Source organism: Poromitra crassiceps, assembly GCF_964638095.1.
Source record: "Poromitra crassiceps genome assembly, chromosome: 1".
NCBI classification, from domain to species: Eukaryota; Metazoa; Chordata; class Actinopteri; order Beryciformes; family Melamphaidae; genus Poromitra; species Poromitra crassiceps.
Window position 1 is genome coordinate 8,787,188 of NC_139623.1, and position 72,089 is coordinate 8,859,276.

The 72,089-nt window shown below is 44.6% G+C and overlaps 2 protein-coding genes across 2 annotated transcripts in view; one reads left to right on the forward strand and one right to left on the reverse strand.

Moving 5' to 3' along the window:
• The first annotated feature begins 34,602 nt into the window (after window positions 1–34,602).
• cpvl (carboxypeptidase vitellogenic like) lies at window positions 34,603–56,209 on the forward strand. The gene is made up of 13 exons (XM_083635595.1): window positions 34,603–34,713; window positions 34,883–35,064; window positions 40,641–40,759; window positions 43,764–43,878; window positions 44,031–44,089; window positions 44,235–44,314; window positions 44,421–44,487; window positions 46,783–46,905; window positions 51,468–51,599; window positions 51,881–51,979; window positions 54,226–54,399; window positions 55,523–55,705; window positions 55,810–56,209. The coding sequence occupies exons 1-13, from the start codon at window positions 34,709–34,711 to the stop codon at window positions 55,906–55,908; spliced, it is 1,437 nt and encodes a 478-aa protein (XP_083491721.1). The 5' UTR covers window positions 34,603–34,708; the 3' UTR covers window positions 55,909–56,209.
• Window positions 56,210–63,870: 7,661 nt separating this feature from the next.
• The window catches only part of creb5b (cAMP responsive element binding protein 5b), a gene marked incomplete at its 3' end in the record, with an annotated part of 70,347 nt that continues 62,128 nt past the window's right edge, over window positions 63,871–72,089 (reverse strand). The window contains exons 6-9 of the mRNA XM_083648920.1: window positions 69,546–69,866; window positions 67,270–67,497; window positions 65,077–65,185; window positions 63,871–64,025 (exon numbers count right to left, since the gene is read on the reverse strand). Coding sequence (XP_083505046.1) covers window positions 63,871–64,025; window positions 65,077–65,185; window positions 67,270–67,497; window positions 69,546–69,866 — 813 coding nt within the window. The remainder of the gene's footprint in view (window positions 64,026–65,076; window positions 65,186–67,269; window positions 67,498–69,545; window positions 69,867–72,089) is intronic.

Below are 72,089 nucleotides of genomic sequence, written 5' to 3' on the forward strand. Positions count from 1 at the left end.
TTGTTATTTGATCCCATATAGACACTCAACAATTGAGCCAAGATAGCCTGATATTGCTGTTTGGCATGACTACACCAAATAGAAAAATGTCTGTCTGAAGGCATTTATTTGTTTCTGACTGGGAAAGTGGGGGGAAATTGTAAAATTCCACAAAACGACTGAATCTCTGAACTATCTATTTAACCAAATCACACACATTGGCGATGAGATCTCTAATGCAATATTTTTTCACTTTCATTCATTGAGCCTCCCCTTAAACTGCTGCCCCCCCCCCCCCCCCCCCCTTTCCCCACCTGGGAGGCCCGCCTCCCATTTTTAAAACCTCTGATGTAGCCTATAGGCTACCCTTATTGTAAAGTGTTACCAGAATTTCACCATCTTCACCGTTAGGATAGCCTACATAGTTAATCCAGTCATAGGCCTATAGCCTGCCTAATAGCCTGCCAAACAACCCCAAAGATGAGGGCCCTGCCCTTAAGTTGATCAGTTTAGGCCTGGGGCATGGTTTGGGGTCCTCAAGTTTGGGGCGAGACCATTGCTCATTAGACTTGAATTCACTGTCTGTTGTAGGCTAGGTCTCCATGGTTTTAGCCTGGTCCAGGCCCTCGAATCCATCCACTTACACAGAGTTGAGTTTGGCCAGAAACCTTTAATAATACTAGGGACTGGCCCTGCAGCTCGCATCCGCAGCTCGGCCGCTGTGCGGCCTTGCCCACAGCTCGGCTGCTGTGTGGCCAATGAGCATCACTGATGATGTCACAGTGGGATTTCATCAGTGGGATTTATGACATCTGATGATGTCACAGTGGGATTTATGACATCACTGATGATGTCACAGTGGGATTTCATCAGTGGGATTTATGACATCTGATGATGTCACAGTGGGATTTATGACATCACTGATGATGGCACCGTGGGATTTATGACATCACCTGATGATGTCACAGTGGATTTATGACATCACTGATGATGTCACAGTGGGATTTATGACATCATGTCACAGTGGGATTTATGACATCACAGTGGGACAGACAGAGAGACAGAGAAACAGACAGACAGAGCCCTAGCTCCCATTTATATACTGATGATGATGGTGATGATGATGATGATGATAGATAGAGACACCCGAACTTGCAGTCACTTCCTGTATCTGTGCCATGGAGGTTTCGCCACTGCCACGCCCCCTTAGGAGACTGGTCAGTCAATGAAGTTTCATACCATTGACAGACAGCCAATCACAAGCCGAGAACCACGCCAAAAACATTCTAAATTGAACCCCAGCTCACATCCTGTTGCAGTGTTTGCTATTGACAGGAAAAAGGAAAAAAGAGAAGCAGAGCACAGAGCAGGACTGACAATTCCGTGAAAACAGTCTATATTAAGGTCTCTGGTTTGGCTGCTCTTGCCTTGAAGATGGAAATGAGTGTGAGTTGACAATTCAGTCTGAATATCAGGCTAACATGCTTTGGCTTTCATACAGAATTCAGTAACAGTCTAGATCTATCAAATTAGAATCTTAAAAATATGATAAGAAGAAGAATATCAAGTGAACTAGTCCAAATGCTGACATGCTGTAGGCACAATGCACCACCTGTAAATAGCCTAATACAGGCTCACTCATTTTTAATAAAACGGAAAAACACTGAGGTAGGTTAATGATCCTCACGTGTCCATGTATATATATAGCTTATGGAGCATCAGACACCATGCAGCATGCTGATGTTGCTGATCTTTTGTGGTTAAAAAATATCCCCTGGCCTGCCCTGACTACCGAAAACGCACATGAGGATTGCTGGGTACAGCAACGCGCACCACGAACAGTGGCGCGCCTCAACAGCCCTCAACGCTAAAACACACACACACACACACACACACACACACACACACACACACACACACACACACACACACACACACACACACACACACACACACACACACACACACACACACACACACACACACACACACACACACACACACACACACACACACACACACACACACACAAAACAAGAAACTCAACGCTGTCTTATGGTGCCTTTAAGTGCTGCTCGTAAACTCCTACATCCGAGATCGAAAGTCGTAATACTGTAGCTGTCACAATCACACATGCAAATGCTTTTGGCTGGGAATAACAACAAATTGTCAACCATATAACCCCAAACCCACAATAAAGCAGTTTTTGCTGGCTGATATGTTTTACCTCTCTAAGCCATGGATGTATTCTAACGCCTCGTACACATGAAACGCTCGGCGGCATGCCTCCTGTGAAAGCAGTTCGACGCTGCATCTTGATAGGCTGTCTTGCTCTATTTCCGGCATGCCGCCGAGCGTTTCATGATGTGCACGTGAGTGATGGAAGTTAATTAAATCCAGAAGATGGTGGTAGAGCAAATATGCAAGCTGCCGTAAACCTCAAATTTGAAATGTGCAAACCAACAAGAAGCTGTCAGCGATACATGCGTTATCTGAAAGGTACTTGTTAGAATCAGGAACTGATACTAGCTAGTATAGTTAGCTAACTACGCTGTGTAATGTAACGTTAGCCTGCTTCCATACAATGCTATACTGTAAAATGATTACAGAAAATACACGTGATTGTGTGATGGTGGCTACATCGTTGTCACTTTTAAGTTAGCGTTAGTTACCAGACGAGGGCGGTAATGAACACTAAGTTAAACTGTAACAATAATGTTAAGTTTGTTTTACTTTATTGCTAGCCTCGTGTAGCCTACATTAACTTGATAAAAGTAGGATGAAATATGATGAATCTGTCTTTCAGTAAAGGGAGACAGGAAAGACAGGGCAGAGAGAGGGGATGACATGCAGAAAAGCTCTACTGGTCGAACCCCCCACCCCCTGTGCCAAGACAGCACGTCCTCCACAACTGTAGATGCGGGCGAGATGGACCAGCACCACCCTGGGACCATACCAGCACCCACGGTGAAGCACCACCCTGGGACCATACCAGCACCCACGGTGAAGCGACGTCCTGTCTTGCAACATGACTCACCGCGGACCTCCGTCTCAAAGAAATGTGAGACTGCCTTCATTCAGCAAGCGTTTGCTGCTGATTTGTTGTTTGTTTGTGAAACAATTTCTCTCCTCACCCACCCACACCTCCACCCATTCTTTATTTATTTATTTATTTAACCAAAATCAACAATTTTAAAGTTCTAAAAATGTTATGAGAAGGAAAGTTTCTGAGATTAATCACAATTGCAATATTCTGTCAAGTACCGGTAATCATTACAATTAGATTTTGTGTCAATATTGTCCAGCCCTGTACCTCACTGGTGTATGTGGTCTTGCCTTTTGCACAGGGTGTTGTGTCTCCCTGGCTAAACTTCCTCCGATGTCTCCTGCCAAAATGTTTGCTGCCATGAAGAAGCTTGAGAGGAAGAGACAGCGGCAACAGGTTCACAAAGTCAGCAATAGCACAAGGACACTCAGGAGTGGGGGTGAGTGTGAGAGGGAACATTGTGTCATAATACAAATACTGGCGGTGGTTTTACGATTACAATCCAGCAAAGCAATGTGCAGCATAAGTTTTGGTTTTCCCATGTGCTGCAGACCCTCTTGCCTTGTTTCTGAAGTCACATCACCCTTGTTTTGTTTTTGTTTTTTAGTTTTGTTTTTGAAGATGCTATTTCTTTGAGCAGTTCTTCTTTATTGGACCATTTCAGTAAAGAGAGACAGGAAAGACAGGGCAGAGAGAGGGGATGACATGCAGAAAAGCTCTACTGGTCGAACCCCCCACCCCCCCGTAGGTCATAATCTGTGCCAAGACAGCACGTCCTCCACAACTGTAGATGCGGGCGAGATGGACCAGCACCACCCTGGGACCATACCAGCACCCACGGTGAAGCACCACCCTGGGACCATACCAGCACCCACGGTGAAGCGACGTCCTGTCTTGCAACATGACTCACCGCGGACCTCCGTCTCAAAGAAATGTGAGACTGCCTTCATTCAGCAAGCGTTTGCTGCTGATTTGTTGTTTGTTTGTGAAACAATTTCTCTCCTCACCCACCCACACCTCCACCCATTCTTTATTTATTTATTTATTTAACCAAAATCAACAATTTTAAAGTTCTAAAAATGTTATGACAAGGAAAGTTTCTGAGATTGCAATATTCTGTCAAGTACCGGTAATCACAATTCGATTTTGTGTCAAAAAAGACCACATAGTCTACCTGCTCTGCCATCACTAACACAGCACAGTTGAGAAGAAGTGTTCACACATTCAAGCCTCTCTCTTTTTCATTGTCTGTGAGCTTCTGCTAGTTCTCATCATACAAATTCTTATTGTTGTAACAATAATTCACTTTGATCCATGTCTCAAATTATGCCGTGTTGGGTCCTTGAATTTGGGGAAAAGGTCATTGAAAATCCTTGAAAGGTCATTGAATTTGATGTTGAGGAAGGTGTGGGAACCCTGACTTCTGCAATTTCGAAATCAGAGGAAATGGATTTCAATCTTTGTTTCATGAATCAAATAGTATTGGTGCAAAAACCTTTAGTCAGTAAATCATGCACACTGACATCTATCCTTTATTTATATATGTATGTATTTATTTATTTAACCAAAATCAACAATTTTAAAGTTCTAAAAATGTTATGAGAAGGAAAGTTTCTGAGATTACGGTAATCACAATTGCAATATTCTGTCAAGTACCGGTAATCACACCTCACTGGTGTATGTGGTCTTGCCTTTTGCACAGGGTGTTGTGTCTCCCTGGCTAAACTTCCTCCGATGTCTCCTGCCAAAATGTTTGCTGCCATGAAAAAGCTTGAGAGGAAGAGACAGCAGCAACAGGTTCACAAAGTCAGCAATAGCACAAGGACACTGAGGAGTGGGGGTGAGTGTGAGAGGGAACATTGTGTCATAATACAAATACTGGCGGTGGTTTTACGATTACAATCCAGCAAAGCAATGTGCAGCATAAGTTTTGGTTTTCCCATGTGCTGCAGACCCTCTTGCCTTGTTTCTGAAGTCACATCACCCTTGTTTTGTTTTTGTTTTTTAGTTTTGTTTTTGAAGATGCTATTTCTTTGAGCAGTTCTTCTTTATTGGACCATTTCAGTAAAGAGAGACAGGAAAGACAGGGCAGAGAGAGGGGATGACATGCAGAAAAGCTCTACTGGTCGAACCCCCCACCCCCCCGTAGGTCATACCTATCTGTGCCCAGACGGCAGGTCCTCCACAACTGTAGATGCAGGCGAGATGGACGACGCTGCTGTGAAATCAGTACCGTGCTTCTCTGCTATGGTGAGTAGAGCCTCAGTTGAGAATGAATATGATTAAGGATTTGTGCTTTTGTTCAGTCTTCCTTAGTGAGTTGTGTTTATTTTTCTGTTTGGCAGGTGAAGGACATTCATCTCAAAAGGTGGTTCCTGAGCTCTGCTTCTAACGGGCTCTATGTTGAAGGATTCCGCAGGTAAGCACATTTGGAAACTGTACCATAACTTAGGAGTTACCCTTTTGTGAAGGTCTGAGAAGTTTCCACAGGGAATACAAGGAATTAGAAGAATTAGATGTTTATTTTTCATAGGAAAGCTAGAGCTAGTTTTCAAACTGCTTATAGACGGTTTTAACTTGACAACAATAACAACCATCACAACCCACCTGGATATCCGGTTTACTTCCTGTATACATAGCTGAGCGCAGGCTGATATTCGGCTCATTAAATTTTAACGTTACGCCGTGTCTCTGACAGACACATTAACAAGTTAGCCTATTTCGGTCTTTATGTATTGTAGTAGTTAGTAGTACGGTAGTTGTTGTTGTTGTTTTTGATGATAGTTGCCATAACAACCACCCCTGTCGGAAAGACGTGCACACGCTGGGTAGTAGGAAGCGTTGTTGTCCGGTCTGGAGCTAGCCTGAGAGGCTAATAAAAACAACATGTTACAGAGTAAGCTGACTATCAGTACGTTATTGCACGCCTATCTTTACATAAAAAAATATATAAATAGAAGTAGGCTATGTCAGTGTTTCCCCCTGAATAGCTGAGAAAGTGGAGAAACTGTAAATAGTTAGCACTGTGAAGCTGATACAATTCAGGTTGCGGTAATGCAACATTCAAGCATGCCAACCGCCATACAGTAAAACACAGAAGAAGAAGCTGAGAAAAAGGAAATGCCGTGGGGTTGCAGCTGGTGAAAACCATCTATAACTACATACTGTAGCTGCTGTTCTCTGATATGCTCAAAAGTCTAATGCAATAATTTTTGTTTAATGCTCTTTATGTTTGTTTTGATTCATTTGAACACTGCTGTTTTTTTACTTGTCTTTTCCACCTAGGGATGATAGTACATTATGGCACAGTAACACCATTGTGGAGAGGGTTTCCAATTATCAGCTGAAGACAGTCACTGGTAGCGTTTACAGATTGGGTGGCAAGATGGACATGAAAAATGCCTCTGGTAAACCGAAGAATATATATTCCACAAATTCAAGACTGCAAGACAACAAGATAACTCATGCTAAATATGATATGGACTAATGTCTTCCTTGCTGCCTTTTGTCTTTGTTCTTTTGCAGATGAGCTGCCAATGTGGCTTTTGGATAAGTTTGTTTATGGTTTCCCTCAAAACTGGAAGATGTATTACAAGAAGTTTCTGTCGAAGTCAAGAGAGTAAGATTTTTTATTTCAGTCCATTCATGGCTATCTAAAGTGATGGGGTTGCAGCCATGATTATGTTATTTCAATAGTGTTTTTCCTAAACATGTTAAATATTTTATCTGCCAAGTTTATGTCTGAGATGGAATAGCTATTGAGTGGTAAATTGAAAACCATATCTACAAATACTTTGTGTTGCTTGTCACCAATAAGCAAATGACGTTTTCTGAAGCACTCAATCATTGCTTTTTTGATGTTGTAGCTCCAGCCTGGAAGCTGGGAAGAACAGTGAAGGGAGAAGCACAAAGGCCCGGTCAGTGTGTGAGAAACCTGCCAACACCCTCTCTGTGAAACGCCATCAGCAAAAGCCTTTAAAGATGTGTAAGTACAGGCAGGACAAACTCAGCTGGAATCACTTACAGGAATAACCCAGTACAATAAATACAGTACAGGAATTTGTAGTGCAGAGGCATATTGGAAAAATAAGTGTTTCAGCCATAGATACTACGTGTTTGAGTTCATCCTGACACATAGTGCAAAGACAACAGGACCTCAAACCCTGCAAAGGGACAGTGCAAGACATGCGGTGGATGGTAGACTGTATATATGGGCCCTATTCTCCCACAAGCCTTCGGCGCTAAAACGGGCCTTAAACGCAAAAAAACGTGCCTTGCGCCTGTTTTGGGACGATATCAATATGGCTTTAGGCTGCCAAATGCGCTTTAGGCCGAATGGGTGTGGCGCAGTCCCAGAATGGGCCAAAGTGGGCGTGTCGGCGCTAACTACCGGCGTAGTGCTATCTTCGCACCTGGCCTACATTTAGCGCTTTGCGCCTTTGAAAACCAGGCCTATTCAGTGCGCCAGTGCACTTGTGCCTCTCCCCTGTCACCCTTCTCTGTCTCTCTCTGAAACCAGGCCTATTCAGTGCGCCAGTGCTCTTCTGCCTCTGAGTCACCCTTCTCTCTCTCTCTCTGACTCCCTCGCTCAAACAGACACAACACATAGCAGCACCCAGCTTCCCATAGGAAATAGCAGTTGTAAGTTTACTGCCTGTGAATGTCCACTCCCAGCATGCAATTGGGTCCTCCATTTCGCTACTAAATAGCAACCAAATGAGCCGAAATAGATATAAAAGGTAGATCTAAAATAATGTGTAATGGTAAGACAACCTGCAATTGTCGAACATTTCAATATTGGACCAAATAAAACATCGAAATGAAACACCACCCTATGTGAAACATATATGTCCTCTTGAGCCTATATATACCCCTTGTGGGTTTAACGTGATTTAGATAAGTGACAGCGGAACGCGCTTCTGTGATGTGCTATACTGTGATGTCCGCTCCAATAACTTGGCCCTACTTGACATTTAGTTTTACAATAAAAACACATTTATGCAATGACTTTACATAATGTAGGGTATATTTATGTGCATCGATCATTCTACCTGCAGCAGGGGAGAGAAAACGATATCTTTCTGGACAAACTTTCACCAATCTAATAGGCTATATTTTTCTAGCTGATGCGTTTAGTACATTATTTTCACTTTGATCTTGCTATAGTGTAGCGTATTTACATGCTTGCAGTATTGAAACTGCAGTTAGATTGGTTTGAGAAGCATAATAATATGGAATAATAGCCTATAATGCAGTCAGACAGACAGACTGGATGAAGGGAGGGGGGGGGGCAGAGCGTTTGGCTTTCGTCTGGTTTTGCGGGATCACTGGAATTGGAGCTAAAAAGGCAAGCGTGCGATTCGTTTATTGCAGTTATCCAATGAGCATGACGGTGCATAATTTTACGCTTAAAAGGCGTGGTTGTAATGGTTGAGGCTGCGTCTAGCGCCAGCACGACGATATCAAGTGCGCTGGTCCACGCCCACTGATTTGAGCTGCGCCAGGCGTTCGGCCTAGAAACAGCGCCGATGCAACGATAGGGACCACCTGTATGTGTCTTCTTCCTCCTACCTCTTTCATTGAGTTTATGGATCAATATTGCCCACTACTGGGGCACTATGGGTTTTATTGAAGACAGCATAATATTTGCTTGGATCCAGACCCTCGAATCAGCCCACTCCACTAAGTTGAATGGAGTGTAACGAGTTCACAATTCAGTCTGATATCACGCTAGGACAGGGCTATTCAACGAAATTGTTCAGGGGGCCACATTGTCAGAAAACTGTCCCCCGAGCTATTAATCCCATTATATGTACACTTGACACAACACGCCACCACATTTTCAAAACTTTTATTTCACTACATTGCAAATTTTCGTTTAAAGTGCTTAATTTCTGTGCAACAAAAGCTGTGTTAAAGCCCCAAAAGTAAACACATATTTGAAACAAATCTAAGTATTCTACAACACATGTCAGCCATTTGAAATATAATTTGGTCAATTCTGACATCTCTTACCTAGCTACACCACAGCATTGTAAACATTTATAGTGCACCAGGAAAGGAAAACAACTGTAAACATTCTTTCTGATTTAGAACCTAGCACAGTATTAAATACTGAGTATCTCATGAAAAACTATTAATATTGTATCTTTTGTGTTTAGCTACGTCTCACAGCATTGTAACGTACTGCAGCAAGAAAGGAAAACTACTGTAAACATTTTAACCATATTTCTTGTTTAGAACCTAGCTAGCTACATCACACTTCTCCTGAAAAACATTTATAATGCATCTTTCTTGATTAGCTACATCACAGCGCCATCTCCTCAAAAAAACATTAATATTGCACCTTTCTTGTGGCTACATCACAGCATCTCCTGAAAAAAACATTTATAGTGCATCTGACTTGTTTAGCTCACTTTAGCTACATCACATCTGAAAAACAACCATTTGGGTGTAATAAGTAAATTAAGTTGAATTGTTCATCAAAAAGGTTCCAAGGCACTCTTCTTCATTAAAAAGCTTTAATATAAGGCTAGTTCTTCATAGAACAGAATAAAACAGCCAACATGTTTCGGCCATAAGGCCTTCTTCAGGGCTAGTTGCAAACAGGAAACAAGTCAGTAAAGGAAGCCTTAATAAGTTCAGCAAGCCACACCCATGGGTGTGGCCTTAATGGCAATACTTAACAGCTGTTAGCTGGAAAAAAGTACATAATATTAACCACAAGAGGTCAACATGTCACATAAATACACTTATCGGTACTGACCTTTGTTCTATATACAAAGAGACTCCTAGGCTAGAAAAGTACATGCACCACAAAACAACAAACATCTATAATCATAATACGTTGTGAGACCAATAGAATAAGAAAATACATATATAATAATCATGATGCATAACCCTTGTAAACAAAAAGGGGGGGGGGGGGGGGCTAGGGGGAAATAAAGCAGAGGAGAGGGCTACCAAATTCCTGAGGGGAGGATGTCTATAGGAAAGAAACCATATCTATAGCATCGTTCAGCCCTGGGGAACGTAAAGCCTGTAGTCTATGGATCCAGCGGCTTTCTAGCTGATTAAGGGCTTTCTCTCGATTTCCTCTTCTAGATGTGGACGGGACGTGATCTATAGCGATGGCTGTGAAGGAAACAGAATAGTCAGCATGGCTATCTTTGAAATGTTTAACCAAAGCATAGTCCATGTTGTTAATCTTAGCAGCATATCTGTGTTCTGCTAGACGGTCCTGAAGCCGTCGCTTAGTGCGTCCTACATAGAACGCCACACATCGAAGACAAGACAGAATATAAATCACATGGGTGGTTTTGCAATTCACAAAATGTCTTAAAGAGTAGGTCTGTAATGTGTGTGGATGAGTAAAGCCTTTGGATTTTACTACTAGGTCGCATTGGTTGCAATGGCCACATTTAAAGGTGCCATTTGGGACTCTAGGTAGCCAAGTGGCTGTCTCCTTGGCAGGTTGGTGACTGCGCATTAGTTTATCCCCTAAAGTTGGTGCTCTTCTGAAAGAGAATATAGGGGGATCTGGGAAGACACTTTGTAACGCCTCATCGCTCCTGATGAGATCCCAGTTACGTTTAATGATATTCCTCACTGCGTACGACTGTGTGCTAAATCGGGTGGAGAAATAGACTTGGTCTGGTTTGTTGGTTTTCGGTTTACGTGTAAGAAGAGACTGCCGCTCTAGTGCGCTGGCTTTGAAGAGGGCTGCGTCTAGTGTCTCTGGGGGGTAATTGCGTTCTCTGAAACGGCTGTACATCTCCTTGCTTTGAATCTGGAAATCCAAGTCTGTATCACATAGTCTACGTAATCTTTGGAACTGTCCAAAGGGGATATTATTGATCAATGTATTTGGGTGGAAGCTATTGGAGTGGAGTATGGTATTCTTATGTGTCTCCTTTCTGTAGATAGAAGTGTGTAGATTGCCTGTAGCATCTTTGCTGATACATAGGTCTAGAAAGTTAATCTTATTTTGATCATATTCTAAAGAGAGTTGGATGTTACTATTGGTACAGTTTAAATAGCTATGGAAAGATAACAGCTCATCTTCTGTCCCCCCCCACCACAGTATGACATCATCGATGTATCTTCCCCACCAGATTAGGTGATCTCTAAAGACATTACGTGGATGATATACATAGTCTTCCTCCCATTTACCCATATAGAGTCCTGCGTAGGAAGGGCTGAAGCATGCTCCCATAGCACAAGTTTAATTGTTTTTTTGTTTTTGTTTTTAGAACTCATCCGCAGGCCGGTCTGACTTGATTGGCGTGCCGGATTTGGCCCGCGGGCCGCCAGTTGAATAGCCCTGCGCTAGGATAATATATATCATATAAATAGTTTGCTACAATAAGCAAACCATCATTCAGCCATGGCTGCATCACTCTTATTTGAAGACTTGGTTCAAATAACCAAGGGATTTACTACCACAGAACATGTGTGTTGACATGGGGTCCGCTCGCTATGCCGACCACCCGCAGTGCCGACAGCCCACAATGCCGACAGCCCAACACATTTCTCACTCCCAACTCGTCAAGCGTCCAACGTTAGGTTTAGGGTTAGGTTCTGGGGGAGGTTAGGTTTAGGCGTGGGTGGTGGTAGAGGTTAGGGTTAGGGACAGGTCTGGGGGAGGTTAGGTTTAGGCATGGGGGGTTGGAGAGGTTAGGTTTAGGTGTGGGGGGTGGGAGAGGTTAGGGTCTGGGGGAGGTTAGGTTTAGGCGTGGGGGGTGGGAGAGGTTAGGTTTAGGCGTGGGGGTTGGGAGAGGTTAGCTCCAGCCGGTCCACCGACACGCTGCACGCCGCCTCGCTCAGCTGGTTCTGCTTGTGGGCTATCGGCATTGCGGGCTTTCGGCACATAGACGCCGTTGACACTTCCATTTGCTGGTTGTGCAGTAGGGCTGCACAATTAATCAAATCGAAATTGCAATATGGCCAAGTGCAATATCCAAATCGCAGAAGTCTGCAATTATGATAAAGGTATAATGTAAGCATCCAGAGACTTACCCACATCCACTGGTTGGTGCTGAGCTCAACTGTACTAAACAGGAAAATAAACGAAGAAAAGGGCTCGCAACACAATTTTTTGATAGCTCCCGTGGCGGACATTTATTGAGATGACAAACAGTTTCGGCCCAATCCGGGCCTTCGTCAGTGTCAAGTGAAAAATACATTTACAAGGAAGTGCTTAAATAGCATTTTCATGGGTCTTTGTCTCCGCCTAGTGGTGTGGAGGCAGACCCAGGTACAATCTTCAAAGCAGTTTGCTAACCCTAACCCAAAGGTATAATGTGTAACAGCATTTCAATCATGAGAGAACCCTCGTAGGAAATAAACTTTATTGAACCAATAAACAGTTTAAGCGTGGCATATGACTCCATGATATGATGATGCTCCTCTTGATATATGAGAGGGGGGGCGTCAGTGCCTTATGGGATAGATAAGGGAACGTGGTTGTTTGGTATAGACCCAATAGATCCATGGTATAGACTCCTGCAGTAAAAATCAAATAACTGTGTGTGAGAAAATGAAATAAAGAAATTACCATTCCCACTATCGCATATCACAGTCGGAATATCTGTCAGTATAATTGCAATATGATCTTTTTGGCATATCAATCAATCAAAGTTTTATTTTTAGTGCAAAATCACACTAATGTGTCTCGGTACACTTTCCAATAAAAGTGTATAAAAGTAGCTTTACTTGGTGGCGACGTCTGGGTAGTGTAGCGGTAGACTCCCTGCCTACCAACATGAGGGTCGCAGGTTTGTGCCGCCGTGTTAGCTTGGTCGGGCCTCCATACAGGCACGATTGGCTGTGTCTGTGGGTGGGAAGCTGGATTGAGGGTATGTGTCCTGGTCACTGCACTAGCGCCTCCTCTGGTCGGTCGGGGCACCTGTTTGGAGCGGAAGGGAACTGGTGGGAATAGCGTGATCCTCCCACGTGCTACGTCCTGCCGGTGAAGCTCCCTGCTGTAAGGTGAAAAGAATCGTCTGGCAACTGTGCATGTATCGGAGGAAGCATGGTGCTAGTCTACGGCTCTCCCCAGATTGCCAGAGGATGGAGCAGCAACTGGGGCAGCAGGGGGAAATTGGCCAAGTACAATTGGGAGAAAATGGGGGGAAATCATAAAATAATAATAATTAAAAAGAAAAACTAAGTATTGTAGTTGTGGAAGTATCAATACGGCGGATGCTGTAAGTATCAACCGGAGTTGAATGCACAGAGGGTAGAACAATTTGAAATTTAATGAGATAATGATCAGGTGGATACGGCAGAACTAATACATCTGAAACGTTAATACCACGGGCGAGGACAAGATCAAGTGTATTACCACTAGAATTTGTCTGTTCATGAACCAACTGAGCGAAGCCAAAAGTGTCGTTCCCATTATGTCAATATTATGTTCTTTAATTAAATCATTAACCAGCAGAGCTTTGTTAGCGAGTGATCTGATATTAATGAATCAGAATTGTATGCACTTTGTGTTGTAATAGATTTGGGACCCCAACATTGCAAATACGTTTAATCTCAATAATGTTACCACCTGTTGTTCTGGGGGGGATGGCTGAGGAGGATGGGAGGAGAGATGTGGGAAGGATACGGTGCTGATTTGTGAATATGTAGTACAGTTTGTTATCATGCAGCCCTATTGCAGTGGCTAAATTATGTATTGGAAGCCAATGCTGTTGGAATAATTAGTTATTATAGAAGTAAATAAGTATTTTCTTCCCTTTCAATGATATACTTCTTTCCTCATCTCCAGCTGCTTCCTGTCTTCCTTCCCGCTCCTGTGACGTGCTTGGCACAAGAGTGTCCCGAAGTGGTCGGGTGATTAAGCCACCGCAGTATTGGAGAGGAGGGACGGTCACCCTGGATCCAGATATGAATGTCACCACTTACGAGTCTTACAATGCCACCATCAGCGAGCTGAGTGAGCCTGTAAGCATCTAATGACATTACACAATAATCCTGAATGTACTATTTTGAACACTATGACGATGGGTTATTTCTTATTCTTTTTTAAGCTCTTTAGTATTTTTTTTTTACAAATACAAAAATAAACAGTTTGGTCCATAGTGCAAATTTTGTACATTTTCCCCCAACAATGGGTTATTTCTACATCTCCAAGAAGGACACCATACCAGCCTCCACAAGACCATCTCAACAACCTGCCAGGGTGTTCCTGCCCCACCGCAAAGGTATGAATTAATTTATTTATTTGTGACGGATGTTAAAAAATACACAATGAACAGATAAACCGCATACACCACAACACCAGTATTAAAATTGTTGAGGAATTAATACACAGTGAAATCCAGGACATTGTGGTCTTCGTTTGTAAAAAAAACATTCAATGGTCAGCACAACACGAGCCATGAGGAATCTCGTGAGCTACACGCACTCAATTCCTAGGGTGGAGGCTCTGGAGATGATGCGCCATGGCTGCAGTTATGCTAATCGCCGCTTAGAATAGACTAATTTGACCTAGGTCCCAAAGAGAATAGACTAATTTGACCTTGGTCCCAAAGAGAATAGACTGTCTTACCACTTACCTGTGTGTAAGTGGAGAGAGAGCACACAATTATTTGGCGCTACATATTCAATTGCTCTCAAAAAGATGATTTGAAAAGATTGCCATGCCTGTTCAATATCCTCAGTTAACAGCACTGGAGACCAATCCATTTTCTGTCAATATCTCACAAAATGCTCTTTCCGATCATTCTTAGTAGACCTGATTTGTATTGTATTATGCTGATTAAAGACTTTCCTTGAACAGAAAATCATAGAGTGGTCACTCAAACCAAAATTGACACCCCACTTTGCGATATTTTAGAACGGCCAGACACTAGTATGAGATCAATAGTACCTTTACAACTACTGCATACGGGTGGGCCCATTGATTAACTGATGCAAGTCAAACCTGTGACAGAAATGAATCAACATTTTAAACAAAGCATGATCATTATTGGATACATGAGTGTTGAAATCTCCAGTAAAGCTGCGTTCACACCGACCTATTAAAGTTTGTCACTGGCGTCGAGTTTACATACAAAGTCAATGCAAACGAGCGATTGAGCGTATATTCGCCTGGGAGAATAATCGCTGGGCGTCCGAGCGGCAGAGACAGAGCGACAGGGAGAAAATACGCTCGTCGCTCAAGATGAAATATTCCAACTCGAGCGAAAATACGCTGGCATCAGTCGCTCGCTGTTCAATGCTGATTGGCTGCCGTGTGAGAGCGAGTCAAGGATCACACTGGCTTGGAACAAACCGCTGGTTTATTGTGTGGCAACAAACCACATTGACAGGCTGACAGCTGACATGAAGTGAAGTCTGTACTACCGGTATGCAGCTCGCATTAGGAGCACGCTGATAGGCTTAGCTTGTAAACAATGACGGTGGCTCGTAGTGGACAAACAGCATGACATTGCGTAACGTTATATCCCCCACATGTCCGTCATTTCGTGTGCCTGTTGATGAGCGATTTAAACAGAGCGACAGAGCGATTCCAAAGGGTTGACTTGAGCGACAGAGCGAAAAATAAATATCTCGGTGTGAACGCCCCTTAAGACAAACTTCATCGTTGACAAAACTGTTACATTTAGCCCAGGTGTCAGTCTTCCAGTCGGTTATATTATAGGTGAAGATGCACAGAAATACTGTCGTTCTTGTACTCTGTGATAAGTTGTGTGCATACTGACAAAGTGCCCTTTGTATTCCCAGGCCACAGGCAGGATGAGTTGCACAAGTTCCCCGTTGAGAGAAAGAATGAGGGAAAAGGGGCAGACAGGATAAGGGGCTGGAAGGTTCTTGACGAATCACCAACATCAAGTTCCCCAGAAGACAGTGGGAGGGTGTTGAGGAAGAGAACCGCTGTATCAGCAAAGAGTGGTGCTCTACAGAAATCTAAAGTGCACAAACAGAACGAATGCAGCGAAACAGTGCCACCTCCAAAGCCTGTGCCTGAGTTGATCCAGGCCAGCAGCAAAAGAAGCAAGGGTCACAAAAGTGTGAACAGTAACAAAGTGATTCAACAAGAGAAAGATGAAGACAGGTGGACTGAGGCAGAGCTTATGAAGCTGCAACAGTAGGTTTCATATTATTCCCACATGAGTTTTTTTTTTTCACAATTAGGGGCCCTTTACACGAGGACAGTTTCTGAAAGAAACGACACAATAGCGTTTCCTTCACACCTTCTCCTTCACACCTTCTCCCTGTTTACATGAGCGCTGTTGAATTTTTAAAACGCCGTAATGTACATGCCAGGTCGCTAGGTGGCAGTGTGATCACCTTATTCTTTGCCCATACAAGGACGCTTACTGCATGACGTAATTCCGCTTTAAACGCGGAAGTAGAGTACACTTTCTGCAGTCATTTAGACTTGCCAAAAAGCTTTTTTCAAGCTAAAAAAAACCCCCCAAACTGTTAAAGTTTTAATATTTGTCGGGTGAGAATGTAACATATAAGTGACCAGTTTATCAGAATAACGCCTATTGGAAATCTTTAACGAGCAACGAGGACCGGGAGCGCTGACTGTGATCTGTCAAACCCTACTGCTATACTGGCAGTGAGAAAACACTGTCGACGTGCTTTTGTAACTAACGTTAAATGCCGACCGGGTACAGCCATCGGCTCCTCGCAGCAGTAACGTTATGAACATGTAACTGAAGTTGGCCGCAGTGTAGCTTAATCCTGAATGTTGCCAAACTTCATTCATACTGACGTTTTATTTGGTTGCCAACTCGCGCACGGCTATGGCATAATCGCGTGTGTCGCCTGTGCAGGCACCTCAGAGTTTCTGAAATGTGCCGTTCCAAAGCGATTACATGGAGCCCTCAGCCCCGCTCAGCGGGAAGCGTCTTTAACAATTTCACTCTGGAGGGTGGTTTTAAAATGTGTCGTTTCCTAAGCGCGAATTCGCCATCGCCGTCTAAAAGGGAGGCACTAACGATAAAATAATTCCCCGTTTCCATAGGAAACCGTCCTCGTGTAAAGTGCCCCTTAGAGTAACTAGTGCAGTGCCCATTCCCCCATGCACCACCCCGTGGGTGCTTCCCCCCGCACACACACTGCCCTCTGTCAGGTCCCCCTAAGCGCAAGTTTGAAGTCGATCTGACAAATGGTTCTCGAGATACGCGAAGGACAGACATACAGACAGTCCTGGAATAAGTCAAAATTGCATCAAATGGGGCGCCACACTCCATCGGGGTCCGAGCAGCGCACTCCCCAAGTTTGAAGTCACAATCGGACAAATGTTTCTCGAGATAAACTGCTTTTTGTGTTGCCAGCAGGTGCCACTATGTCAAATTGCAAGAAATTCAGCGCCACACTACTTTCCCAGATTTCCGAGGAGCACACTCCCCAAGTTTGAAGTCAATCGATGAATAGCTATCGAGATAAACCGATTTGTGTGTTGCCAGTAGGTGGCGCTATGCCAAATTACACGGACTTCAGCTCCCTGCACTCCCTTGAGTCCCCCTAAGCGCACTCCCCAAAGTGGAAGTCGATCGGACGAACGGTTCTTGAGATAAACAGCATTTTTTATGTTGCCAGTAGGTGGCGCTATGACGAATTGCACAAAAACAGGGCACTGCACTGCACGTTAGGGCACACTCCCAGAGTTTGAAGTCGATCCGACCAACGGTTCTCGATGGCATGCAGCAGATGATGCTCATCCATAAGCAGTTGTGGAAATAGCCAGGTTTTACTCTGGGAACCCTACTTACACAGGATGGGGGTTCCCGGAAGTTGCGTGGCCCTAGAGCCCGGATACTCAATTTGCTTTGCCTGGGGGCCACTTTTGCAAAATGACAGGAGGCAAGGGGCCAGTCAATAAACATTAATATAAATTTTTCTGTAGCAGATTGTAGGATTTTGGGCTGTCAGCCGGAGTTTAGTCTCACATTTTTTTGCATAGTTAATACATACTGTAAGTGCCTGGGTGGCGAGCAGACATATTTGACAATTTAGCTGGAGCTCAGTCAAATTTTATTTAACCTGTTTTCATTGTGAATTAGGAAATTGTCTGGGGCCCACTCTGCACCCTATCGTGGGCCGCATCTGGCCCCCGGGACGCAAGTTGACTATCACTGCCTATTATTTCCGAATGCGTTACTCATTATAGCCTACCATTATAGCCACATAAAAATCTCTTAGAAATCTCACTTAACTAAGATCACTGGACAGTAGGGGTGTCACAATATATCGTCCCACGAAATTTCGCGATAGTAAAACGTCACGATATGTATCGTTGAGATGAAATCTCATATCGCAATTTTTTTTTTTTTTTTTTTTTTTTTTTTTTTTTTAAATAGACTAAGAAACGTCTTTGTTTGTTGAAGTTCAATGTGTGGAAAGTAGTTCAGTTGAACAAGTCTCTGAAGAGACACATGAGAAGTTATACAGGAGAGAAACCATTCAATTGAGTTTCTGGCAAAACTGTTTACTTGACAGGAAAAACTGAAGATGCATAAAAAATAGATTAAGAAAAGTCTTGTTGTTTGAGTTTGAAGAAAAACTGAAGATGCATAATGAGAATTTATACTGCTGAGAAACCTTTTAGTTCAAAGTAAATCTAAGTGACGGTGTAACTCATTCTATTTCAAGATAAGCCTTATCTCCAATCTCATGTTTTTTCTAGTTGTTATTGTAATAACAATTTCCCACAACAGCATGTTTTGTATTTGTGCATTTCAAATAAAATACTACTTTTCCAGTCATATATTGTCATTATTCAAGTCTAAAAAAATATTGTTAAAATCGTATCGTATCGTATCGTTATCGTGAACCCAGTATCGTGATACGTATCGTATCGTGAACTGAGTGTATCGTGACACCCCTACTGGACAGCGTTACTTGACAATTTAGCTGGAGCTCAGTCACACTTTATTTCACGTTGGGGGTCCACTCTGCACCATATCGCGGGCCGCATCTGGCCCCCGGGCCGCAAGTTGAGTATCACTACCCTAGAGGATATTATTTCTGAATGCCTGAATCATTATAGCCTTCCATTATAGCCACATAGAAATCTCTTCGAAATATCACTTAACTAAGATCACTGAGCTCTACTGATTATTTCCCCTTGATTTTATTAATGACAGACTTGAATATTAATGCTTCTTATTCAGCGTACAAATACATGTTCTCCTTCTCTGCTCCTTTTATTCATGACAGACCCCCTCCCTCATTCTCGACCATTCATTATCAATGACTTTACTTACAGGCCATTCACCCTCAACGACTGTACTCACAGCAGTGTTTACTTATCACTTACTGTCAACGACCCTACTTAAAGCTGGGGCTGGGGCTTAGGGCTCGAAGGAGCAGAACTGAAGACACATATTCAAATATCGAACGTGTTTCGCGTCCGAATCGCACTGCACTCCGTCGGGTCGCCATCAGCGCACTCCCTGAGTTTCAAGTCGATCCGACCAACGGTTCTCGAGATACACGAAGGACAGACAGACTCTCTCGTAACGGGACAAGCCCCGTCTTTTATTGTCACACGAACACCACAATACATGCATGCGGCCACAACACACTCATGCTGACGGTGGCCGGTGAAAAGTGTCCTCTGCATTTAACCCATCCAGGCATGTCCTTTCCTCCGGGGGGCAGGCGCAGTGGTCGCTTTCTCGTACAGCGCCCGGGGACCAACTTCGGATATTGTCGTCACTGGTCGGATGACGATGACGATCTGATCTTCTGCATGTTTTTAGTGGGGGGGTTATATAGGGAGGAACCCCCTGGGGGAGCACGGGGAGAACATGCAAACTCCACACAGAGAGAAAGGCCCTTACGACGAGATACCCCACCTGGGCAGTAGGCACTGAAGATATGGGGGGGAACACACAACCACAGCGCCCACAGTGTCCCAGGCGAGAATCGAACTCAGGACCTTCTGACTGTGAGGCGACAGCTCTACCACTGAGCCACCGTGCCCCCTACAGAGAGAGAGAGAGAGAGAGAGAGACAGAGAGAGAGAGAGAGACAGACAGACACATGCTATCATCATTATAGTATAGATGTATTGTATCTTAACTATTTCAAAACTGTGTATTAATGTGCTGTGCATGCTTGTGTGCTCTTCTGTGATTTCCAGGGCTGTGAGATCCTGCCCCAAGCATAAGTGGAATTACTGGGTAAATGTGGCCATGATGGTTGGCACACGCTCTGCAGAAGAGTGCCAGAAACAGCATACAACAAAGCACAACACAGCACGCAACAGAGCCAAGCAATCCAAAAATGCAGAGAAGACAAAAGATACAGGTACTTAGTTTTATTATTGGTCTTGGAATGTTAATCTCACACCTATATTCGGAGAGGGCGTTTGCGCGGCACACAATTGCGACCACAATGACATTGTTTTATATATATATATATATATACAGTATATATACACATACATACATATATATATATAACAATGTCATTGTGTATGTATGTGTATATATATATATACACATACATACATATACAGTGTATATATATATATATATATATATATATATATATATATATAAATATACATATATTATATATATATATATATATATATATATATATATATATATATATATATATATATATATATATAAAAGAAAGTAGTGCCCTGTGCACGGCTGGAGCAGGAACAGCAGAAATAGCAATAGTGAGGAGATCCACTATTTTTGATTGAAGATTGCTTCATCAGGTTCCCTTTTGAAAAGCGAACCTGATGAAGCAACAGCGAAACGCGTTGTTCGCCATATCTATGCAACTTAAATAAAAGAAGTATATTCTAACAACCTGGTGTGCGCTGGATCTCCTCACTATTGATATATGTATATATGTATATATATATATATATATATATATATATACACACACACACACACACACTGACTACACTAATACACTACCGGGGCGCTGCAGCACCATGGCGCGTCATATAATGTGGTGCAGCACTCAAACTATTTTCCCAAGGTTGCCTAAAACAGAGGTTCTCAAATGTTTTTCAGCCAAGGACCTTTTAAAATTAGTTTCTGCTGGTTTTATTAGACTATTTCTGACACCTGCAGTAAGAGAATTCATTTGAGAATTGTGAGCGTGAGTATGGGTTTTTTCCTCCGTATTTCCCCCTTCTGCAATGCGTGCAGCTCCTATCACAGCCTATCTCATAGCCTATCGGAGGAATGTTTTTGTTCTGCTGGATGATTCAACAGCTTGTCTTTTCGTTTTGTTAATGTGTTTTTTTCTGCTTGTAGATGTAAAAATAAACGCTTTCTAATGAAAATAATAAAGCATTTGTTGTGGTAATTGTTTAATGGGGCACAGACAGTCAAGTCAAATAGCCCATTTTGCTCACATTTTCTCTACAACGCCGCCGGAAGAACAAAGCCGACTTAGCCTGAATGCGGAAATGAACCAGAACGGCCCAGGAAACTTGTCTATAGCACTCCAGAATTATGACAGAAAGATAATCACCAAAACACTGGCTACCAGGCTAACTTTGACTCTAGCTGTGGGTTTGTTATAGACCTAATACACTGCGCTGATTTCTCATTAAATCCAAAATTTTATTTTTATGTATTCTATTCATGATGTGCAGTGTTCTTCTAATGTTGTCTTGTGTTTGATTTGCTGAGATTTTTACACGTTGTTTGTCTGTACTTAATTCCAGATCCTCCCATGATAACTGCCCGAGTGGGAACCTTGAAAAGAAAGCAGCAGGTCCGTCAGTTTATGGACGTAATGCCCAAAGACGACCATGACGACATCTTCAGCAACGCATCCATGCAGGGCATGGCACAATTCCAGGTGTGTGTCTCTCACTGTCTGTGTTATGGAATGGAATTCGTGCCAATAATAATCACTCCTCATCCCGCAATAAACAACAGCATTTTCAGCCAATATGAACCAAATTGAATGAAGCCAGGAGTTGTGAAGTTGTGTTAAAAAAGTGTATTAACCGTCTTTGTAGCAATGGTTACAAAGAGACTGCGATCATCTCACGTAGAGTACAGAGAGTTACATTGATGCAGTAAAGATGAAACAGTTGTCATGGTTCTTATACTGAGGAGAGGAGGGAGAGGGGGGAAGGATGATTAGAAGCACACAACACACTCAAGATTGTGTGGCGTGTGTGTTTCTGTGTGTGTGTGTGTGTGTGTGTGTGTTTCTGTGTGTGTGGCAGCAAGGTCAGCCATGTGTGACATGACATGTTGCTGTGGGCAGAGGGTGAAATCTGCTTTTACCTATGTATGCAGAGGCAACAAATAAGCTGTCTAGATTATGGTGTCTGCCTATTGCGTCCATATGACGTGCATTTATCTAATAACTCATACCAATAACTATGTGTATGCAAGTATAGCTTTATTGAATATGTAATGACTTAAATTCTATAACAGTCTGTTCTGCTCTTTTTCACAAACATCATCTAAATCTGTACACTGTCATATCATTTTGCTCCAAAAATGGCCTTTATAAAACCAACCATCCACCGACAGGTGGCGTGGTGAGCTTGGGAAATGAGACGGCCACCCACATACCTTCTTCCCCCGTGACACGTCACGTCCGCTCAGTTTCCCAAGACGTCACTCTTCCTTCTTCCAGCCCTCCTGCGAGGACGTGTCATTGTAAAAGCTCCGTGTGCTAACATAGTTTGCGCTCTGAGGCCGAGCTAATTCCGTCTAAACTTGCTAGAGCTGTCACTTTTTCTAAAAATAAAGTTTGAACAAACTTTAATTGCCCCTCAATTTGTTCGAATATATCCGAAGTTAATTGGTTAATTCCACCCTGGTTTGTCTTGTGTCTCTCGTCAAACAACTTGTGTCAAGACATGTCAGGTGGTCAGGATAGGTCAAACTGTTAGAGCGGAGCGCCCTCTGCTGGATCGTCAATGAGTTACATTAAAAGAAAATCCCCGCCGCAAAAAAAACAATATTATTATTCGAAGTTACATTCGAATTTCGATTTAAAAGTGACAGCTCTGAAACTTGCCCAACTAAACTCCAAGGCATTCGGTGGACGAGATCGAACAGGCTTCGGGGACCCGATCCTGCTGGACGGGCTCTCGGGTCATCCGTTCGAGCCCTTGGACTCCGTCGATCTGAACTTCCTGTCTTTAAAGACTGCGCTGCTGCTGGCCTTGTCGTCAGGAAAGAGGGTTGGTGACCTGATTGCCTTCTTGGTGCAGCAGTCCCGCATGGTGTTCGTGGATGATGGACGCAGGGTGACATTGCAGCCTAACCCTGCGTACCAACCTAAGAATATTAATGCCAGCTTTAGGTCTATGGTCATAGACTTGTCATCTTTCTGTCCCCCGCCGTTCAGTTCGGACGAGGACCGACGTTTGCACATGCTGTGTCCCGTAAGGCGCTCTCGGCCTACGTGGCGAGAACACGCTTGTTAAGCACTTCGAACCAGTTGTTGGTCTGTTTCGGGCAGAGAGCCCAGGGTGCAGTGATGGGCAAGCTACTTGGAAAATGTAGTAAGCTAAGCTATCAGTTACTCTTGATTAAATATAGCTAAACTACATTGAAGCTATCCCCAGAGAAATGTAGCAAGCTAAGCTACGAGCAACATGGCAAAAGCAGCTTGCTACATCAAAGGTACTGTTTTTCTCACATATAATCAACTTCATGTCAAAGAACAACTTTCCACCAAACAAATAGGCAGGCAAAAAAAATCTAATTTTGATTGTTTATTTAAAACACACTGAAACTCTCACTGGCACAATATTCAAAAACAGACAATAAAACCTGAACATCTTCTTCATCACTGCCAGTGGCTCCCTCTGGCTCTGCCATCTTTCAAAGTTCGTTGCTGACGTGACTTTGCCACATATTTTGCCCTACCCTTAACCAATCGTCAGTCTTCATTGCCTAAACCCAACCCAATCAGAGGCAGAGTAGTGCAGGGTCTTGCTGCAAGAGAGGCAAGGATGCTAAAAAGCAAGGATGAGACAACAACATTTGTTGTCCATCATAATGGAACTGGAAGTGCTTTATTGGCTACACAGGCACACTTGACATATGCAATGTCTCCTCCTGTTTAATCCAAACCGCAGCAGAAATCTCCACTGCGTGCTTTGCTCATGGATTTTCTCTGGCGAGTAGCTTGTAGCTTTTGCGGGAAGCTACAAGCTACTTGGGTCTATACATAGCTTAGCTACTGAAAAATCTACTTGGTTCAAAAGTAGTGAAGCTACCACCAAGCTACTGAGAAATGTAGTTAAGCTATGTAGCTTCACTACATGTAGCAAGCTACTGCCCAACACTGCCAGGGCGGACCCCTTTCCAAGGATCGCTTATCACACTGGATAGTGGAGGCGATTGCTTTGGCATACTCTGCCGTGGGTAAGGTACCCCCGGAGGGTATCAAGGCGCATTCTACGCGAGGCGTCGCGACGTCTTGCGCATTATTGCGCGGTGTATCGGTGGAGGACATGTGCGCTGCGGCCTCATGGTCCTCTCATCACATGTTTGTTAGGTACTACAGTCTTGATGTGTCCGGCTCGCTCTTCGCGCATGCGGTACTGTCAATGGCGAGAAAGTAGCGTTGTTGTCTCTCCGATGCCACACGGTAGGGCATGAGCAATTCACCATGCGTCCGTTGTTCACCCATACCTCTCGGGTCGCTCTGAGGAGTGCTCCCTGCAGCAAGGGCGGTTGAAATTGGCACTAGAGTGAGAGCTTGAGTTCGAAACATTAGGGTTGTGCTACAACCCAGGTTTTACGAGTGAGAACGAGAGCTCTCACTACCCAGCCTTGCTGCGTCGATGCGTCGTTGCGCAGGTGGGCTGGAAGATGGAGTGACATCTTGGGAAACTGAGCGGACGTGACGTGTCACGGAGGAAGGTATGTGGGTGGCTGTCTCATTCCCAAGCTCACCACACCCCCTGCTGGTGGATGGTTGGTTTTATAAAAAGTTCATTTTTGGAGCAAAATTATATTCTTCCAGTTGGCTGCTGTGCGCAGCGAAATGGCACTAGAGTGAGAGCTCTTGTTCTCACTCGTAAAACCTGGGTTGTAGCACAACCAACCTAACGTTTTCTGCCATCAGATTGCAATCAGATTGTGCTGCAGCTTGACCACATAATCATTAGCCTGATTTCATTGACACCTGGCGTTAACATGCGTTTTTCCTTATCCAGATAACATCCAGATAACTTATTAACACCCAAAATGGTTGTCCTCTCAATCCGCATACAATTGCTGTATCCAGATTGAGAGGACCACATTGCATTTACACTTTTGTTCAATGTGTACACAATGCGTTCCTGACCACCTCCGGAGGTGGTTTGGCCGATCAGATTGCAATCCTTCTTCAATGTGTCTTGGGGGCGTTTACACCTGCCATTTTAAGTGGTCAAGCACAATCTGATTGCAATCTGATGGCAGAAAACACATGTTAATGCCAGGTGTAAATGGCCTTACTGGTTCATATTCAATTCACTTTCCCTGCATAAAGAAAGGTTAGAGAAGAAGTGTGATATATGACATTGATGTCAAGCTGCAGACTCTTTGAGATGACCGTCCTTTGCCTTCCTTCTCACGCAAAAACAACATAGTGGTCTTACTGGTCTAGTGATTAATCTGATTATGATGCAATATTACAACAATGACAACTTTTCCCTTGTTTTTGTCTCCCTGTGTAACTCCGCTCCACGACTCTCAATCCTAAGGACCATCGGTTGTCGAGTTCTGACCTCTCGTTTTCGGACCTGGAACCTATCACCCCCAGGTCGGCAGGCTTCCCCACAGTGAAGACACCTGAGTGTCTTCACATCACTCCTGGCATGATGGGCTCTGCCAACAGGTGAACAAAGTTGACTTCTGCATGCAAGCTTATCTCACTTTTCAAAATAAATGTCTTAAGGAAAGTCCTTACATTCAACCTCCTGCTGTGTACCCCCTCTACCTCCAAAAGGTACAGTTTTGATTGTTGTTGTTGTTGTTGTTTGGGGGGAAGGTACCCCCAACGTAACTCCTGAGTACCCCTGGGGGTACCCCACTTTGGGAATTAGTGCAGTTTGGTAACTGTGTGGAAGTGCGGGAGAAAGACCCAAGACCAAAGGGTGTATCCGACTGGATTTATTTTCTCACACTTCGACTGCGATCATACAGGTAAAAGTGGGCTGCTAACATGTTGCTTTGTAGCCTACTCCCCAAACAATAGACCCTTTTCACGGGGGCCATTTTGTGTCGAAAAGGCAGAATAAACACAGGTGCAAGCAAAACACTAATGAGGGTTTCCAAATTCCAATCATGGAAGTTGGAAACCCTCATTAGTGTTTTGCTTGCACCTGTGTTTACGCTGCCTTTTCGACACAAAATGGCCCCCGTGAGAAGGGTCTATTGTGTTCCCCACCTGAACCCCCCGCCCCTCTTAAAGGGCCCCCGACCAACAGGTGAATGTCTCTCCCCATTGTCTCTGCTGTGGTACGCCACACACGCCCCCCCCCCCCCCCCCCCCCAGAATTCACCCAAATCCCACCCCTAATAACGGCGCGGAGGCCGGATCAGCCGACCGTAACGACTCGGCTTCACAGGCACACTCTCAGAGTCCTGAACAGCAGACCCTTGGGGCCGAGGGGGGGCGGGGGACCTGCCCGGGTCCAGGAGAAAAGAGTCAGTGGGGGGCAGCCCAGAAAGGGGAAGGGGGACCACAAGCTTGTTGGGAGGTCGCCCACGCCGTGCGAGAAGCGCCACCTCCACCGACTTGCCCCTGACGAGCGGCCAACCAGGGAGCGTCGCCCCCTGGAATTAACTCTCCCGGCACTCGCAATGGCTGGCCATACACCAACTCAGCAGACGAAGACTGCAGGTCCTCTTTGGGGGCCGTCCGCAGGCCCAGCATGACCCACGGAAGCCTGTCCACCCAGCCACCATCCACGAGGCTAGCCCGGAGAGCGGCTTTCATGGAACGGTGAAACCTCGCGCACAGTCCATTCGCCGGCGGGTGGTAGGCTGTGGTGCGGTGAAGCTTCGTGCCCAGCCCCTCCGCCGTAGCACCCCAGAGCTCCGACGTGAACTGTGGACCACAGTCTGAAGTGAGGTCAGCCGGCGCGTCGAACCTGGCGACCCACGACCCGATGAAGGCCCTAGCCACCTCTGCAGACGTGGTCGATGACAGCGGCACCGCCTCCGGCCACCGGGTGGTCCTGTCCACCATCGTGAGGAGGTGGGTGAACCCGTGGGAGGAGGGAAGTGGCCCCACCAGGTCCACGTTGACGTGGTCGAACCGCCGCTCCGGAACCAGGAACGGGGCCCAGGGGGCTTTGGTGTGGCGATGAACCTTAGCCCGCTGGCAGGCTACACACTGTCTAGCCCAGTCTCGTACTTCCTTCTTCAGCCCCGGCCAGACGAACTTGGCCGCTACCAGCTTCACAGACGACTTCACCCCTGGGTGCGAAAGTCCATGCATGGCGTTGAAAACCTGCCGGCGCCACTCGATTGGAACCAAGGGCCTCGCCAGCCCCGTAGAGACATCGCACAGGAGCGTGGCGCCGACGTCACCAAACGCCACCCCTTGTAGCCGCAGCCCGGTCTCCGCTGACCGGCAGGCCTGCACTCCCGCGTCGTTGGCCTGATCCGCGGCCATGCCGGCGTAGTCGAGCCCCAGGTGCACGACGCCCGCCACCGCCCGGGAGAGGCAGTCTGCCACAAAGTTGTGCTTTCCCGCCACGTGCTGGATGTCTGTGGTGTACTCGGAGATCTCAGCCAGTTGACGCTGCTGGCGTCCGGTCCTGGGTGGCTCCGCCTTGGACATGGCGGACGCCAGTGGCTTATGATCCACGTACGCAGTGAATCGACGCCCCTCCAGCAGGAACCTGAAGTGCCGGACCGCCAGGAACAAACCCAGGAGTTCATGATCAAAAGTGCTATACTTCCTCTCATTGTCCCGTAACTTCCTGCTAAAGAAAGCCAACGGCTGCCAGGCACCGCTCACCCACTGCTCATACACGCCCCCACCGCGTAGTCCGATGCGTCGGTGGTGAGGGCGATTGGGGCCGTAAGCGACGGGTGTGCCAGCAAGGCAGCGTCGGCCAGCACGTCCTTAGCGTCCTGGAACGCTTTGTCCCGCTCCGGGGACCAGTCTACCGCAGCCTTGGGGTCGCGACCCCGCAGTGCGTCGTACAGGGGCCGCATGTGATGTGCCGCCCGAGGGATGAACCTGTTATAAAAATTCACCATCCCCAAGAACTCCTGCAGCGCTTTCACAGTCTGGGGGCGTGGGAACGTGGCCACGGCGTCCACTTTGGCGGGCAGAGGAACAGAGCCCTCCGCGGTGACTCTGTGCCCCAGGAAATCGATGACTGCCATGCCGAACCGACACTTGGCTGGATTTATGATGAGCCCGTGCTCCCCGAGCCGCACGAACAACTGCCGAAGGTGGGCCATGTGCTGCTCTGGCGACGCACTAGCCACCAGGATATCGTCCAAGTACACGAACAAAAACGGCATGCTCCGCAACACCGAGTCCATCAGCCGTTGAAAAGTCTGCGCTGCCCCCATGAGGCCAAAGGGCATACGCAGAAACTCGAACAGTCTAAATTGAGTTATTACCGCTGTCTTAGGCACATCCTGCGGGCGCCCCGGGACCTGGTGATAGCCCCGCACTAGATCCACCTTAGAAAATATTGTTGCCCCCGCCAGGTGGGCCGAGAAGTCCTGTATGTGCGGGACTGGATAGCGGTCAGGCGTCGTGGCGTTGTTGAGGCGGCGGTAGTCCCCGCACGGGCGCCACACGGCATCGACCTTCGTAACCATATGCAGCGGGGAAGCCCACGGGCTGTCGGAGCGACGAACGATGCCCAGGCGCTCCATAGCCACAAACTCCTCCCTGGCGATGGCGAGCTTGGCCGGATCCAGGCGGCGCGCGCGCGTGTAGACAGGGGGGCCAGTGGTGGTGATGTAATGTTCGACTCCATGCTTAGCCACCACCGCTGAGAAAGTGGGTGTGGTGAGAACTGGGAACTCACTGAGGAGGCGCTGGTACTCGTCACCGGTGGCGAGCACATTGGACAGCCCGACAGTCCCCACGTCGCCCCGTGAACACGGGTAGGAACAGAATGAAGTGGCGTCAATCAGGCGGCAGTTCTTAACGTCCATCCAAAAGCACACAGAAAGTCCGCGCCGAGCAGGGGTAGCGACACCCTTGCCATGACAAAGTCCCAGCCAAAACGGCGACCGGCAAAACACACCTCCACATACCTTGTGCCAAAAGTACGTATGGGCGTGCCATTAGCAGCGACCAGGGCGGGGCCTGCCACCCCAGCCATGTCCTCCATTGCAGACGCCGGCAAAATACTATGCTGAGCGCCGGAGTCCAGCAGCAACCGCCAGCCTGAAACAGTGTCTCTGATAAACAGCAGCTTGCCACCCTCACCAACGCTCATCGCTGCTGCTGGACGCTGGCTCTCCCGTTTCCCTGGGCGCCAAACTTGCAGGGCGGCCGGCACTGCTTTGCCTTAGCTCCAAACCTCCTGTGGAAATAACACAGCCCGTCGTCCTCCCTGCGGTGGCCGCCTGCTGCCGCCACGGCGTATGCCGCGCCCTCCGGTGGCGCCGACCAGACTGGCGCGGGATGCAGCGTGTGCACGTGCAGCTGACGAGTGGCGAGGAAAACCCTGTCCGCCTCGGCCGCCAACGCACGGTAGTCCCTGGAGGCAGAAAGCGGGGACCCTGCCAGGACAGCACGCACAGAGTTTGGCAGCTGCCGCAGGAAAATATACGTGAGCAGGAAAGCCGGATCTGACGAGCCCAGCGTGGCCAAAATCTTCTCCATTAACTCAGACGACTTGCTGTCACCAAGTCCATTAAGAGACAGAATCTGCTCTGCCCTTCTCCACCTCTGACAGTTCAAATGTTCTCAACAGCAAGCCTTAATGGCATCGTACTTGCCCATGGGAGGGGGGTCATCCAGCAGCTCCAACACTCGGCCGGTTACCGAGGTATCCAACGCGGCCACCACGTAGTAATACATTGTGGTGTGTCGTCTACAATCCGCCGGACTCCAAACTGCGCCTCAATGTGGTGAAACCATGAGCGCAGACTGGCATGCCAGAACGGTGGAAGCTTCACGGAGACATAGCCAACATTAGCGGCCAACCCGGCACTGCTGCCCGGGCTGTCGGAGACGTCCTCATCGCAGCCGAGGGCTGAATCCCTTCCTGGGCTTATTTTTCTTCGGCATCGTGTTGAATCAATAACACTGCTCAATCGGAGCACCGTCCAGGGTCACCAATGTGGAAGTGCGGGAGAAAGACCCAAGACCAAAGGGTGTATCCGACTGGATTTATTTTCTCACACTTCAACTGCGATCATACAGGTAAAAGTGGGCTGCTAACATGTTGCTTTGTAGCCTACTCCCCAAACAATTGTGTTGACCAACAGGTGAATGTCTCTCCCCATTTGTCTCTGCTGTGGTACGCCACAACTGAACCTTTATTTGTTCTTCCTTTTAAGGAGCAATGATGACAAGTACACCTATCAACTCCAGAAGAGGATGAAAAAAAATCAGGCCAATGTCTACAAACCTGGTCCTGCAAAGGTAATAGTTAACGAGGGTTGATTTTTGAGGTAGAGATGAATTATACGAATGTAACAGAAAGTACATGCATGCACGGTAAGAAAGAAAAGAACATATTAGATTACCAAAACAATTAAATTAAATTAAATTAAATTAAAATTAAAAACAATTTTCCTATTTAATATATACATTTTGTGGTTCTTCTCTTTCAGAAATACACACCTACGCCATCTGCGGAACAAGCAATGAGAAGATGTGGTAACAAAGGTAGCTTTCCTGAAGAAGAGACCGCTCATTAATTTGAGGCTATAGTGGCAGACATTGTTTTGGAAATTTAAGCCTTTGCCTTATTATGTGGTCCTGTCTACAGGCATTTCTGCAATCTGACACTGGTTTTCATGAATTGAATGACAATGACTGAAGAGGTTTTGAATTCTGCACATGTTGCAATTGCTTTATAATACGAGTTAACACAATCAATTCCCTTTTCCCTTTCACTAGGAAATGCGGGCTCTCTTGTATGGGAGATGTTCCCAGACAATGATGGAGGATTGGCTGAAAGTGGAGAAGAAGAGGATTTTTATTTCTCAGACAATGACTGATTGGGGGCAGAGTTGTTGCAGCTTATGATGTCTTGGGGTCTGGAATTTAAATGGGGTCGCCTGATTTATTTTTTATTTATATACACCACACACAACTTGAAACCACCGAAGAGGATGAGCGCCACTTGTGTTTGTTTGTTTGTTTTTTGTTCCGAGTTTAAAGTGATGTGTCATTTCAGTTTTGTTCTCTTGGATGACACCTATGGCGGTGAGTGGTAATTGCAGGTGAGATCCAAACAGTGTTTATCTACACAATAAAGTTGAAGTTGTCTGACCTTCTGTCTGTCTGTCTGTCTGTCTGTCTGTCTATGCACGCCCACACCGCCGGACCAATTGGGCTGAAAATTTGCATGGAGGTGGGTTATCATCCGGGGAAGGACATGGGCAGGTTGGAAAGTCCTGGAACCACCTGGAAAGTGCTGGAAACTACATATAATGCCAAAACTTTCAAAACTATGCCATGATGCTGCCCCTTTAAGAGTCCATTCTTCTACGGCTTTCCGGCAGACTTCATGCATTGCAGTGCATTACTGCCTCAAGGTCGCACATCTGCGGGAATTACAATGGTTTTGGTGACTTTCAACACATTACGTTGGGGGACCGTTACAGTTACGACGGCTACCAGTTGGAGCACTACATGGCATTTGCTATAGCTGTTAGCTACGGTAGCCTGGCGTTAGACAGCTGTTGTTAGCTGTGGGCTACGTTCGTTATGTGCACAGCACCTCTGAGTTACATCCATGTCAAACGCCAATGAAGGAGGCAAAGTTGTTTCCGGCCATTTCTTCTGTATCGCCCACAAACACATTATAGTCAGGTTCGCTATGTCATTTTTTGGGAGATTTGGTAAACTACATTTTTGGAAAGGGTATTGTATAAGGAATCAGAAAATCAAGGTTTCCATTTGCCCAAATGTCTATGTGGTGGCCATATTGGAATTTATAAAATGGCCACCATAAAATGTACGTTTTTAATATCTCGGCTTATAAATAAGCTGGAACATTGATTTTAACTGCTAAACCTACATTTTCAGGGTCAAGGAATCCAATGGTGGTAGTTACAAAGCTACAACACTTTACAAGATTAACTCTTAGATGCATGAGTTGGTCAAAAATTACCCGGTGTAGTTGTTTTCTTGCAATATCTTTGTATTGAAAAGTTATTTCATATTCCATGTTCCTCAAAAGAAAATGTTTTTTATATCATCCCATTGAAATACATAGTCCACCATATGGGTAAAAAAAAAGAAAAGAAAACTGCACACCACAGGCAGTCGATCAGATACTAACTCAGAGTTATTTTTATTGAGTTAACATATTTTTTAACAGAGTTTAAAATTGAGCAAATGTGAACTTTGGATGTTTCTGTAACCATCTTAAACATCATGACATGCACATTTAGACCACAGTGTGTGATCATGATTAAGCAACCTTTTTCATTAGACAGTCTCTATACATCATAATCATCATCGCTTTCGGGCATCACAGCTTGGGAATCGTCATAGTTCAGGCACTGAGTCAGACTTCACATCACTGCTTTGTCTAAACTATAGTAATGAAGCCTCATATTGGTGGAAATACCCCCAGAGATAAATTACTAATATAAATATGATGAAAAGATATGGCATGTACTGGCCTATCTGCAAATTAAACGGTTTACTGCATATTCAAACCAGTCTATCAACCAGTGTATCATATTACAGAGACACAACTAATATGATCTTTAATTAAAATTGGCTGAGTGGCGGTGTGTGTGGCGGCATTGTGGGTCACGATTGTGATGTCATCGGTGATGTCACTTGAGCAATTGTGATGTCATCAGAGATGCCACTCAAGCAATTGTTCTGATGTCATCAGTGATGTCACTCAAGCAACTGATTGCTCAACTCAGGCAGTTGTGATGTCATAAGTGATGTCACTCGAGCAACTCTGATGTAGTATGAGGCGATGGTGCACAGTTGCACGATGGCGCGTAGGTGGTTGGATGGTGTCTGTCTGACTCAGCCCCGAATCACGATTTTGGGAGTCCGTGGAGCGGGTGATTTACATAACTGCAGCCATGGTGCATCATCTCCAGAGTCTCCACCCTATAGCCTATATACTGTTATGATGTCAGATATCTATGGCTAAACATGGTCAAACTTCCAAAACTTGAGGTTAACATGTATAAATGCTGCCTATAAGTCAAAAAACTTGAGGTTAACATGTATAAATGCTGCCTATAAGTCAAAAAAAGGAATTAGCTGTGCTGAAAAACTGAAATGGAAGAACTGTAGTGTGTTAGAGGGGAGAATACTGTCACAGAGGACTAAAGAGATTTAACTTTAAAGAAACCAGAAAATTTCACATTTGAGAAGCTGGAATCAGAGAATTAGGACATTTTTCCTTATGGCTCAAAATTATTAATTGATCATCAAAATAGGCAATTAATGTAATATTTGGCAATGAATCGATGAATTGACTAATTGTTGCAGCTCTTTATCAGTTTTTATCAAATGTATTTTTATGTATTTTCAAAATACAAAATACGTATTTGTATTTCAAATACATATTTTTCAGACCAGTATTTTGCATTTGTATTGTGATACATTTTTTGAGCAAGTATTTGTAATTTGTATCAAAATAGTTTTATTTTCGCCCAACTCAGACCACGGGCACATTCTGTCCTTTCAACCTGTATAATGAAGATTGTTTGTCTTTGGCAGCATTCTTTATGGGCCGAGCAGCCAGGATGCAAAGTAGACTACTAATTAAATAAAATTGGTTTTAACTTTCTTTATTTACAGCCAAAGCATAGCTACTTTTTATTGTTATGTACACCCTCCTTGTGGAAGAAAGGTGATCGTGTTTTGATGAGTTTTCACTTTATTTGTAACAGATGGTCTCTGTTTCAGATTCATTTCTTATAAAAACAGATAGGCCTACAGATGATGGGGAAGGAATAGATCATCAGTAAATCTTTAACAGTTGAGTCTTAATAGATTACTAATGCTTTATGCATAGAGTACTGCAGGAATGAGTCTGGGCTGGATGTTAGCACTTCCAGCTCTTACGTCTAAATGTCAAAGGGATTTTTGTAATGGGATTTTGGTTACTTAAATGCATGAAATAAGGTCTCGCTGGGCTGGGCGCAGAGGGTTTGTTGTGGGAGATTCGAGCTGTCAAAAGGGAAGCCTCGCTCCTGGCCAATCCCGGCGTTGTCAGGGCGTGGTCTGCCCAAAACCGCGGTGGGTTCCATAATAATAACGCGTGGCCGTGGGGGTAAACGTCATTTGGGTAAACGGGAGGATTTATGACGAGATACCGCCTGTATACGTTCTTCCTGGGGGTTTAAATAGCAAGATATGGCCCCTTTTGGCTCTTCTGTAGCCCCGATATGACTCTTTCCGGAGTCAGACAGTCAGACATATCATGTGACATATCATGTGACTAAGCACTAGCTTCCCACTTTTCCATCCATTTACTCAGCTGAACAACTTTAGAAGACCTCTACCTCCAACGTTAGGCTCGTTGGCTAATATATACGTCTCGCCAAAGAGAACACATACACTATGAGGTGAGTAGTGTCTATGCAAGCTTTCGCTCTCCTTTCATCTGTTGTCTGCCTCTTCGGGACCCTCTTGTGTAGCATTGTTTTGAAATGTGATTCGTAATGTATGAGACTTTCCAAATCAGTGAGCGCCGGGGGCCTGTAGCTTGATATGCTCTTTCGTTATTATCATTAGATTGCTAAGGGAAACCTTGGGGTTCCTCTTGCTGTCGGCCTGCCTGGAGTCTGCACAGTCCAGGGGCTGCTCGCGCTTTTTCTGCAGCAAGTCTCGACGTGTCAGTGGCCTGGTTAACGGAGCCGACCCCGGCGCACCCCTCTTCCTCACTCCTTACCTCGAGAAGGGCGCCATAGATGAAGGTATGAGTGCACCCTCAGCCTCCATATATATTACAATCAATCAATCAATCAATCAATCAATCAATCAATCAATCATTTATTTCACTCTAGACCACAATTGTGGTGTGGAGTACATTACATGAAACATAAACAATATTGTTGTGCATGGTAAACAGTTCACAGCAGGGATACAAAACATAATGTGTAAACACAAATGTATACATATACATATAGCTTATAACTTAAGAGGAAACAAAACAAAACAAAAAGGAGACAATTATTTGAAAAGAGGTAATGCAGAAATCAAAAAGGCACCAAGTTTATATAGTAACTTTTGCTTGCATGTTTGGAATAAAAGTATACATTTGGCCATGGATGGGTGGTTAACATAGAATTTAGGCAATAGCTTTTTTCTAGCTTCATCAATAGTTTGGTTTTTACATTCAAAAATTACATGGAATTCGTCTCCTAGGAAGTCTCCAGTACACACATTACAAAACCGTTTGCTCCTCTCTAGACCTTTGTATCTACCTATTATCTTTGGTATTCTGTTGTTGGAGAGTCTAAGGTTACATAACGCTTGACGAGATTTCACATTTTCACAAAATAAGTACTTTTCGAACTTGAAAACCTCCTTAATTTCACAATAATCGTGCATTCCTTTATAACTGGGGACTGGTAATCTTACGACTTCAAAGGTCATGAGCTGGGCGGTGACGTCATCAGAGCACATGAAGACATACTCTGAAGCTCCCAGTGCCAGGTCTGAAGAAACTGGTCTTTTAGCCTCTGCTCGACAAGCGTCTTAAGCCATTTGATATTATCACACTTCTGTTCCAGCCAGATGTAGGAGAGACCGCAATCATGTAGTGTTTGTTGCACAGATGTTATCCATGGTGCAATATATTTGCCCGAAACAGACAGATTAAATAAACAATTGTACATACTCCTACTAAGTTTGGTTTCTTTACCATTTAGGAGGCTCCCCCAGTAGCCAATCATTCTTTTTTTAATGTCAATGTACAGTGGGTATCTTCCCAATTCACCGTAGACCATGTTAGAGCAGGTTGACATTTTGACCTTCAAAGTGTACTTAAGGAATTTCAAGTGTAGCTTTTCCAAGACAGCTACTTTATCAGAACCCCACACTTCACAAGCATACAACATGACCGGTGTGACAAGTCTGTCAAAGAGTTCTAGTCTAATGTCTATTGGCAGGTCAAACTTTCTACATTTGCACATTAGGGCATACATAGCTTTAGACGCCCTTTTATAGAGATCTTCAATGGCTTTTTTAAAAGAACCGTTGTGATTGAACACGACACCTAGATATTTGAAGCTATGGACAGCTTCTAGTTCCTGTCCCTCACAGTGAAAAATATATTTTTTTACATCAATTTTATAATGGCCAAATATTGTGACCTTTGTTTTATCACTATTAATTTTCAATTTCCATTTCTTACAAAAAAGACACATTTGGTCGATGGCTTTTTGCAGACCTCCTTTTGAACTAGCCATGACTATGGTATCATCCGCATACATTAGGACCAATAATTTAATGTAACTATCAATCACTTCGTCGTCACACCTAGCTGGCTCACATTGGTTTCAGACCAGGTATTCTTCTAAATCATTTATAAACAGTGCAAATAATACTGGGGAGAGATTTTCTCCTTGTCTCACTCCAGACAGGCTGGCGAAAAAATCTGATTTAACTCCATCAAGGAAGACACAGGACTTAATATGATTATACATGTTCACGATCACATTATGTAATCTCCCCGAAATGCCAACTTTTTGTAGTTTAAACCAGAGTGCATCTCTCCATACTAAGTCAAAAGCTTTACTATAATCTATAAAAGCACAAAACAATCTTTTTTTCTTGAAAATAAACAGGTCTATAAAATGTTTAAGTACAAAAATATGGTCAGTTGTAGAATACCCATTTCGGAAACCAGCCTGATTTTCATTCAATATGGTATTGTCTTCACAAAATTTGTGTAACCTAACATTCAATACGTTAGTAAAGAGTTTGCCTAAACAGCTCAAGAGAGTAATACCCCTATAGTTATTACAGTCCTCTTTCCCACCTTTCCCCTTGTAGATTGGGACAATGAGGCCAACAATCCAGCTTTTAGGGATAATCCCTGTGCACAGTATTTGGTTAAACAACCTCACATAGACAGGTAGAAAGATTCCGGCACTTTATTTGGATAGTCCAGTGCTGATACTCAACTTACTGTCAAGTGACTTTGTGTCACTATAAAGTCGGTGAGCTTCAGACATGGTGTGAAAAGCAGTCTGTTTATTCAGTGTCTGGGTTGGGACCAATGGTTGGGACTGAGGTAGCCCAACGTGACCCTACTACTGTACTTTGTTTACTTGTGCAGTAGTTAGGGTCACTAAGCGTTCTCATCGGCAATAAGGGGGAAGGCTGTTCAAACCGGTCTCCTACCCGTCTCCGATGTCCGATTGCAGATCCGAAGATATGATAGTCTTCCTACGGAAGCCAGTGATTTAGCCGGTGCTGTTAAAATGATACTGCTGCGTGAAACAACCGTTTAAAAGCAGTCTTCGACAGGACAGTGCCGACAGGAACCTTGGGTGTTTGAGTATCATGACATGTTTTGCTTGGGGTCCTCTCGCCATTCCGAAGTGTCGGCATTCCGATCATTGACTTCTATGCTTTCGGAGAGGTGGCCCTTTTTATCTCCAAAAAAGGTTTCGCCATTGCGAAAGATATTAGGTCCGCCATTCCGACATAGCATCTTGAGTTATTTAGCCTACAGGGGTGGGAGAGGTTAGGTTTAGGGTTAGGTTCTGGGGGAGGTTAGGTTTAGGCGTGGGGGGTGGGAGAGGTTAGGTTTAGGGTTAGGGTCTGCAGGAGGTTAGGTTTAGACATGGGGGTTGGGAGAGGTTAGCTCCAGCCGGTCCCCCGGGTTAGGGTTAAGCCTTTGGCATAGTCTTCGCGCCCAGCCAAGCGCATAGGGCGCGCAATGATTTTGACGTCATCGCACGGAGCGTGTCGGGGGGTGAGGCCTGAGTGCGGCGCGTCCATGGAGATTTTTCTATCAGTGCGTCGGGTTTTGGCACATTGTCAACATGGACGCTTTTGAGGGAAGACTGTCAGAGCAAGTCCGCCTCTACCCGCATCTCTATGACACAACACGGAGAGACCACAAGGACCAGCAGAAGTCCACCAATTCCTGGCGAGAAATCGCCAGCACACTCGGAGCTGAGGAAGCTGCCTGTGCCTGTGAGATCTCCGTGGTAGGCTATCAGCGGATATCTGCTGTGATTGAGTCCTCACCATCCTCATCGTCGTAAAGTCGCCTTCGAAGCATGACGTTCGATTATAACGAACTAGTTGTGTGTGTGGCTTAGCCTTCCCAAATGTTGAGGGTCGTTTTTTAGAATTTAATACATAGAATTGAGAACGTTACATTCAATTTCATTCAGACTGCCTGGCACTAATCGCCGCCATTTTCCCCTGGAGCTTCCACAGGAGGAGGGGGGTGGGAGGAGCGAGCTGCGCACTGACTATGTTCTGTTTTGGCCCGCGCAGAGTGCGCGCGCCCTCCGCGGAGCCCCGCCTCCAGCGCGTGCGCAAAGAGTATGCCAGACGCTTTAGGGTTCTTTCGCAATGGCGAGACAGATCTCCATTCCGACAATTTTGTCGGAATGCCGGTATTTCGGAGTGCCGACATTTCGGAATGCCGGGGTGCCCCCGTTTTGCTTCCCAGGTGCGCTGGATTTGCATTGATCACTGACTGAGCCGCCAGTCTCCTTGTGACCACCATGATATTGAGATCAAACACACCCTGCTGTAAATACGGCACAGGCTGTGGAAAGACTGCTTTTTTTTCCAATATTTTATTTTATGGTTTTTCAGAACATGAGAAACAAAAACAAAAACACTCAGACAGGAAAAGGGAAAAGAAAAAGACATAAAACAAAACAAAAACAAATATACATTTCCAACTTTCCAAAGTGGTGCTACCAGTCACGTAAAATGCCCATGTGCTTTACAAAATATACATCAATATACACAAAATAGGATCCATTATAAGTGGTCCATATCTAATCGGCCGGGTGAGTCACTTGTCATTTTTAACCTCGTCAAAATAGGCCAGGAACGGGTCCCAGATAACCAAAAACTTCCCCAATGAATTAGTCCTTTGGTAGTCTCTCCATCCGCACAACCGAGACCATGTCCGTCAGCCACAGCTGAAAAGAAGGTGGAGAGAAGGACTTCCACTCCTTAAGAATTACCTTCTTGGCAACAGTCATTCCCTGCGTCAAAGACTGCCGCACGGCCACCGGGAAGAGCAAAGAGGACTCTGAGCAGCGAAAGATGGCGAGTTCCGCCTCCGGTTGAAGGGGTGGAAAGACTGCTTTTAAATGGTTGTTTCACGGAGCAGTATCATTTTAACAGCACCGGCTAAATTACTGGCTTCCGTAGGAGGACATATCTTCGGATCTGCAATCGGACGTCGGAGACAGGTAGGAGAGCGTTTTGAACAGCAGTCAGCGTCACACTATCTCACTATCATGGTGCACCGCTTGCACGCGGCGAGCAAACAACACATGCAGTCACACGGAGACGGCGGCTGTCAGTGATCAATGCAAATCCAGCGCACCTGGGAAGCAAAACATGTCATGAAATACTCAAACTCCCAAGGTTCCTGTCGGCACTTCTCCTGTCCTCAATACGGCACAGGCTGTGCAAAGACTGCTTCTGCTTCTGACAGCCGCCGTCTCCGTGTGACTGCATGTGTTGTTTGCTCGCCGCGTGCAAGCGGTGCACCATGATAGGGAGATCAAACACACCCTGCTGTAAATTCAGCGCAGGCTGTGCAAAGACTGCTTCTAAACGGTTGTTTCACATAAGCAGTATCATTTTAACAGCGCCGGTTAAATTACTGGCTTCACTAGGCGGACTATCATATCTTTGGATCTGCAATCGGAGGTCGGATACGGGTAGGAGAGCTTTTTTAACAGCGTTTTCCACCCATTGAGGATTCGAACGCTGTGTGACGCTGACTGCTGTACGAGAATATATCGGAGTACAGTAGCAGCGTCACATTATGGGGCTAGGCAACTCTGTGATTCTCGTCAAACTTTGTCTTTTAAAAAGAGCAACCGCTCACTTTTTGGCGCAACTAGGCTTCCGATATAATTAGTTTGCCCCATCCGACCCTACCTGTGACTTCAAAGTGCAGAAATAAGGTGAGTTTAATGCCCAACACAGATTGTCTAACGAAAAATGAATGGACGGTGTGAGGGCTCTCGCTACAGTGAAGTCTTGAGACAAACACAGAAAGAGCCTGAGGGCTAGGACTGAGGTTACCATAGGTCGGGGACTCAGGTTAGTTGCATGGTTAGTCTATACATAAGCAGCAAATAGGCAAGTAACACCTGATAGCATTGGACTATCCAATAAAAGTGTTACTTACAAATTACTACTGCAATACAGTAATAAGCATGGCTCACTGTTACAATTTTATAACAATCAAATTTCAGAGGCTAGAGTGTTGTCTGAGCCAAGATTTGGGAGGGGTGTTTTCAAATAAATAAATTTGATCTTTTTGTTTCAGCCAGGAAACTGAGTCTGGTGGGACCTCTACCTGGTGCCAACGTGAAGAGTTATGCAGGATACCTCACTGTCAACAAGAAATACAACAGCAACCTCTACTTCTGGTTCTTCCCTGCACAGGTATTCCATCTCCAGTCAAGGAATCTAATATCTGGTGTAGCCTAGCCAGGGGGCCTTGACTACACCAGAAGTTAGGTTCCTAGTTTGTAGGGGTGCTCCGATCCGGCTAAGCCATGATCAGATCCGATTCCGATTCCTGTGGTCACGATCCGATTCCAGAATCGATTCTCGATTCCAACGATTCTCGATTCCAGAATCTAGAATCGATTCTCAATTATGTAGTTTTATATTGCAATAACACACAAAGGCAAATCTATGACAAAAAAGGTAAAATGTATTAATTCTGAACTTCAAATTCAACTTCTAAAGTATTACAGTCAGGGCCTAAAATTCATTTTGCAAACTAGGGGGGAATTCCCCCCTTATGTTCTTCAGATAGGGGGGATTTATAGACTTTGGGGGGAAGACTCTAACCAGAGTATAACTACACATCTTATGTCCAAGAGGTGGTGGCACCGTGGCAGTACACAAATTCCAAGTAAAAGTGCAAATACTCAACTACTGACTGCCCCAGAGGGAATCCAAACTACTCACACTTGCATTATTAGTGCAATGCTTTACCCACAGAACCACACAGGAGAGCCAGGAGAGGTGAAGGAACATGGAGAGTTCTCTCATCTCTAATGTGTGATTTTACCATTACTTTTTAATTCTTCTGTGCTTCTTTATAATTGTTTTTGCCGTATTATACATTTGGTCTTTGGTGTGCTTATTCTGGTGTACAGGTACTTTGTAACCTTAAGAAAGGTGCTATACAAATAGTTTATTATATTATATTATCATAATGCTGATCTGGTGGGCATATCCTACAGCAGGGATACTCAACTTGCTTTGCCCGGGTCCACTTTTGCAAAGTGACAGGAGGCCTGGGGCCAGTTAATACAGTAAACATACATTATTAATAAAATAAAATAAAAATCTGTAGCGGATTCTAGGTTTCTTGGGTGCCAGCCGGAGTTTTGTCTGACAATAAAACAATCAAAGCAATAATCAGAGTGACAATGCAAACACCGTTCAATATAAATCCAATGTGAAAACCATTCACACAAAAGAAAAATATAATTTACAAGCAAGTCCAAATAATCAAACAAACTAGATGTTATTCACCAAAAATAGTGTTTTGTTTTTAAATAAATAAGAGCGATAAACTAAAGTTAGAAATTCAGTTTGTTCACTTCATTTCAGTTCTCAAATTTGTTCAGAGTAAACCCTTGCCCCAAACAAATCAATAAACAATCTCTCCAGAAAGGAAATTAACCAAACCTCTTCGACCAACTGACCGGTCAGTTGGACGTCTTTGTGCACACAGGACAGTTATACTTAAGTTAAATGCGGGGCTTTAAGCAGGTGGCGACATTTGACAATTTAGCTGGAGGTCAGTCAAACTTGATTTAACATTAATTTTCATTGTGAATAAAAAAAATGGTTGGGGGGGCCACTCTGCACCCTATCGCGGGCCCCGCATCTGGCCCCTGGGCCGCAAGTTGAGTATCACTGTCCTACAGTGTAACATCGTAAGGCAGGCTGATGACAGTGGGCAGACACTGACCAGTGTTCTGAATAAACACATGCATCAGGTTAAGGCCTAAACATGGTCGTCCGTCAGAGCCTCGCCTCGCCCTCCCCGTAGGACGGCGGGTGGAGCGCCGTCCTACGGGGAGGGGCCGCCGTCGGCTGACGGGGGCTGCTCCAAAATGTGACTCAACGGCGACGATACGTGCGTGACGTCAGCTGCACGAGAGTTGTGACTGGCCGTTGCCTTGGCTCATCGTCGTAAAGTCGCCTTTCAAAGCATGAAGTTAGATTATAACGAACTAGTTGTGTGGCTTAGCCTTCCCAAATGTTGAGGGTCGTTTTTTTGAATTTAATACATAGAATTGGGAACGTTACATTCAATTTCATTCAGAATGCCTGGCACACAATCTCTGCCATTTTCACACGGAGCTTCCACAGGAGGAGGGAGGGTGGGAGAGGGAGGGTGTAGTGGCGTCCCAGCATGTAGGGCTCGCTGGCGCCGCCAGACGGCGAGACGGCTCCAATTCGAGGCGGACGGACGACCATGTTTAGGCCTTTAGACAAAAGGTGCCCTGCATCCAGTGAAAATCACTGACCAAAGACTACTAAACGTTAGACCATTGACTGTATAGACACACTGGTTGTTGTTGAGTATATCCAGCTAACACATGCTGAAATATTAATCCAAAATGCACATAATTGGTCTTTTAGGAAGGAAAAGAGGTAGCCGGCACTACTTTCCAAACATGGCCGACGACCTCTTTTCCTTCCAAAAAGACAGATTATGTGCATTTTGGATTAATATTTCATCATGTGGTGAGTACCCGAAGCACAACATGTATTTTGGCGCCGTGAGATGTGTGTTTTGGCAGATTTTTAACAGCTGTACCATTAGCCTCCATTCTATGGCGATAATTACTAACTTCACGACTGTAGCTCACTGTAAACTGAGCGGACAGTGCCAGTAAGGCATGGTGTATCTTGGTTATGTGGGGGGGATGTGGCAAATGAGCTAAACTTCCCAAAAAGTGGTGTATCCCTTTAAGTACCGTTCCACACAAACATCGATTGGTCTGTGCAAACCATTACTCCCCCTTTATAAATTGAAAATATGCAGGAATTCGGGAAAATGTGTGGGATTCCTGCAATCCCGCGCCAAATGTTAAACCCAGATTACCACGCGATTGTAGAAGCAGGCGTTCTGCCTGCCTGGTTGAAAGAAGATCGAATTCAGCCTGCAAACTCATACGCTCTTTGTATAATTCGGGGGTGGGATTAATAGAATACTGGTGGTCTAATTTAAGAATGGTATCCGTAAGTCTACTTTTTTTTGGCTTTATGTATTTTGGTTAAGTTAGCAGAGTATGAAATAATTTGTCCTCTTTGACTTTTTTTGTTTTTTATATACCGGTATATTTATTTAACATGGAAGTAAAGTGACCACAAGGTGGTGCTCAGATCCTAACTTTGTGTCCTGACCTCCCGGCAGGAGAGACCTGAGACGGCTCCAGTCCTGCTGTGGCTGCAAGGCGGGCCTGGTGGCACCTCCATGTTTGGTCTGTTTGTGGAACATGGACCCTATGTGGTGCACAAGAACCTGACAGGTGAAACCCAAAACCAAGCTGGCCGTTCAGCTGTTCACATGAACATGCCTTGTTTTCATGCATTGTGATTTTTATTTTATGGAAAAAATTACATTTGTATGTCAGCCTTGTGTATACTTTTTTTTAGCTGCTTGTCTTTTCTCTCTTTGAAGTCAGTTTCAGGGATTACCCATGGACATCCAGATACTCAGTTGTGTACATTGACAATCCAGTAGGTATTGCTTATTGATCCAAAAACAAAACATGTGAACTGATAAGATATTTTTATCATTCAAGGTTACAATTTCTCAGCCCATCATAGATCATTTTAAGAATACATACATGGTATTACTAAGGTCAGGTATTTATCTTCACAGGTTGGAACAGGTTTCAGCTTCACAGATGATGACAGAGGCTTTGCTCAGAACCAGGATGATGTTGGCAGAGACCTGTACAGGTAACCCAAACCTCTATCTTACTCAAACTAAGTCTTATCAGTCATATAGGTCAGTAAATCTGGTGTTATGGGCCGCTAACTCGTATTCTTCACATCTCTTCCTCAGTGGGTTAACTCAGTTCTTCCAAATCTTTCCTGAGTATCAGTCCAATGAGTTCTATGCAACTGGGGAGGTAAGCTTTTTGTATGAAGCTTTGCAGTTCATGTTGTCTAACCCTTTGTTCACACCATACGCCAAAGCCACGCTGAAGCTGAGTGCCACGCTAAAGCGGTCACACCAGAAACACTCTTTTCCTCAGCGCCTGGCTCGGAGCTGCTCCCCCGGCCTCCCGCCCCCTCACAACTTGCGTTGACTTCATGCCTGGCTGCAGCGCGCTGCACGCTTGGAAAATAGAACAGAAGCCGAAACTATCGGTTCAGCATAGCTTCGGCGTGGCGTGGCGTGGCGTGCGGCTGGTGTGAATGGACTCGCCTGTTATCAAGGACGCCGAAATGAAACTGCGTGGCTTCAGCGTGGGATTGGTATATGGTGTGAATGTGCACTAAGGATTTCAAGAAGTAGGATTACACAAATAGCTTATAAACTTCCAAGCATACAGTAGTAGAACATCAACATTTTCTCCCCTCACATTTTTGCTCATTAGAGGAAATCTTTGTTATGCAATGAGATCGTTTTAAATAGTGTTTACAAAATGCTATGAATGACATTAAACACGTTTTAATAGTATTTGGCAAAGTGGGAGTGTCCAGGTAGTGTGGCGGTAGATTCCCTGCCTACCAATACAAGGGTTGCACGTTTGCACCCCTGTGTTACCTCCGACTTGGTCGGGCGTCCGTACAGGCACGATTGGCTGTGTCTGCGGGTGGGAAGCCGGAATGAGGGTATGTGTCCTGTTCGCTGCACTAGCGCCTCCTCTGGTCGGTCAGGGCACCTGTTCGGGGCAGAAGAGAACTGGTGGGTAGCGTGATCCTCCCACATGCTACGTCCTGCCGGTGAAGCTCCCTGCTGTTGGGTGAAAAGAAGTGGCTGACAACTACACATGCATCGGTGGAAGCATGTGTGGGCCCCATCTTCCCCAAAAGCGGTAATTTAGCATTTGCGCTCATTTAACGCTGTGCGCAATGCAAATTGGGGGCGGGCACAAGCGCATGCCTGTTATAATTGTACTGGGCATAGGCATGCCACATGCCAAAGCAGGCGTTTCAGCGCTAAAATGTGAGGATAGATGGCATATTACGCGCTAAATACCTCGCTGCGCTGGAACGCACCATAATCTCCGCGCAGCGCAGAAACGTCATTACGCACGGACGTGGCACCCCAGGATTGGGTAACCAGCAGATTATTCGGTGAGGCAATCAACTATAATTCACTGAGAAACTTTGATCACATTGCAAGGAGGGGTTATGGTAAATTAATTGAGAAAACTTGTACATTGTAGCCTACTTGCAATAGGCTATTCACCTTCACCTGCTATAACGCGGAGGGTCGTTGGCATCACAGCCAATCTGTCACAAGCCTCGGCACAAGTCGAGTTTTATTTGAGTCCACTGTAAATCCTCCAATCTTTTCTTTTGTCTCTGCCGTTTACCCGCTGCAAACACGTTTGTATTGTCCCACCCCAGTCAACAAAACAACCCGAATTGCATCAAAACTCAGATGTTTTTAACAGGTATATATGATGTGATGGTGTCGTTATGAGATAGGGATAATATATACAGTCAATAGGCCTACACCTATCCAAATTACGCATGGGAGAAATTACAGCATGCCTCAGGCAAACTGTATTACATGGACAGCAAGACGGGAATCTGGTTTGATTGATCTAACGCCCAGGCATTGCCAGGCCACACCCGTGAATAATTCTGGTGGTTAACACCGCCAAAATCCTGTTTGCGCCGTGCATAAATGATTTGGCATGCCTCTAATCTGCGTTTGCGCCCGTTGTTGTGATGAGTTATGCTTCCCCGCACCACCATGCCACCATATTTTGGGGCTGTTTTAACTTAAAAACAGGGAGGTCACGTCTACCCAAACAATTATATCATTTTTAAACAGTTATGTTTCTGTATAAATCATTACAATATGTTCCCGTGAGGTGGGGATGCGTTTTGCTGCAGCCTGGCGGGGGTGCAAAACTCGGCATAACACCTGGACAGCGGACTGCAATCTTCCCTGCTTTAAGGCACGCGCAAACAGGTGCGCAAGCGCTACTAGGGGATATCGCCTGTACGAAGATAGGGCCCTGTGTCCTCTACGGCTCTCCCCAGATTGGCAGAGGGGGTGAAGCAGCGACCAGGGCAGCATGGGGAATTGGCCAAGTACAAATTGGGGGGAAATCAGAAAGAAAGCATCTGGCAAAGGCGGTAATCCTTCTCCTCCTGAATTAAATCAACCAGCGTAGTTAAGATTTTGCCATACTTGCCATCACCTGTGTAAACCCCCCTCCTCTCTCCCTCCCTCCTTGCAGTCTTATGCAGGGAAGTATGTTCCCGCCATCACTTACTACATCCATAAAAACAACCCCACTGCCAAGGTGAAGATCAACCTGAAGGGGATGGCCATTGGGGACGGGCTCTGTGATCCAGAAGTGGTACGTGTGTCCATTTCATACCATTCTATAAACTACAGCTGCTCGATGTTTCATAGTGGAACACTTTTCATACAGTGTTTAGCCTCAGCCAAGCAGTTTGATGCATCAAAGGTATGTTTCAACTGTACAAGTGATAATTCTATTAATGGAATTGGTTGCTGAGATAGTCAGCAACTTTGAACCTTTCTCTTGATTTTGTGAGTATTGTATACTTTTGAAGAGTACACAATCACATTTGTAACTAATGCGTAAGATCCGTAATCGAAGAGGGCATTCTTCCTCCTACTAAATTCAAGATGTTTATTGTCACTCCGGTAGTACAAGTACACTCATGTGTAATTCTTAGGCCGGGAGGCTCCGCATGACATAATCATAAGATGTAAGACAAGGAGCAAAAAAGCAACGTAATAAATATGAAACTGCATAAAAGAAACAGAAAACACACAAGAGCAATAGCAATATAAATATGAAATGCTAGGTATATTAAAAAAAATAAATCTTTAATTGGCCAAATCTTTGCCTATACTGTATATTTAAGAAAAATATTGGTATCAGCATAATATCGGTATCGGCAGATATCCAAATTCAGGTATCGGAATCGGATCGGAAGTGAAAAAAAGTGGATCGGTGCATCCCTAAGCGCAGACAGCAGCAGTGGCAGTGGCGGTATGCTCCTTAATAATTGGATTGCAATCTGACAAAAAACGCGTAGAAGGAAGGTGAGCTAAAATCTTCGCTATATATACTAGGATGAAACTGGCGACGACTGACGTCATAACAGATGTCATACATCTTAGCTGACGTCATACTTGACTCAAGTATGACGTAACTTCACTGACGTCACGGGCTGTAACGTCATACATCCAGGGTTCGAGTTATGGGGGGACCTATGGGGTCTTGGACCCCATAGCTAGAGTCTGGGACCCCATAGTCCAGAACACCTGTGGGACCCCCACAAATATAACTTTTTTATTTTTATTTATTTTTTCCTTTTTTGTGTTCCAAATAACACATTTTTCGATGGAATAATTATTATTATTTATGTTAACTAGATAAATAGGCTAAATAAGAAACATGTTTTCAGTTTTCCCAAAACAACCGTTTGAATTGTTGTGTGAAATAGGCTGCATTTCACCTCCAAGCCACCATGTGCCGCCCATGAGCGCGTGTTCTACTACTACAACCGAGTTGCAGGGAGAAGAAGCCACAACATGCAACCATCACGTGATGTAAACAGCCGCCTGAGCCAACAAGATCTTATTAATCTTTAGTATAGCGTTATCATGCCACTGAAGAAAAGGCTGAAGCTGCCAACGGGGTGTACAAGCCTGGATAGCTTCGGTTTCAGAAAGAAACAAAGAACGGCTTCAGACAAGGGACAACGACCTGTTACAGCTAGGTTGCTACTAGCTAGTAGGTAAGCTAACGTTATGGACACAGCTGAGAGGAGAGAAGACTGAGACGTTTCATTTTGTAAGTATTACGCCTACAGTTGTTTTTGTTCTAACAAGATGCTGCTACTGTATCTGCTGAAATATGCTGCTGTTTGTTGCAATTTGTTTTTCATTCACAAGTTCTTGATTACCTGTGCACAAGGGGTTTGTTCGTAAGGTTAGCCTACTCTGGTAACTTCCGGTCTGTTGTTGCTATGCAACGGTAGCTAGGGGATGGCTGCCCCATTCATCTGTTTTCTTCTTGTTGTTGTTTTTAGATAGCGTTTCTTGCTGAGTGCAGAGAACTGCTCGGAAAGCAAATTGTATTTGCATTATGTATATGTATGTATGAGCATTATGTATTTATTTTTGTAGTTTTTGATTTATAAGTGCAGAGACAGAGTTAAATAAATGTTAATTTAAGTTCAGCAATTTTGTCTCATTTGTAAAATTAAATTGTTGTATTTTATCAGATGCAAGTGTAAGACTGAATAATAACATCATACAAAAGTCTAAACCGAATGTTAATTTAAAATTAGATATTCCTCTAAATCTGGCTTCAAACGGCCACAATTTGAGGAAAAAACGGCCCAATTTTTTTTCGGCGGCCCCCTCCGGGGGCCACCGATTTAGGGGGACCCCATAGCTATCTGACTATAACTCGAACCCTGCATACATCTTAACTGACGTCGTACTTGACTGACGACACGGGCTGATCAGATATGATTATGGAGCTTGATCTACGTGGGTTGAAATTCAGTCTGTGACTACACATTTTTATTTTTAAATGGCACAGTGGACAAGTCAACAGTAGTTTGCACCTTGTGTAAAACGGAATTAAAATATCACCGAAGTAACGCTACATCGAGTTTGAGCGATCACCTAAAAGCTAAGCATAGCGGAGCAGCTAGCGTTGCCGTAGCCTCAACGCAAGACTCAGTCATTCTTCCTTCAGAGTCTCGGATGCGCGGGTCCTCTAGCCACTGGGAGGTCGGCTGGGAGGTTATCCAATACTACGGCGCCAATGTACTCCAAAATCTTCTGTAGTTTCCAATACCGAGCCATTATTCACATGGAAGTGCCAAAGTTTTTAGCTCAGACACAGCCTTCTTCGGCTGTGTCATTTTGGGTTTCGACTGCTCCACAGCGCCGCTGCCGGAAGTATCGGTTCTAGAGCGTGTACTGCACTGTTTACAATTGTGCATTTATTTTCTGTTCAAGATATATTTTGTAGACATTGTTACCTCCTGTCTACATTGCACTTTTATTGAATTGAAAATAAATCTAAATTTCAAGATCACAAAGTACATTTATTTGCATTCATTTGATTCCCAATCACGACACACTGGTAAGAATGATTAATATCTAATTAAAAATGCTTTGAAATGCAAAATAATGGCAGTTTAAACATGCGATACAAAGATGCGATTAATCGCGATTAACTATAGTTAATCGCAAGATTAATCGCGAGTAAGAAAATGAATCGTTTGACAGCCCTAATATATATATATATATATATATATATACATACTGTACTGTATATATATATTTATAAAACGGCTCTCTCAAATCAAGCAATCTGATTGGTTCACAGCCATTGTATAAATCCAATAACCCACTCCAATAACCCATGGCCATGGGTTATTGGAGTGGGTTATTGGTTGCCATGGCAACTCTCTTACTAAAAGCCTTTGGTTACCTCAAAAAAAACAAATGGCGGAGACAGCTGTCAGATCCTTGTGAATCGATCTTCGCTTATAACTTTACTAATACTTGGCAGAAAATTATGTTTTGTACAAGAATAAATGCGGGCTAATGTCTTCTTTGCAAAAAAAAGGCTGTTAACCCCGCATTTAACCCTGCATTTAACCCCGTAACGTTAGTTGGTGTCGGGCTTTGCAGAAAGCACTCAGCTTCTCAGCAAGCGCTGAGAATGCAGCGCTGCGCTCGAGCTGCCTGTCGGCTTTCCAGAAAGCTCTCAGCTTCTCAGCAAGCGCCAGGATTGGCCAATGTCAACTTCAGTCTCCAGAACGATCCAATCAAATCACCCGCACGTTCTTGCGGTCCCGCCTTACAGTAGTGTTTCAACTGACTCTATCAGAATACCATGCCAGTCGGACTTATAGTATTATTATTATTATATTATTATACTTGGAAACCTTTTTCAACCGTTTTATAAAAGCAATATAGCACTCGAGCTGCGTGGTGTTGTGGAATATATCCCGCTGATAAGCTGTTATCCCACGAGGCCGCAGGCCGAGTGAGATAACAGCTTATCAGCGGGATATATTCGCCACAACACACTTGCTCTCATGCTATATTGCTTAAATATATAATATTAGGGGTGTCGCGGTACATGTATTCGTCCCGTGAGTTCACGGTACGGGCATCACGGTATGTCGTTTCACGGGTTCTTTGTTTAGAATGAAGTTACCAAAGTTACCAGTTGGCAAATACCTGGCTGTATCTGGCCTGCTACCTCAGTCCCTACTAGTAGCTAGCTAGCTACTAGCAACCAACTAGGTTGTTTTGTTTTCTGTCTGTTTGACAGGGTAAGGCTTAAACTTTGAATGTTTATACATAGCTTAACTTGAACAAATTGAAATACTCCAATTGCACAAGTTTAATTTTTGTATTCTATTTTTGTATTTTTGATAACTAAATGCTTTTCAGCCTTGTAGCTGATTGTGACATTGTGACCGAGCCAGCAAAATACAACCTAATGCAAGAGAGTATGTTCACTGTGTGTACTGTTTACTGCTTTAAACAGGGCCATGCTGTACCAGTTTGTGACACTAGGTGGAGCACTAGTACTGCCTGTTCAAAATGAATGCCCAAGGTTCAATACAAAATAAAAATAATTTTTTGTTGTTGCTTTTTCCGCCGTTGTACCGTACCGAACCGTGACCCCAAAACCGAGGTACATACTGTACCGTGACTTTTGTGTACCGTGACACCCCTAATATATATATATATATAACAGAGAGTCATATTGCACTCCAAACGTGTGTGTGTGGGGGTTATTTCTTTGAGTAGTTTAGTAATATAATGTGTGTGATGAAAAATGAAAAGCACTTCCTCAGCATGGTCTCCCTGACAGTCTTGACTGTTGTTTCTCCTCCGTCTCAGATGATGGGTGGTTATGCTGACTTCCTGTACCAGACAGGCCTGATCGATGAGCTCCAGAGACACTATGTTGTCCAGCAGACAGACCTGGGAGTTCAGCTCATCCAGCAGCAGAAGTGGGTGGAGGCTTTTGAGGTAGGAGACACAGGTTGTTGCTGTGCATAGGTTAAAACTCAGTCATTATTTATCCAAAATAGCTCTCGATGCCAAAATCAGTGTTTTATTTATTTTGTTCGAAACGGTGACATTTTTAATCCCCCAAGGAATTAATGTCATATACAGCATTTTCTTATTATCATAATTTTCTGAAATGATCAAATATCGCAATTGAGAACGAAGAGCCTTTTTTAGTGAATGTGGCCCGAGATAACCATGTTGTATGTTGTCTCTTCCATGCCTTCCTCCCTGCACTTCAGGTTTTTGACAGCTTGCTGAATGGTGATGTGGAGCCGTACCCCTCCTTTTTCCAAAATGCTACAGGCTGCACCAACTATTTCAACTACCTGTCATGTCAGGTACATGGAAACACTGGCTGAAAACTCAGGCCATGTTTAACAACAGTCTCTACATAAAACGGCAAACTGGCGTTGCGTTCTCACCTTTTATTTTTGCGTTTTTTTTACACAGCGTTTGTGATAACGATTTGCGTGCAGACTGAAGCCACAAAAGACTCAGAGCAGCATCAAGTGAGCCAGAATAACATTGGAACTTCTGGTTAAATCCTTCACAATAATGGTACTATTAACGAATAGTCTTATTGATGCATGTTGCAAAGTTTTTTTGTGTTTGATCCGAAATACACAGAAGACCTATTATAACACGGACCACTAAAAGTCAATTTTAACACATAGTGAGTTGACGGTCCTGATTTTTATTTACCCAGTTATAAATTATGGCTTTTATTTTTAACTCATTAAGTGCCATAGACGACCTAACTCGTCTTACATAATCCAGCGCTTAAGTGCCAAGGACGGACTAACTCGTCTTACATAAAGATTTTTTTTTTTTGACAGTGGGACATCAATCAACCGCTTTTACATCTTCGAGATAACTATTTGGAGCAAGAGCATGTGTGTAATCTATTTTACCGACCACTAAGTGGCGACAGAGACCGAGAGAAGTCACAGCCACGGGACCCAAAAGCCACAAAAGCAGCCGCCTCAGCCCGGACACACACACACAGAACGGACAGAGATCCCTTCCCCCCAGAGCCGCGCAGCAACGCGCGAACACACACACACACACACACACACACACACACACACACACACACACACACACACACACACACACACACACACACACACACACACACCGCGGAAGCAAGCCATTCAAGGAAATGGCGACGCGATTTTACAGTAATCCATTTCAGACTCGTCTTGCCCGACAGGCAAGCAGGCAGGCAGGCACGCAGACAGACAGGCAGGCAGCACAACGCGCTTCTGACACGCCCGCTGAAGCCAGGAGGAAGGAGGAGAAGACACACGGAGGGAGGAGTTTGAATGAGAGGGGTGTTTCCTGTTGTTATGGAGGAAATTACTGTTCAAAACTATTGTTTAGAATGTCTGACGGTCTTACTGATGCCAAAAATGAATGGTTAAAGTGACTGTTTCACAAAAAGCCATTTATCTCTGAATAAATTTCCAGACGCTGAAACCATGCTGTACTCAACGGCTAATATCTACATAACTACTAACTCTGCAAACTAACTCTTTTAGACAGAGAAAGCACACATTCTATTAGTTATTTTTAGATGATTGATGTTCATGAATTCTTAACAGAAAAGAATCCTCGGCTGTTCTAAAATGAGCCAGAATCGTCAAAAACACCCCTGGCACAACTTACCTACAGGAATGAAAACATGGCTGGCATTCAATGTGTTAAGGTAAAAATGCCTAGCTTCCTCTATTCTGTCTATTTCTAACGGGCTTGATTTAGCTTTGTAGGATTAAAGTTTAAATTAATTTTCCATGCGATAGAGTGACACAGAAGTCACGAATAGTAATAAACTGCTCCAGATTGGATTACAGAATAAAAATCCAGTAAAAGCCCCATAAAAAAGCTGTTTTCTTTGCAGCACAATTGGAACTTGAGGAAATGCATCTTGAAGACAACTCATGGCTGTGAGTTGTCTTCAATTATTTAATGCAGGAGTGATTAATATGTGCAACATTAATAGTGGGCACTTAATGCAGATTGTGTTTTTAGCAAATCGTTATCATGTTTGTTGAATGTCAATGCGATTCATTGTGCCATAAGTATTGGTAACTAGCCCACTGTTCCTATTGTCTATCATTGTATTCCATGGCAAAGGGGGGGCTGTGTCGTCACCTGAATTGCGTTTCGCCACACGGCAACAGTAAGGATGGCGTTATCAAAGTATTCCACTCTGGCATCTGTTTTCACTTTTTTGCGTTTTCAGGCACCACGAACGCCGTTCCCGTGTAAAAGGAAGGCACGAAGTTTGCAAGAAGTTTGCCGTTTTATGCAGGGAGCGTTGCCGTGTAAACAGGGCCTCAGATCAGTTCAACCCTTGCCCGTCTCCAGTCTTCACCTAATGGCTGTCTTTTTGTATGTATTTATTTACTGCTGTCCTCTTTGTCTTCTCTTGTTGTCCTCTCACGCGTCTGTGTGGCTTTTGTTTGTTTTGATAGTGAAGCACTCTCTAAAGTTTAAAACTTGAAAAAGTGCGATACAAATGAAGTAATTATTAGCAGTAACTGTCTGTGAGGAATACACTCCATCCTGGTTTGTGCTTCAGGAGCCCGAGGACCAGGAGTACTTTTCCCAGTTTGTGACTCTGGTGGAGGTGCGGCGCTCCATCCATGTGGGGAACCTGACGTTCCACGACGGCTCGCAGGTGGAGAAACACCTCTTGCAGGATGTCATGAAGAGCATCAAGCCCTGGCTGGGGGTGCTGATGGAAAAATACAGGGTGAGCAGATGTAGGAAGTAGAGCCCGGCTATCGCCAGGCCGGAGGCATTATGGTTTCAGGTTGTCCGTCCGTCCGAAGTTCATTAACGTGATATCTGAGGAATGCCTTGACGGAATTTGTCGTCAAATTTGCCTCACACAGATTAACTGATTAGATTTTGGTGGTCAAAGTTCAAGGTCACTGTGACCTCACAAACTCCATTTTCAAGCTTGTTAATATATATATACCGTATTCTTAATCTATAGTGGCCCTCTCTGTGTGCAGGTCTTAATCTATAGTGGCCCTCTCTGTGTGCAGGTCTTAATCTATAATGGCCCTCTCTGTGTGCAGGTCTTAATCTATAGTGGCCCTCTCTGTGTGCAGGTCTTAATCTATAGTGGCCCTCTCTGTGTGCAGGTCTTAATCTATAGTGGCCCTCTCTGTGTCCAGGTCTTAATCTATAGTGGCCCTCTCTGTGTGCAGGTCTTAATCTATAGTGGCCCTCTCTGTGTGCAGGTCTTAATCTATAGTGGCCCTCTCTGTGTGCAGGTCTTAATCTATAGTGGCCCTCTCTGTGTCCAGGTCTTAATCTATAGTGGCCCTCTCTGTGTGCAGATCTTAATCTATAGTGGCCCTCTCTGTGTGCAGGTCTTAATCTATAGTGGCCCTCTCTGTGTGCAGGTCTTAATCTATAGTGGCCCTCTCTGTGTGCAGGTCTTAATCTATAGTGGCCCTCTCTGTGTGCAGATCTTAATCTATAGTGGCCCTCTCTGTGTGCAGGTCTTAATCTATAGTGGCCCTCTCTGTGTGCAGATCTTAATCTATAGTGGCCCTCTCTGTGTGCAGGTCTTAATCTATAGTGGCCCTCTCTGTGTGCAGATCTTAATCTATAGTGGCCCTCTCTGTGTGCAGGTCTTAATCTATAGTGGCCCTCTCTGTGTCCAGGTCTTAATCTATAGTGGCCCTCTCTGTGTGCAGGTCTTAATCTATAGTGGCCCTCTCTGTGTGCAGGTCTTAATCTATAGTGGCCCTCTCTGTGTGCAGGTCTTAATCTATAGTGGCCCTCTCTGTGTGCAGGTCTTAATCTATAGTGGCCCTCTCTGTGTGCAGGTCTTAATCTATAGTGGCCCTCTCTGTGTGCAGGTCTTAATCTATAGCGGTCAGCTGGATGTGATCGTCGCTGCCCCGCTGACTGAGAGGTTCTTGCCGACCGTCAACTGGACCGGGGCTGCTGATTACCAAACGGCTCCCCGCTTCCACTGGAAGGTTCAGCCCACTGACACAGAGGTGGCGGGTTATGTAAGACAAGTGGGAGAATTTTACCAGGTAAGCAGATATGTGGGACAGTTGAAACAATTCTGGACTGCAATTGTGATAAATATGGCACAAAAGGTGGTTTCAAATCTTTTATCCGTCCCCTTGTCACGCAGGTAATTATCCGAGGGGGAGGACACATTCTGCCTTATGACCAACCAGAGAGGTCCTTCGATATGATTGACAGATTCCTTTCGACACAAGGCTGGAACTGAAGCGTATTTGCACTGAAACACTTGATCAGATCACCTCCCTCTCATCAGTGTGTTTGCTCATTTCAACAACTGTTGATTGTCATCACCACTCCAAGTCAGCACACTCTTGGATTAATTGCACTGCTTTTCAATAGGACTGGTAACAATGTAGTAACTGTTCTCTGATGAACTACACATGAAATGGTAAGTTGTACATTTTCAGAATGTGAATTAATTAATTTGAATTAAATTAATGAATTAATTTCTTGTTTATTTTCATGGGAATCGTTTGGGGAAAGTTTTGTTGTTGTTGTTGCTGCACACAGTCGTATATTTTTGAAGATGACATGTAAAGGCAGAATTTCTGAAAATGTGCTTATTTAAAGTGCTGAAGGCAAATCGTGTTAATCTATGGAATAAATGTTTTTTAAGGCTATTGAAGGGTGCCGAGTTCAAATCTGCTGTATGCCCTTCTCAAAAATTGATGATAATGCCTCAAATCCAAGATGGCCACCACCAGCGAGCTGAAATGTATTTATGTACATATCTTTTTGACTAAACAAGGTAGAAACTTGAATCAAATGTACTCTTGTAGGTTTTCATATATGGTGAATCCAATGCCATATTCTGATTTGAGATCAAATGTGAAGAAATTGCTTGAAACTCATATATATTGCGAAAATTGTAGTTTTAATGATGAATAAGTTGTCAACCAAATAAGATCCAGAAGCAGGTTGATCGTAGCTGTATCATTTCCTTACTTTGTTTTCCAAATGTGTATTTGCATACAGCAGAGTTGAGTTCAGTACCCCTACAAACCTTGTATGCCATCAATGAACACTATTTGAACACGACCTCTGGAGTTAATGGTAACCCTTTTGTAGGTTTTCATATATGGGGGATACAATGACACGTTCAGATCTCCCTGCATGCTTTCAGCATAGGTGGCAGAGAGAGTAGCCATGACACTAAACGTGCTCTCGAGCAATTCTGTTAACGAAGATCAGGATGTGGCAAGTGAGCTAATAGAGCCCTGCATGCATGGGCCTCAAATCTAGTCAAGTCAAGTTTATTTGTATAGCACATTTCATACACAGATGCAGTTCAAAGTGCTTCACATAAAATCTAGGCCCTGGCCCTACATGTTCGGGCCCAAGCTCGAGGTGAGCCCCTTAAATAAGTAAGTAGTAATAAGTACTCTTAAATGGGTAGTTTGGTATGCCGATATTATGTCCCAAGCTATTAGGCCCGGGCCCAAACCTAGCTAGTGATGTGAAAATTGGTCCAAGGGCTTCGGGCCCCCTCGAGCTCGGGCCAGAATTGCTTGATACTGTGAACGCATGATGTGAAACTTTGCATCTGAGGTTGGTTGCAGAGTCTCTCGTGCACAACCTCTACAGAACAGCTCGGCTCTTGCTTTGTTGCATGTATCAACCTCAGGCACACCATCCATCTTACAGATGGATGTCTCTGTTGATATCGATATGTCTTTTGTGAGAGGGCCCTTGCCAAGGCCAATAAGATCAGTGTGATGTTGCTGGAACACCTGCCAGGCCGTTTTCTTACTGGGGTCACTGAACTCTGAGACACTATCACAGCCAGTGACGGCATGTAAGTAGTGTGTCCACTTGATCAGCAGAAAGCAACAGGCAAATTTCATGTACTGGAAAATACTTTGGAGCCTTTGACGTCCCAGCTTTCATGTAGAGATGTATACATCATATTCTGTCAGTGTGACAGAAGTACCGGTAGTCGAAGCACATCTTGTGTTTGATCCTTGTGCCTGCTTTGATTGATTCCTCTTGATACTTGTCGAAGACTACATCAATCCCTACCCTGGTATTTTGCTGCCATCTTGAACATAGTTTTAGACATTTCGTAAAATGCTTATAAAATAGTTTTACTTTGTCGAACCGAACGGTTCAGCTAATGCTATAATCGGGAGAGACCATAGAACATTTCACTCGGACCAAAACTTAAAAAAACACAGAAAAAATATTTTCTTCAAACCTGCATTTTTTTTTTTTTACGTTTTCGTCTCAGTGAAATGTTATGCGATCTCTCCTGTTTCTAAATATATCTGTACCGTTTGGTTTGAACCAGTAAAACTATTTGTATACGCATTTTACGAAATGTGTATGGGAAGATAAATGGCGGATGAAAATCTCTGGTACAGTGCTGAAGCAGGAAGTAGGCGGTCACTTTGCCTCTCTATGTCAGGCGGCTTTTCAAGTGTCATCACGAGTGCTTGGCCATCAATGAGCACAGCAGGCAGCTGGGTTCCTCAAGTGTAACGTGCTGAGGTTTGGCCTACTGTCGGTTTACTAAAGGTGTTGCTGGAATGTATACTACCATTAGTTGTGGCTAAAGTTACTGGGATGGGCATGAGTTAATGCAGGAGGGTATTTTCCAGATTCACCTTGCACCCTGCTCTGTAAGCTGTTATGAGTGTTTACAATGTTCCTGTCCACTTTGATAGTGTTTTTCTTGCCCTTGGAAAGTTGCATAACTTCATACAAAGGGGCAAATGCCCCGGCCTTATTCTTTCCAATGTGTGATTTCAGATCCAGGTGCTGGTTACTATCTGGAGGTTCACGTTTGTCCACGAAGACTTTCACTTGTGCCTGTCAAAGGTGTCCTTTACTAATTGTCAAAAAGGGCTTTAGTTTTTGAGATACCCCTACGGGAGGTAGGACAAAACACAACAATGTTTTTCCTCATCTCTAAGGTCTCCCATATATGAAATGGATTCTTGTGTCAAAATATTTGACTGCAAAAATGGTTAAATTGATAGATATTGGTATAGCCTACACCCCAAAACAAAACAAAAAACAAAAATCTAGCCTGGCCGTATAGGAGTTGAGGCATATAAACTCATGTAGAAGATGTAGATGTACAAGCTTTGAGAGCTTTCAAACTTGACATGCTAGCAGTCAGAAAGTTGCTTAACATATAGGGAGAAAATGGTTGTGAATATCTTGATGCATGTAGGAAATATAGAGCTATGAACACATAACTAAAATAAGCGGAAATGTAAAAAATGAATATCCATGCAGAATGTTCTCATTTACTTTGTAGTAACTCTGCCATAGATTGTACGTTTTGAAAAACCTTAAGTAGCCAGAGAATTTATATTCATCATAAAGATGAAGATAAATCATAATGTCTTAATGTGAAGAGCAAACTGTACAATGGTTTTTGTAAATTGAGACCCTTTTTGTAACGGACTTCTGTGGCATTTTGCTACAGATCACATAGTCTAGCAGCACCTATTGTTTTAGGGGATTTCCTTTCCAAAAGTACAGTTTCACTTCACTTGTATTCTCTAGAAAAACCTTGAAGGTATCACTTCAATGTGATGAAAGTCCCTTTGCTCCCAAGTCTTCATACAAAGTTAGTGATTCCATTGATGTGCACTAGAGGTCACTATGCTCCAGTTTTATTTTCGACTTCCTTGCAAAAGACAGACTCAAAAGATCAGCACTCTACCAGAGTGGAGCTGTCATTCTGAGTAGTTTAAGAGGTTTGCACCATTAAATCTTTGATCATCTGAGAACTCAGGTCCTGAGGAATTATTAACATCTTTGAAGAAAATATAGCCACCACTGTGAACATTGCAACATTAGATACTTAAATTGTGTTGTCTTACAAAATGTTCCTAAATTGTTTATTCAGACTGTGGCTAGAAATTTATTCACACATTACGGTTGTCTGTAGTGATTTGGCACTCTGACAGAATGCCACAGAGATGTTTGTGTACGAAAGTTAACCGCCATGTTATTTCATTAGGCAACTATCAAGCTGTCTAGACATTTCAATAATTAATGAGTATTCTAAGCCTCTTAAACATCTAACTATTTAATGAGCATTCATGGTTCAAGGACATGCAGCGAGACACAATGGATTATTTGATTCATTTGAGCATGAATTTGCTGTAGTCAGTTTCTAAATGCCTCAGGTCATTTGGTTCAGGTTTGCACCCTGGTTATCTATAGCCTACAGTCAATTATTGCTTTGGTGTTTTAAAAGTTTAAAATACAATAAGTCTAGTCTATTAATAGACATCAAATTACATCGTTAGTTGTATTATGCTACAGAACAAGTGCTTTATTTTCATACCATAATGTAGCTGCAGTGATATTTAACATCTGTACAAATGCAAAACAAAAACAAAATGGAGACAATGTCATTACAGACACAAAAATGTACAAAGTTATGCAGGCAAGAATGGATTCATCGATTCATTACATATAAACAGTGTATTTAAGCGCTGAAATGAGCCTTGACATACAACTAAAGGCAGCAAGTGCTATGCAAACATTATTTACAAACATGTACCACACATTTACTCCCTTCAAAAAGAAAGGTGGTTGCATTACATGTACAGGATTACAGAGATGAATGACATTCTATACAATATTTATAGTTTTAGATTTAAAATGATACAATTATAACATCATTAATGTGTAGGAATTGTTCTCCGCCTCTCACACAGACACACTCACACTGCTCTTTCACCTGTCCTGTCTGTCTGCCTATACAGTAGACAAATAGCTTCTTTTCCTTATTTATAACCTGGATCCACTGTAAACAAAAAAAAAAAAAAAAAAATCTAACTAGAGACTCTCATGTCTAACTCTAAAATACCAACATTCTCCCGATGATTCCAGTTGAAAGTATTTTGAGGTCATTTGCCATATTTTCACATGCAAGAGGTTGATTTGGATGCTCTAATAATGTAGATATGCTTAAGAAAAACGAAAAATAAGGCAAGCTTTCATTTAAGCGTTTTATAGGGTTGCTACAAGAAAGCCCTTTTGAAGAGAATCAATTTCTTCGTTCTCTGGTTAACAAATACACACACTATACCGTACACACAGACACTGGGGTAAGACATGACACAAACAGTCCAAGAGCCTCTACAAAACTAGGATGTAACCCACTGAGAGAATAAAGAGCATTTCCAGTTCACATATAAGCTTCCTTCATCTTTGACAACACTGGAGCTAAGTGACAGAAGTGATTTGTTACAGGGTTCCTACAGGGTTCCTAGCCTCATCCTACAATCAATGTGTAGGATGAGAGTCCTCGCTTCCCTTCCTCCTATATAGATAAGACATGTGATGCATGTCAGGCACAGTATCTCCATAAAGCCAAAGACAGTATACATGTCTCGCTGGTGTGTGAAAAGAGAATGACTCAGACCTTAATATGGCTATTCTACCCTCTGGCATGACAGAGGTCAAAGTGCATAGACAGCTCTGTGATGGCTCCACCTGTCTGTCAGTGGAGCCAGTTTCCTCGCACCTACTGGAAAAAACAGTGCATTGTGGCCATGCTACGAATCGACATTCCTGGCCCAAAAGCGAAGAGTGAGTTCTGTTCAACGTAAAGAAGGCATTAAGTTTCAAGGCTGGGAATGCTGGAAGGGAGATAGAAAAGGTCAAAGAGAGAGAGAGAGAGAGAGAGAGATTGATGGTCAGAGGTCAAATGGAAAATTTGTCTTTTTTCCTTAGTCAGCTGGTTTTGCCCCAAGCAGACATCCCTGACAAAGCCAATAACAAATCAAGTTTGATGATTTATAGTACACTGAGTCTGTGAAAAGCAATCGATCGGGGTTGATTGTTTGAAGAAACATTATGAAAATTGAAGTAATCAAAATAACTGGCATTCTCTTTGCCTATAGTACGCCGACACATCATTTTAAGACAAATTCAGGCACATTGTGACATTTTGGAAAGCAGAGGCATAAAGCACACCTCTTTAGAAATAGTAACACACTATGCCAGTTGTGGGATCAAAACAACCTCTCCTCATCTTTCCCATTTACACTGATAAACACTCAGTCGAGAAAATCATGCCCACAATTAACTTCCTCACAAACTCTGTTCTTTCTTTGTACACCCGTTGAACTTTGTTCTGCACACGCAAAGAAGGACAAACACAAGCACATTATGTACATATTCACATGCACACACAACAGTATGCTCACACGCAACACACACACACACACACACACACACACACACACACACACACACACACACACACACACACAATAGAGCGCCTAAGACTTCTGGGTTCCCCATGGGGCCTCCTAGCAAGTGAAATTCCCCATTAATTTTGCCGTTTCGTACAATCCTTAAAAAGAGTTTTACTTGGACAAACCAAGTGATTCAGCTACTGTATATTCAGAATCACGAGACCATAGAACATTTCACTCGCAGAAAGAAAAAGAAAAAAGGATGGGTAAAAAATGATATATATATATATATATATATATATATATATACATATGTATGTATGTACAGTATGTGTGCGTGTGTGTATATATATATATGTACACACACACGTCAGTGAAATGTGTTCTATGCCATAGAATCTATGGTCTCTCGTAATTGTGAATATAGTCGCTTGGTTTGTCCAAGTTTGATAAGGATTTGACTAAACGTCAATGGAGAAATGCATGGGGAATTCACTCCCTTCCACCCCATGGGCAGCGTCACGATGGCGGGCCGTAGGCACTCGATGGAATTTTATATCCATTTGGAATCTGCCACTGAATCCAAAAAATGGATCCTTAAGATGCAACGAGAACACACAAAAAGAGGCCTCATTCATTAAAGCTTCAGTTGGTCCTGCAGAGCGCCCCCTGAGCTGCCTCACTGGTATCACAGTGTACAGTTATATAGCTGGAACAGCAAAGTATGTCCTTGGGAGCAGATTGGCTTGGCCATGCTGATCAAGAGGTGGACATACAGTAGTAGATGATCAATACTGGGATGTATTGCTTCAATTTGATCATAGCTACTTTCATTATCATGCTGTATTTCAGAACACTCTCTGAATACCACTGACGGGGAGAAGGTTAACAGTCTTATAGGTTTCTGAGAAGGGGGTGGGGTCATAATACCTGCTTGCATATTCCTGTCTTCAAAATATATATCGTGGCAACAGTTTGACTTGGATTCAGAAACAACCCAAAGGCAGCAACATGTACTGAGCAGTTGAGCATGTATATCTGCCATGACATATCCTGCATGACACACACACACGCTACATACTGTCCACAGGGTCGGGCCGTTCATGAACTGAACTGAGAATGCGTGGAAAATTCCAATTAAATTCCTGCAGTTGGAATTGGAATGTCACCCAGTTCTAAGGAAACAGAAATGGAACTGAATTAGAATAACAGGAAGCGCTAAATCCCACTTCTAAAAGAGTTTGTCTTGTTAAATACTATAAATCACACATTATGAATCAAATGAAAACAGTTAAACAAATCAAATACATTCAATCATAATATATGTATTATGATTACATGTTATGCATCAAATGCCACCTGAAAGGTACCTTTAACATAATGATATTCATGGATAATATATAACACTAAGTGTAATCTCAGGCATGTGGCAAGAAAAAAATACATTTCCAATTCTGTTATCTGTAGCCCCCCCCCAATTCCTCAGTTGAATTGAGTTCATTCATGAATTGAACCCCACCCTGGCTGTTCATATGTGATACATACAGTATGATATGACTCCATAACTGAGTAACTCAGTCATAACTCAGTCACACATCAGAGATGTACGGGCTGCTCACAGAGATGACATCATGTCCTTCTCCTCCGGTGCCATGACTACAGCGGCCCGTTTTGTACCATTACAAAGAAGAAAGACAAAGAACACATGTCAAAGCTGCATCAGTTGAGCAAAACTCTCTTTCAGCTGAGCACAAATAAAAAAACACACAGATATATAAAAAATAAAATAAAATAGACGGACAGACAACAAGCCATAGAACATTTATGCGTTAATAATAGGGTTGGTCTATAAAAATACATAGCTACTGTATAAAGAGCAGCCTTGCAGGCTTCAGAGGTTTCTCTTGATGGGGTGTGGGGGGGTAGGGGGGGGTTGCAGCCCTCAGAGAGCAGGTAGGGTGGGATCAGGGCTCCAACCTAGGTTCTAGTCTCTCTTGTCTCTAGTGGATGGGATTAATGTCTGTGCGGTGGTTGGGCTGTCCGTGCACGCTGCTGCCCCCTACAGCCGTGGTGGAGGTGGTGATGGTGTTGTGCTGAATGACTTGCTGCTGGGAGCATGCTGGGGCCGGGCTGCCCGCTGGACTGCTCTCTGGACCTGAGGGAACAGCAGACACATCATTGAGGATGGACAGTATGTGTGTGCGCGCGCGCGTGTGTGTGTGTGTGTGTGTGTGCGTGCGTCCGTGTGTGTGCGCGCGTATAAATACTCTGACCTGGACACAGCGTTCAAGCCATACATATACAAGCTCTATCAAAAAACACACAACTGACACAACTGATTATTGTAATAAACGCAGCTTTATTAGCAGAAAAATATAGATTTCTAACACCCTGTACAAATAACACACTCTGAATTGACATCTAAGTTCTCACCTGGCATCCCATGACAGGCCATTAGATAACAACAAAAAGGGAAAAGTGAATCATTCAACTCCTTAAACACGCCTGATGAACTCAGGACACATTGGAAGTGACATCTGTACACAGGCTAGACTCATCAATGAAGGTCTCTGCCGGCCCAGTCTGGGAGTCGGCTCTCCCCTCTATAAAAGAGCCATTCAGCCACGCGGGAAGTGAGCGTGATTTTCCTGCGCTGAAGCCGCACAGGGAGGTGCCTCCTCCTAATTACATGGAAATGTCACTTGTATCCATATCAGAGGGTGGGGCTCTGATGTCATCATGCGCGGCCGAGCCGAGCAACAGTCCAATAATCGGGGTGAGATCCACGGGACGTCCATGAGAGTTTGGGCGCCATTGTGCAGCCTGTGACGTCTTTCGCACATCGAGAGACTCTGCAGCCTCTGTGCGGCGCGGTGCAGTCAGATGGAAAAACAGGCCTCATAGGAGGATCCAGACTACCAACTCCCAGCCCAGACCCAACACCACTTCCAGGAGGGTTCAGCCTAGGCTGCTGTGCAACACCCATAGATCAAGGGAAGAGTCTTGTTGCGAGCATGGGAACAGGATAGCACAGAGTCTCAGCAGTCACTGTGAGTCCCGCCAGACTGCAGAGTTTATAGTGTTCCTTTCACAAGGAGAACTGGTGAGCATTTCCACAGCAGTGCTATCTGCACTGCAGGGATAAGGCACGCAGATGAAGCTGTGGAGTGTGCGTGTGCATGCGTGTTGGTGTCTGAGCTACTCACTGAGGTAACCTTGGGAGTCTTTCTGCATAGTGGTGATGGGACAGTCCTTGTGAGTGAGGAGCAGCTGCTTGAGTTGGGTCACCTCGTTCTTCAGCATGGTGACTTCGTTCTGAAACGCAAGACAAACCCTCGTTATTAACACACAACCATTTTCACACTTTGCACCAGTGAATCTAAGGTTCAAGGTTCAAGGTTCACGGTAGTCTTTAAATCCATGATTAAGGTAGAGTAATCTATCATCACTAATGACTTAATAATTACAGGACTAGTATTATTGCCTTTAGCAGATTTGAACAGTAAATTATCTGGTGGTGTTTAATTAAAAACCTCACTATAATCATTGTGCATTCCCTTTTTTTTGCATTTCTTTTGCATTTTCTGCCTTTATTGGATAGGACAGTAGATAGACAGTAGATAGGACAGTAGATAGGACAGTAGATAGACAGTAGATAGACAGATAGGACAGTAGATAGACAGCTAGGACAGTAGATAGGACAGTAGATATACAGTAGATAGACAGATAGGACAGTAGATAGACAGTAGATAGACAGATAGGACAGTAGATAGACAGCTAGGACAGTAGATAGGACAGTAGATAGACAGTAGATAGACAGATAGGACAGTAGATAGACAGTAGATAGACAGATAGGACAGTAGATAGACAGCTAGGACAGTAGATAGGACAGTAGATAGACAGTAGATAGACAGATAGGACAGTAGATAGGACAGTAGATAGGACAGTAGATAGACAGTAGATAGACAGATAGGACAGTAGATAGACAGTAGATAGACAGATAGACAGTAGATAGACAGTAGATAGACAGTAGATAGACAGTAGATAGGACAGTAGATAGACAGTAGATAGACAGTAGATAGGACAGTAGATAGACAGTAGATAGACAGATAGGACAGTAGATAGACAGTAGATAGGACAGTAGATAGACAGATAGGACAGTAGATAGACAGTAGATAGGACAGTAGATAGACAGTAGATAGACAGATAGGACAGTAGATAGACAGGAAAGGTGGGGAGAGAGAGGGGATGACATGTGGCAAAGGCCACACAAAGGACCAAGCCTTAAGGTCCTTACACACCGAGCACGTTTTTTTCGTGCGATTACCGTAATTCGCACGTCAATAATATTTTCCAAACCTATATCAGTCAATGCAACCGTGCATACCGACGGCGAAGTTTCGCTGAGCGTTATTGCGGTGTTTATTTTTTCGAACCACGTTCGATTTTTCAGAAATTCGCTTCCGACGTGTACACATCTGTGGCTGTGATTGACAGGTGAGTCAAAACTCGCATCGCAATTTCGTGCCGTATATTCGCATCGCTCTTGATGTGTAAGGACCTTTAGTGTTACGCTCTACAGCAAGGTTTAATATAACTGTACAAGAGATGAGATTTTGATCTAAAATATGATTCCCTCATTGGATGTTTATCAAGTATTAAATTAGTGGGGGGGGGGGATGATTTTCAGAGAATATACTTTTGTTTAATGTGGTATTAGATTGTCTGCTTCTATATCGGTGGAAGCCCTTTCAGATGTGGAAGTTGAAGTCTGTGGCCATAGTGTTTGCCTTCAACTTATTACCAAACAACTTAAAGGAACACTCCGCCCATTTTCAACCAGCTTTGTATCATTAGAACATCAGTAGTATATCGGAAAACTGTAAACGGTTTTGAAGTCTGTCATTTAATTTGACAGTTATTGAGTGTTAAAGTGTGGACCAGTGACATCACTGGTCCACACTAACTCAAATTAATAACTCATTAACTCAAATCAACTCTCAATAACTGTCAAACTATTCATCATTCATCTAGTTTGACAGTTATTGAGAGCTGATTTGAGTTAATGAGTTATTAATTTGAATTAGTGTGGACCAGTGATGTCACTGGTCCACACTTTAACACTCAATAACTGTCAAATTAAATGACAGACTTCAAAACAGTTTACAGTTTTCTGATATACTACTGATGTTCTAATGATACAAAGCTGGTTGAAAATGGGCGGAGTGTTCCTTTAACGCCATTTTCTCTGATGCAGGAAAACAGAGACAACACAAATAAAGTTCCAGGTGAGGCACTGGGTCAAAAATGCACACTGATTGGTGTGAGTGGCAGTGCGGATCGTGTACGGGTGGGGAAGATCAGATGAGACCTGATAAGACCTGACGTTCATTTTGTACCTGGAGCTGCATGTTGGTCTGGGTGAGTTCCTCTGCTTTCTTCTCCAACGACATCACCCACACTTTCCTCTTCTGTCTGCATCTGGTCGCCGCCGCTCTGTTGCGCTCCAGAAACTTCCGCCTGCGTTCGTCCGGATCCTCGTCGACCACCCGCCTGCGGCGCCCGCCGCTGGGGGGCGGAGACTGCAGAGTCTGTGTGGGCTGCATCTGTTGGGCTGCAGGTGACATCTGAAACACACAGGAGGAGAAGACACCGGGCTCCTTCAGATCTCTGATAGGATGGCGGCGGCGGCACAGAGCCTGAGAGTCCCACACCATCTAGCAGACTGTGACTGTTCTCAACAGGCCTGGATGGGAGCCAGCCACCTGTCTACTGTCCCCTCTCCGCTGGCCTCCAAACAAGCACCTATACATTACCTCCTGCAGCTCATGCCATGTCTGGCAACTTCCCTAAAAATAACATCTGCTGCATGCCACGTGCCCCTTTAGCTGGGCTGCGGGCGTCAGCAGTCACTGAGTGAGTGAGTGACTGGGCTGATTCACCGACCTGCCCACCTTGTTAAAGAGGTGTCAGAAGGGAGTTTTCCACCGCCCACTTCCACTCAGACTAACACCACCAGACAAAGTCAAAAGACCCGTTTCTAAAACTGTACGTGCTCTGACAGATCTTGACATATACTTGGCAAGGTCAAGTGTTTCAGCCTTCAGATCATGACCATTTTTATGAGAACCATGGAAAATACAAGCCGCTTTAATGGCTGCTGTGCATACAGTGAGTGTTGTTTTACTGCCTTAATGGTGCATTTGGAACATGAATTGCGTTTCTTCATGTCACATGGTCGTCCGGCGTCTAATAGCTATGGCATTGCTAGACAATGCAAGGACAGCGTTTCTCACATCTTGACATCTTTAAAGGTTGCGAGCAAATAATTTTATAATTTCAATCCACAGTCAAGTTAAAAACAAAATCGAGGGGCATGGCGGCGCAGTGGTAAGCGCTGTCGCCTCACAGCTAGAAGGTCCTGGGTTCGATTCCCACCTGGGAAGCTGTGAGTGCTGAAGGAGTGCGTGCCCGTCCGCATGTCCTCGAGTGCCCACCGCCCGGGTGGGGTCGTCAAAAGGGCCTTTCTGTGTGGAGTTTGCATGTTCTCCCCGTGCCCCCCTGGGGGTTTCCTTCATATAGGAACCCCACACCAAAACATGCAATATCCTGGTCGCTGATGTGGTGCCTCCTCTGGTCGTTAGGGGCGCCTGTTCGGAGGTAGGGGAACTGGTTGGAATAGCGTGATCCTCCTACGTGCTATGTCCTACTGGTGAAGCTTCGCCTGTCAGGTGAAAAGAAGCGGCTGGCTACTGCCTATGTCTCGGAGGAAGCATGGAGCCAGTTTCGGCTCTCCCCAGATTGACAGAGGGTGGAGCAGCAACCAGGGATATATAAATTAAAATTAGCACTAATGGGGATAAAAATGGGATAAAAAAAATCTGGGGGGGGGGAAATATATATATAAAAAAAAGTTAAAAACAAAAATCTGAGTATTTTCGCAGATAATATGTTCCAAGGCTATTAAGCCAAGGCTGTCTGTTCATCTGCAGGAGCAGAACTTATAAAGCTCCTCCTGTCTGAGACACCTGGAGCATGTTGTGGCCACATAATGGCAGCTTGGCAGCGTAGAAGGGCGTGGGGCATAGTTTCCAAAGGACTGAGGCCTGAGAATCTCTTATATTGGACACTTTATAGCCTCTTGGTGACCCCTCCCCCCCACAGCAGGCCTCTGACACTGACCTGTAGCTGACCAACCTCAAAGGAAACATTGACCTTTGAGATGGTCGCCAGGAAACATCTTGGCAGCGAGGCTGCAGCGAGGGAAATAAGTGTTTGACCAGTGCCTTACAGTTCATTTGAAGCATCGTTTCAGCCTACTTCTCTACACTATACCACTAATAGCTGACTTCAAAACGGTTTGTTCAAAGGACCATGGTGCATATAACTTATGCCAATCACAAGTGGTTTTTGATGCAGTTGATGTGTTATTGAACTAAACTTGTGGCTTTGGTGTGAGACTCTATAGGCCCTTTTCGCAGCAACCGTTTTGAGGTGTTAATTTGGTAAAGCAGGAGGTAAAGCAGCTGTAACCAAAAACGAGGGCCCTGGCACTGGAACACCTCAATGGATTGGAACCATCATTAATGGTATTGGTTACAGCTGCATTGACTACCTCAAAAGTGTTTTGCTGTGAAAAGGGCCTATTAAAATGGTGACTGTCCATTTTGCTTACCTGTGAACCAGAGTGCAGCGGAGGGTGCGGCGAGGTCTGGTGCGGGTGCCCGTGGTGCAGGTGAGGGTTGTGGGTGTTGTGGTGGGGGTTGTGGGCCTGGGGGTGGTGGTGTCCCTGGCCGTGTCCCTGGCTGTGGTGGTGATGGCCGTGGTGCTGGTACGTGTGCGGGGGGGCCTGCAGGTGCTGGTGCGGGTGCGAGTGCATGTGATGGTGCGCCGCTTGCTCCTGCCGCGATGACATCATCTCCATCATGTGACCCATGGAGTTCATGTTGCCGTTGGCGATGGCGCCCGGGTGGTGTGACAGTGCAGCCTTCAGCCTCTGTGTAGACAAATGGGTCGACACGGGGGTTTAACATCATTTAATGTGAATGGTGTAGCACATCTCATCTATCAGTGTGTGCTGATTATCAGCCGTTACAGTAAGGGTAGATGTGTTGACTTTGAGATGACGAATGGCTCCATAAATCCATATGTCAGGAGAACAGATCAAAGCCACTTAGGCTGTCCTCTGTCTCTCCTTCACTCCTGTCATTCTCTCTTTCTTTACCTTCTTTCATTGCCCCCCCTCCCCAGCCCATCCTCTTCATATCCCTAATAGCCTCTCCCTGTCTACAGCACATGTCTCTCTCCAGCAGCCCTGCCTGCCTGCCTGCCTGCCTGCCTGGATGTCTCCCTGTCTACATCACATGTGAAAGTGTGTCTCTCTCCAGCAGCCCTGCCTGCCTGCCTGCCTGGATGTCTCCCTGTCTACATCACATGTGAAAGTGTGTCTCTCTCCAGCAGCCTTGCCTGCCTGCCTGCCTGGATGTCTCCCTGTCTACATCACATGTGAAAGTGTGTCTCTCTCCAGCAGCCCTGCCTGCCTGCCTGCCTGGATGTCTCCCTGTCTACATCACATGTGAAAGTGTGTCTCTCTCCAGCAGCCCTGCCTGCCTGCCTGCCTGCCTGGATGTCTCCCTGTCTACATCACATGTGAAAGTGTGTCTCTCTCCAGCAGCCTTGCCTGCCTGCCTGCCTGGATGTCTCCCTGTTTACATCACATGTGAAAGTGTGTCTCTCTCCAGCAGCCCTGCCTGCCTGCCTGCCTGCCTGGATGTCTCCCTGTCTACATCACATGTGAAAGTGTGTCTCTCTCCAGCAGCCCTGCCTGCCTGCCTGCCTGCCTGGATGTCTCCCTGTCTACATCACATGTGAAAGTGTGTCTCTCTCCAGCAGCCCTGCCTGCCTGCCTGCCTGCCTGGATGTCTCCCTGTCTACATCACATGTGAAAGTGTGTCTCTCTCCAGCAGCCCTGCCTGCCTGCCTTGATGTCTCCCTGTCTACATCACATGTGAAAGTGTGTCTCTCTCCAGCAGCCCTGCCTGCCTGCCTGCCTGCCTGGGTGTCTCCCTGTCTACATCACATGTGAAAGTGTGTCTCTCTCCAGCAGCCTTGCCTGCCTGCCTGCCTGGATGTCTCCCTGTCTACATCACATGTGAAAGTGTGTCTCTCTCCAGCAGCCCTGCCTGCCTGCCTGCCTGCCTGGATGTCTCCCTGTCTACATCACATGTGAAAGTGTGTCTCTCTCCAGCAGCCCTGCCTGCCTGCCTGGATGTCTCCCTGTCTACATCACATGTGAAAGTGTGTCTCTCTCCAGCAGCCTTGCCTGCCTGCCTGCCTTGATGTCTCCCTGTCTACATCACATGTGAAAGTGTGTCTCTCTCCAGCAGCCCTGCCTGCCTGCCTGCCTGGATGTCTCCCTGTTTACATCACATGTGAAAGTGTGTCTCTCTCCAGCAGCCCTGCCTGCCTGCCTGCCTGCCTGGATGTCTCCCTGTCTACATCACATGTGAAAGTGTGTCTCTCTCCAGCAGCCCTGCCTGCCTGCCTGCCTGGATGTCTCCCTGTTTACATCACATGTGAAAGTGTGTCTCTCTCCATCAGCCCTGCCTGCCTGCCTGGATGTCTCCCTGTCTACATCACATGTGAAAGTGTGTCTCTCTCCAGCAGCCTTGCCTGCCTGCCTGCCTGGATGTCTCCCTGTTTACATCACATGTGAAAGTGTGTCTCTCTCCAGCAGCCCTGCCTGCCTGCCTGCCTGCCTGGGTGTCTCCCTGTCTACATCACATGTGAAAGTGTGTCTCTCTCCAGCAGCCCTGCCTGCCTGCCTGCCTGCCTGGATGTCTCCCTGTCTACATCACATGTGAAAGTGTGTCTCTCTCCAGCAGCCTTGCCTGCCTGCCTGCCTGGATGTCTCCCTGTCTACATCACATGTGAAAGTGTGTCTCTCTCCAGCAGCCCTGCCTGCCTGCCTGCCTGCCTGGATGTCTCCCTGTCTACATCACATGTGAAAGTGTGTCTCTCTCCTGCAGCCCTGCCTGCCTGCCTGCCTGGATGTCTCCCTGTCTACATCACATGTGAAAGTGTGTCTCTCTCCTGCCTGCCTGCCTGCCTGCCTGCCTGGATGTCTCCCTGTTTACATCACATGTGAAAGTGTGTCTCTCTCCAGCAGCCCTGCCTGCCTGCCTGCCTGGATGTCTCCCTGTCTACATCACATGTGAAA

What these genes read in the sequence shown, in the direction of transcription:
- cpvl (XM_083635595.1), top strand. An exon ending in TCTGGTTCTTCCCTGCACAG is followed by an intron (nt 40,760 to 43,763) that starts GTATTCCATCTC and finishes ACCTCCCGGCAG; the next exon opens with GAGAGACCTGAGACGGCTCC. An exon ending in AGTTCTATGCAACTGGGGAG is followed by an intron (nt 44,488 to 46,782) that starts GTAAGCTTTTTG and finishes CCCTCCTTGCAG; the next exon opens with TCTTATGCAGGGAAGTATGT.